Source organism: Triticum aestivum, chromosome 2A, assembly GCF_018294505.1.
Source record: "Triticum aestivum cultivar Chinese Spring chromosome 2A, IWGSC CS RefSeq v2.1, whole genome shotgun sequence".
Lineage (NCBI taxonomy): Eukaryota > Viridiplantae > Streptophyta > Magnoliopsida > Poales > Poaceae > Triticum > Triticum aestivum.
The window spans coordinates 576,201,193-576,273,281 of NC_057797.1; the positions used below are offsets into that span (position 1 = coordinate 576,201,193).

Consider the following 72,089-nt stretch of genomic DNA (forward strand, 5'->3'; position numbering starts at 1 on the left):
TTTCGAGCGAGGGTGTTGGTTAGTATAAAGTGTGTTGTTATTGTGGATTCTTTTTAGAGTAGATCGGTAAAAAGCTTCCCCTCTTAATTGTTGGGAACCACTATAGCATCATAAAATTTAATTATCAATACATGTTTCGGCATTTTGGCCTCGACCACCGCCTCACATTGTCACCACAGGCGCCGATATATCTCGTCATGCCTAGAGCATACTAGTTAGAAGGGAATAGAGAGAAGATTGGTGGAATATGATGGATGTTGTATTGAGCCTTACGGACGAGTATATATAGGAGTACAGACTTGGAGGGTAAGAAACCTCTCCTAGAGATAAGGTAGGAGACGGATTACAATTCTAGACTACCAAATATGTCGGGTGGTAGGTGCGACATATGCCAACGGGTGGCTTATCATTGTGGGAGCCAGTAAGACGTCGCCGGTGCCTGGAAGCGGGATGAGGCGAAGACATGCACGCCGGTGAATCTTACCCAGCTTCAGGGCTCTCCGAGGAGATAACACCCCTACTGCTGCTCTGCGGGGTCTCCGCATGATCACTAGATGAACGAGTGGCTACAAGATGCTCCTTGAGCTGTTTGGCGAGAAGAAGAAGAAGGGCACAGCTAGCTCTCCTCTCCTCTCTATGTGGTGTCTAAAACTAGCTCAGCTCAACCCTTTGCATGGGTGCCCCGGGGGGTTTATATAGCCCCACCCCCCGGTGGTACAATGGTAATCCGGCTGGGCGTGGGCCCTAGCCGTCTGTGTCTACGCCCGCCGGCTTCTGCGTCGGCTGCTGGGGCCCGCCGGCTAGTGGGTCCCGCCGGCTGCCGGCTCCTTGGTCGACAGGCAGGCCCCACTATCAAGGGCCTTGTCGGTGGCTGGTCACTGTTGTCTCAAACCTGGTGACGAGGGCTTCGCCGAGGTAAGCGTGGCTACAGTGCCACCGCCCAGCGGGCGATCGCTGTAGCCACGCCTCGTCTTGTCCCCTTAATGGGGCGTCTCCTTCGAGGGAGGAAGCAAGCCGGCTATGGGGAGCCGGCCCCGTCTTGGGCCGACTGGGGGAGGCTTGGCCGCCTTCGGGTGTCTCTCTGCCTGAAGGGGCCCACCGCCCATGGGCCGCGCTGACAGCTCGTCGTGGGTGACATCAGGGTCAACATGGCAACAGTGCCGCGCCGGACGGGTCATGGCCACCCCGTACGGCGCACTGTGTCAGGCGTGCTCCGGGATTCGGGGGTGGCAGGCTTTACTGTAGCCACGACCCGTCACATCGCCGTTATGTGGATGCAGACTTCGAGGGTACGATCTTGACCGCTTTGTGGGAGTCGGCTTCTTGCGGTCGGCTTCTTGGAGCCGGCCCTCCCGCGGCTTTCTTCATGAGGGCTAAAGCCGGGCCGCCTTCCGATAGTCGGCCTGGGAGACAGCTGGCAAGGGGAAGGCGGCCCCACGTCTTGGATTCTTGAGGGTCGGATCGGCTCGTAATTTTTTTAGAAGGGCCAGGGGGAGCCGGCTAGGCTACCCGTGGTCATTTACTCCGACAGTAGTCCCCGAAGCTGATCGAGCTTCGAGGCTGAAAAAGGGATGAGAAGCTTGGTCAGCTTCCTATCCCGAGGAGCCGGCTTTGCTTATGCGCGCCGTTTTCAGAAAGCTCCGTTTCTTGTAGGCGGGAACGTGGGTCGGCCTGCGAGCTGACCGCGCGCCATCCCGCGGGCCACGTGGCAAGGAAAACCTGCCAACGCATGCACGCGATGGGACGCCGCCGCAGGCCCGGGCCCGCCACTCCTAGGCCTTGGCCCGAGCGCGGGTCTTCTGCGGCCCACAACGGACCGCTCGCCTTCCCGCGGCGGTTTTATTACACCATCAGGGCGCAATAACCGCGGGACGTGGGGGAGTGGGCGCAGTTGATCCCACGTTCCCCCACACCACGCCTCCTCGGCTCTGTCGCGCGGGTCTATAAGTAGGGGGAGGAGAGGGAGCGGCAGAGGCTCGCACGCTCTCCCTCGCTCTGCCCCTTCTCACCTTCCTTCTTCTTCCCTTCGCCGCCGCAGTGACCCATTGCCGCGCCGCTCCGCCGTCGGACCTCTCGGTTCCTTTGGTCCTGCCGTAGAGGGGTCGTGCGCGTCTCCGCCGTCGCATCGCCTTGTTCCTCGTCGCGTCGCTCCCATGGCGTTGTCGAGCTCGTGGGATGGCTCCAACATCCACGAGGACCACGTTGAGTTCCTCCGCCGGACGCGGCGTATGCCGGGCGAGAACTACGTGCGGGTTCGTCGTGCGCCGGCGAGGGAGATTTCGCCGGCACCGGAGGAGGGCGAGCGGGTAATCTTCCGCTCGCACTGCCTGCGCGGCTTCGGTCTCCCGGCGAGCGGATTCCTTCGCGCTTTTCTTGAATTTTACCACCTCCAGCCGCATCACCTCACGCCCAACGCGGTGATGCTGCTGCCGGCTTTCGTCACCCTGTTCGAGGGCTTTCTTGGGGTTCTCCCTACTCTCGAGCTCTGGGGAGAATTCTTCCAGAGCAAACTCGGCACCGTTGTCGCGGGCGTGCCCGCCCCTTGCGGAGCCTTCATTGCCATGAGGCGGACGGGCGAGAACAATCCGTTCCTGCCCATCCCGCTGATCCAGTCGGTGAAGCTCTGGCAGAAGTCCTATTTTTACGTGAAGAACGTCGCCCAGCAAGGCGACTTCGTCAACCTGCCGGCTTACGTAGCCGGCCCGCCGGCTGGGAGGCAACCCTCGTGGAGCTACTGGGCCAGGTCGTTGTCTCAGGCCGGGAACGCAACCGTCTCCCGGCTCCGGGTGATGATCCAGTCGGAGGGCCTGACCGGAGCCGACCTGGTGGCCGCCTTCGTGGAGCGCCGAGTACTTCCGCTCCAAGGCCGGCCTCACATGATTTGCCAGATGAGCGGCCGCTTCGACCCATGCCGGCTGAGCACCAGGGAGATGCCTCATGCCAAGGTGTCTTACATGGTGAACTACATCTCCAACTGCAAGCTCGCCGAGGATTGGCGATACGGCAAGGGGCCATATTCTCGCGCCAACCCTCCGCCTGCCGTAAGTTTTTCTTCTTTTCTTCCTTTTGTAGCCGGCCTCATGATGGCCGACTTCTGATCAATTGGTTTGCCCTCAGCAGAACCCTCTTCTTCCGCCGACGGCCGGGGCCGCAGGGGTAGAGCGCCAGCTCCTCCCCAACCGCATGGTGGACGACGTCGATGATCCGGACCTGGGAGCGGCCGCCATGGAAGATGCCATCATGGGGGAAGGCGACGAGGCAGGAGGCACGGGGCTCGGGGCCAGCCTCGAGGACTGGGCGGACGATGACGAGGTCGAAGCCGCCCCGCACCACCAGCCGGCGCTTGATCATCAAGGCGCGGGCCCGTCTGCCGCGCCGGCTGCCCGTGGCTGCGCGCAGAAACGCCGGGCCGCGTCGACCTACTTCGGTGTGACGCCCCCGATTCAATCGTACACTAATCATGCACGCAAATGTGTACGATCAAGATCAGGGACTCACGGGAAGATATCACAACACAACTCTAAAACATAAATAAGTCATACAAGCATCATAATACAAGCCAGGGGCCTCGAGGGCTCGAATACAGGTGCTCGATCATAGACGAGTCAGCGGAAGCAACAATATCTGAGTATAGACATAAGTTAAATAAGCTGCCTTAAGAAGGCTAGCACAAACTGGGATACAGATCGAAAGAGGCGCAGGCCTCCTGCCTGGGATCCTCCTAAACTACTCCAGGTCGTCGTCAGCGGGCTGCACATAGTAGTAGGCACCTCCAGTGTAGTAGGGGTCGTCGTCGACGGTGGCGTCTGGCTCCTGGACTCCAGCATCTGGTTGCGACAACCAGAACGAAAGGAAGGGGGAAAAGGGGGGAGAAAGCAACCGTGAGTACTCATCCAAAGTACTCGCAAGCAAGGAACTACACTACATATGCATGGGTATATGTTTAAGGAGGCCATATCAGTGGACTGAACTGCAGAATGCCAGAATAAGAGGGGGATAGCTAATCCTGTCGAAGACTACGCTTCTGGCAGCCTCCGTCTTGCATCAAGTAGAAGAGAGTAGATTGAAGTCCTCCAAGTAGCATCTCATAGCATAATCCTACCCGGCGATCCCCTCCTCATATCCCTGAGGTAGAGCGACCACCGGTTGTATCTGGCACTTGGAAGGGTGTGTTTTATTAAGTATCCGGTTCTAGTTGTCATAAGGTCAAGGTACAACTCCAAGTCGTCCTGTTACCGAAGATCACGGCTATTCGAATAGATTAACTTCCCTGCAGGGGTGCACCAACTTACCCAACACGCTTGATCCCATTTGGCCGGACACACTTTCCTGGGTCATGCCCGGCCGCGGAAGATCAACACGTCGCAGCCCCACCTAGGCACAACAGAGAGGCCAGCACGCCGGTCTAAACCTAAGCGCACAGGGGTCTGGGCCCATCGCCCATAGCACACCTGCACGTTGCGAGGGCGGCCGGAAGCAGACCTAGCCCTAAGCAGGCGTTCCAGTTCCAATCCGGCGCGCGCCGCTCCGTCGCTGACGTCTGAAGTGCTTCGGCTGATACCACGACGTCGGGATACCCATAACTACTCCCGCGTAGATGGTTAGTGCGTATAGGCTCGTAGCCAACTCAGATCAAATACCAAGATCTCGTTAAGCGTGTTAAGTATCCGCGAACGCCGAACAGGGCCAGGCCCACCTCTCTCCTAGGCGGTCTCAACCTGCCCTGTCGCTCCGCCACAAAGATCCACACAGAGGGCCGTCGGGACAAAGGTCCTTTCAGCCCCCAATCCGTGAATCACTCGTGGGTACTCTTCGAGCTGACCCGACTTTAGTCACCATCTGTATAGTATGTATGTATGTATAGTATATACCCGTGATCACCTCCCGAGTGATCACGGCCCAATAGTATAGCAAGGCAGACTGACAAGAATGTAGGGCCAATGATGATAAACTAGCATCCTATACTAAGCATTTAGGATTGCAGGTAAGGTATCAACAGATGTAGCAACAATGTCAGGCTATGCATCAGAATAGGATCAACGGAAAGCAGTAACAGGCTACACTACTCTAATGCAAGCAGTATAGAAGAGAATAGGCGATATCCGGTGATCAAGGGGGGGGGGCTTGCCTGGTTGCTCTGGCAAGAGAGAGGGGTCATCAACTCCGTAGTCGAACTGGGCAGCATCAGCGTCGGTCTCGTAGTCTACCGGAGAGAAGAGGGGGAAGAAACAATGAATACCAAGTAAACAGATGCATATCGATGCATGACATGACAAGAAGCGATGCTAGGCGTGCCCTAACGTGGGATAAGGTGGTACTGGTTAAGGGGGGAATCATCCGGGAAAGTATTCCCGGTGTTTCGTGTTTTCGGGCAGAGGAGCCGGAGGGGGAAAGTTGCGGGTTCGATAGGTTAGGGGGGTGTGGCGGACGAACGGACTGCGTATCCGGAATCGTCTCGTCGTTCTGAGCAACTTTCATGTAGAAAGTATTTTCATCCGAGTTACGGATTAAAAGATATGATTTTCTAAAGATTTAAATCATTTTTAGGATTTATTTAACTACTTAATTCTAACATTATCCAGAATAGTGTTTGCTGACGTCAGCATGACGTCATCGGTCAACATAGGTGTTGACCGGTCAACTAACGTGTGGGTCCTGCTCGTCATTGACTGTTTAGTCTAATTAGGGTTTAACTAATCTAATTACTGTTTAATTAAACTAACTAGTTAATTACATTAATTATCTAGGATTAATTAACTTAATTATTTTAGTTAATTAATTAATTAAATTTATTATTGTTATTATTATTTTTATTATTATTTTCTAAAAACGTTCTGAGCAGGCCCCCTTTGTCATAGGGCCCTGGGGCGTTAGTGGGTTCGGGCGCTAGCGGGTGCTAGCGAACATCGGTCGCAGGGCACAGCCCGAGCGGGCGCATGCCCAGGGGGGCGCGGGGCGGCGGACCCGGCAGGTTGCCAAGGCAAGGGGGGCCAGTGGCCACGACGAGGCCGGTTGCCTGAGGCGGCAGCGGCGTGGACACGTCGGGATGGCGCCGGGGCTGGGAGCCAAGGGAAGGCGCATGACGGCGCGGGCAAACGGCGAGAGGCAACGGGGATGTGCGTGAGGGGGCGCGGCCGTGCGCGGCCGTGCGTGGCCATGGCGAGGGCGCGCTCGTGCTAGCGCGCGGGGATGAACGGGAGGCGGCGCTGGACATAGAGGGAAGAGAGGGGAGGCGGTCCTCACGTTCGAGTAGAGACCAGGGGGGGCGGCGAGGCTCGAGGGCGGCCATTGTGGAGGAGGACGGAGACGAGGCGTCGTCGCGACGTCGGGGAGGCGGGCGCAGTCCGGCGGGGAGGAGGACGAGGACGGCGTTCCGGCAACGACGGAGGAGCTCCGGCGAATGGCGCTCGGCGACGACGGATCGTGGCAGCATCGAGGTCGGTGGAGCGCGTCGGGGAGGAGGCAGTGCGGTTCCGCGCGGCGTCAAGACGGCGGGGATGGTCGACAGGGTCGGTTCGCCATGGGGAGGTTCGTTCCCCCGATCCCGATCTGGATCGGGGAAGGGGAGAGAGATGTGGGGATCGTGGGGAGGGGGAGTGGGGCGATCTGTTAGGGTTTGGGTGTCACGGGGGTTATGGAGGTGTGGGGATGGGCCGGCCTAATCGGCCTGGTGGCCAGCTGGGCCACTTGGCCCGGGGGGGGGGGGGGGTCCTGTTTTCTTTTGTTTTCTGATTTGCATTCCTTTTCTTATTTTCTTTTCTGTTTTATTTATTTTAGTTAGCAAAACAGCTTTACAAAAATATAACCCCTACTCCTAAATTAGCATAATAACATAGGCCACCTACTCCAAAAAGTTTGGTGATTATATAAACTAGATTAACATCTGTTTAGTATTTAAAAGCGTTTAACTAATTGTCTTGCTGCTGTTTTACTTACTATAGTGCATTTAAATACTTTACACAAGTGTGGTTTCTTCACCACTATTTAATATGGATTATCTGGCTTACTCCGAACATTTTTGTTTTAATATTTGAAAACTTTTATTGTTTGCCTGATTTTGAATTTGAATTTGAATCGGTTTCGAACTAACTCGAGATTAGCCACCGTGATCAAAGTGACATGGCATCATTAGCAGAGAATTACTGTAGCTTAATTATCCGGGCGTCACAATTCTCCTCCACTACAAGAAATCTCGTCCCGAGATTTAAGAGGGGGACTAGGGGGGAAAGGTCTGGTTAGGAAATCCTAACAAATCTTCTTGTCTTTGGTTGCTCTTCTCGAAGAGGTGGATCCATTACATTGAAGTCTTCATTTCTCTGCTCCAGGTAATCATGATGGAGCCGTCATCCTTTCTTCGGGATCTCCATCGTCCTACGAATGCGACCAAGGGAAAAAACTCCGGAAGAACGCATCTCCACAAAGCTGGGCATCTGACGATGAACTCAATGGGAAATACACAAGGTACCCCACGAGTTGTATTTCAGTGAATTCGTTGAGTGCAATATACGATGGTACCAAAGTTTCAAACGGGTAGGCAATCATTCGATGACTAGACAGAAGCTGGAATGGGGGGTTTGAACAACGAGAATAACATGGTGTTTGATTCCAGGATGAATAATGGTATAGCATTTAGCTCGTGAATCACATACGGAGCCAGGTGCAAAGGATACATTAGAATCCGGGTTGTAAAGAAGAGTCAGGTTTCGATCCAGTGGACCTGTGGGTTATGGGCCCACCATGTGGGTTGAAAGTAGGAAGGGTGATGTCATCTTGCACAACCGCGACAGGGAGGCATGTCAGTGAATAGCTTGTCAACTATGCCGACAACAATGTCGGTACCAAGGACGGGGAACGAAGAGAGCAATTTTCCTTCTTGTTGAACGAGGCGAACCAATTGGCAAAGTTATCACCCATCGATGGTTACCGGAATGTCATCAACAACAGTAAAAGGATCTTACAGACAGAGTGGTACAACAAGGTGCTTACATAAGCAGAAGAACATTACTGCTTAGATCATATGGATCACAAGGAAGGTTAAACAAATTAATGGAAAGGAAAATGTGTTTGAACACATATTTTAGGGGTATATCATTCCCAAGGACAAGCAGAGCATGATATCGATGACAGGATATAATGTAGAAAACTCGTTAGGTACGGGGTGAGAAATTTCCTGACATTACCCATACAATGGTGTTTGGATAATTGAGCAGGAAACATTTAGCATTGGGCTTCAAATGTTCTTGTTGAAAATTGGAGTACCATAGACAAGCTTCGAGATAGCATTCACATGGTCTTGAAGCAAAGGTCGTACTTTGGATATACAAAGGATCCATTAGGATAACTTATTAAACAAGGCATTCAATTTCCTCATTGAAAAATGGTTAACCTAGTTAAAAAGGGAACTACAACAATAGGTCCTCCGGTTAGGAGTGCTAGGCATGACATCACCTTACCGGGTCATATAAAGACCAATGTTATAGCTCTTGGAAATATGTTCCAACCATCATATCTGACCGAGATTCAGATCTGATTGGTGTCAGGATACCTCAGACTGAGGATGCCTGAGAAGAAAGGTGCAACACAAATTGACGGGATGACACTGTAAGATTCTCGGGAAATGAACTATGAAGTGATTTCCGTTAACAAGAGTTCATCATTAACCCAAGGAGAGGACAAGGAGGTGGCTGATGAACTCAGCGACAATTCATCAAAATTTCCAAAGGATGGATTTCCACAATTATGTGAACAAGGAGATAACATTTGCCAGATCAAAATGATATATTGATGTATGCTTGAGGAAAACATACACAATTTAACAATGGTTGAAAGGTGCACCCGAAATATGGGCTGGGTTGCACGGCCAACATTGGAATGGTGATTCAATAATCAATAGTCTAAGAATGAACGGCCAACCATTAACTTCAAAGCAATAGGGTTGCTAGAAGGGCAGAATCCAAATAGCACCGTTCATCTGTTGGTATCCTGGTTAGAACCAACACGGGGACCAAGAAAGAATGGTGATGGCGAGAGGTATCACTATAGCAAGAATTCTTAAGAGGTGGAGCAATCCCCACAACCTTCTTGACATCAAAGATGGTAATACTCCGCGGTAGAATCATAACATAAGTTGGATAACAAGGAACTCAAGGTACAACACAAAACAGGAACAATTTTTGTGTTGGAGGGAATGCAATAATGTTGTGGATGATAACCCAAACCATCGAGGGCAAAGGATGCTATTTCTCATCAAGAATTCGATAGATATCTTGGAAGACCTCAGAATGTTGATGATGATCACGACACATTTGTCGAGAGGTTTCGAGAAGATGTAACTGATCGGTGATGACATCAAGTTAACGGAAATGATGAAGCCAAAATTCATTGGGACCATGGGTACGACACAAACTCGAAATCAAGCTTGTTGTTCAAGGACAAACGATATGACGAGGAAGATCGATTGTAAGATTAGCTCACCGTCGAAATTTGTGCTCCGAGAAGAAGGACCCGGTAGCACAGTTAAAATTAGCACAATGATATAGCCAATCAGGCTAGGAATGACTTGAAGGATTATTAAACTCGTAAGCAATGAAAATTACTTAGAGTTATTGAATCGAAGTGCGGAATCGATTCACTTACCGGTGTTCTCGAGTGAAATAACTCAGAACCCGGGGGAAATCTGAAATCGGTGAGAAGCAATAATAGATGAAGACTCATAGGAAGCAACACAGTTCATTGATATTCTCGAGATACTGGAGGGTATTGCTCGAAGGAAGATTGACATAGGGGTTGCGGAGAGGTATTGATCCGCAGAAGACAAGTGTTTTCACTTGCTTGAGAAATGGGATCAAGTAGAAAATATGGTTGGAACCATGATTGCAAAGGATCAATTCACAGATACCAGATGATATTATATCAAGGCAATAGTTATTATTACAAGAAGCTTCCATGATAGGATCTACATCGTGTCCATGGGCATGAACACAAGTTCAAGGTCGACTCCCACTTCTTCAATGTATAACCTTCCATTCACTTCTCGCCTTCAACGAAATTGTGTGTTGAAATTTTATCTGACATAACACTAGTAGAGTATGACCCGTAGTAGTTTCCGGGTTCACACAGTTTAGAGAAGGCATATGTCCAACCCATCGGGCCTCTTAGGAACATATACCACAAACTTCAGGAGTAAATAACACAAGCTCGATAGCAGAGCATGGTTGACAAAGCAGGGGATACAATTTACCAAAGGCGGTATACATCCTAGGAAAGGCTCAAGGTTATTGAATATGAAGGACATTGTCGGATAAAATCCAACAAAGGATCTGGGGTGAGTATCGGCACACAACCAGAGGAAGAAGCAAGGCAATTACATTGGATTATAGAAACAACTGGATAACTTAGAGCTCAATTGCTAAGGAATTATGATTTACAAAGTGAAGGATCAGAAGCAGACGCTCTGATCAAGGATGGATAAGTTCAATAGACTTAGGGGCACAATCGACGACAATTTAATTGGCGAGAACCAGCTCATGATTAAAATGACGTCTGAGCCGGAAGGATGAATTCTGGGATCTGTTTGAGGATTCCAAGCATTCGCAACAAATTGTATCAATGGACTCAAAATGACAATGACAATGGATGTCAACAAGATTACTAGACTTATGGGATTAACCATAATGCAAGCAATCAAGAATTTCAAGAGCAATAGGATGCTCAAGATTTACGGAAGATTGAATGGTATTTCGAAGTCTTTTGCAAAACACTTGATCAGCGGGGGTGAGCGGATACTCAGTAAGTGTGGGAAATTATCTGTAGGGGTATTCATTCGGCAAAGAATCGCAAGGCAATAAGCTCAAGGATTCTCAAAAAGTTGAGAAATAATTCGTTGCATCTTGTAATAACAAGATCAACGGGGAATGATTGTATCAATGGCAAGTGCACGTGGTTGTCCATAGGGGTTTATTGATGGAAGGGAATTGCAATAGCAATGGCACAAAGTCTCGAAAGATCATCGTAGAGTATCTTCCGATGCAGTAAGCGATCATCTGGAGTGAGGGGCTCTCCGGGAGAAAGTATTTTACGAGAACCTAGAGTCAGAGTTAGCAAAATCATTTAAACCCGAATAGAAGAGAGTTCAAAGACCCAGAGTAAAGATCAAGGAGTAAAAGATCCTAATACCACCCAAATGGCGACGTGAGCCCATAAGACTCACAGCCATGTTAGTAAAAGTTTTGCAATGTCTAGACTCGACTTCGGCCAAGGAGTGTGGAAGGGGGATTCCTACAGGCAGTCGGCTCTGATACCAACTTGTGATGCCCCCGATTCAATCGTACACTAATGATGCACGCAAATGTGTACGATCAAGATCAGGGACTCACGGGAAGATATCACAACACAACTCTAAAACATAAATAAGTCATACAAGCATCATAATACAAGCCAGGGGCCTCGAGGGCTCGAATACAGGTGCTCGATCATAGACGAGTCAGCGGAAGCAACAATATCTGAGTACAGACATAAGTTAAACAAGTTTGCCTTAAGAAGGCTAGCACAAACTGGGATACAGATCGAAAGAGGCGCAGGCCTCCTGCCTGGGATCCTCCTAAACTACTCCAGGTCGTCGTCAGCGGGCTGCACGTAGTAGTAGGCACCTCCAGTGTAGTAGGGGTCGTCGTCGACGGTGGCGTCTGGCTCCTGGACTCCAGCATCTGGTTGCGACAACCAGAAAGAAAGGAAAGGGGGAAAAGGGGGGAGAAAGCAACCGTGAGTACTCATCCAAAGTACTCGCAAGCAAGGAACTACACTACATATGCATGGGTATATGTGTAAGGAGGCCATATCAGTGGACTGAACTGCAGAATGCCAGAATAAGAGGGGGATAGCTAATCCTGTCGAAGACTACGCTTCTCGCAGCCACCGTCTTGCATCAAGTAGAAGAGAGTAGATTGAAGTCCTCCAAGTAGCATCTCCAATAGCATAATCCTACCCGGCGATCCCCTCCTCATATCCCTGAGGTAGAGCGACCACCGGTTGTATCTGGCACTTGGAAGGGTGTGTTTTATTAAGTATCCGGTTCTAGTTGTCATAAGGTCAAGGTACAACTCCAAGTCGTCCTGTTACCGAAGAGCACGGCTATTCGAATAGATTAACTTCCCTGCAGGGGTGCACCAACTTACCCAACACGCTTGATCCCATTTGGCCGGACACACTTTCCTGGGTCATGCCCGGCCTCGGAAGATCAACACGTCGCAGCCCCACCTAGGCACAACAGAGAGGCCAGCATGCCGGTCTAAACCTAAGCGCACAGGGGTCTGGGCCCATCGCCCATAGCACACCTGCACGTTGCGAGGGCGGCCGGAAGCAGACCTAGCCTAGCAGGCGTTCCAGTCCAATCCGGGGCGCGCCGCTCCGTCGCTGACGTCTGAAGTGCTTCGGCTGATACCACGACGTCGGGATACCCATAACTACTCCCGCGTAGATGGTTAGTGCATATAGGCTCGTAGCCAACTCAGATCAAATACCAAGATCTCGTTAAGCGTGTTAAATATCCGCGAACGCCGAACAGGGCCAGGCCCACCTCTCTCCTAGGCGGTCTCAACCTGCCCTGTCGCTCCGCCACAAAGATCCACACAGAGGGCCGTCGGGACAAAGGTCCTTTCAGCCCCCAATCCGTGAATCACTCGCGGGTACTCTTCGAGCTGACCCGACTTTAGTCACCATCTGTATAGTATGTATGTATGTATAGTATATACCCGTGATCACCTCCCGAGTGATCACGGCCCAATAGTATAGCAAGGCAGACTGACAAGAATGTAGGGCCAATGATGATAAACTAGCATCCTATACTAAGCATTTAGGATTGCAGGTAAGGTATCAACAGATGTAGCAACAATGTCAGGCTATGCATCAGAATAGGATCAACGGAAAGCAGTAACAGGCTACACTACTCTAATGCACGCAGTATAGAAGAGAATAGGCGATATCCGGTGATCAAGGGGGGGGCTTGCCTGGTTGCTCTGGCAAGAGAGAGGGGTCATCAACTCCGTAGTCGAACTGGGCAGCATCAGCGTCGGTCTCGTAGTCTACCGGAGAGAAGAGGGGGAAGAAACAATGAATACCAAGTAAACAGATGCATATCGATGCATGACATGACAAGAAGCGATGCTAGGCGTGCCCTAACGTGGGATAAGGTGGTACTGGTTAAGGGGGGAATCATCCGGGAAAGTATTCCCGGTGTTTCGTGTTTTCGGGCAGAGGAGCCGGAGGGGGAAAGTTGCGGGTTCGATAAGTTAGGGGGGTGTGGCGGACGAACGGACTGCGTATCCGGAATCGTCTCGTCGTTCTGAGCAACTTTCATGTAGAAAGTATTTTCATCCGAGTTACGGATTAAAAGATATGATTTTCTAAAGATTTAAATCATTTTTAGGATTTATTTAACTACTTAATTCTAACATTATCCAGAATCGTGTTTGCTGACATCATCATGACGTCAGCATGACATCATCGGTCAACAGAGGTGTTGACCGGTCAACTAACGTGTGGGTCCTGCTCGTCATTGACTGTTTAGTCTAATTAGGGTTTAACTAATCTAATTACTGTTTAATTAAACTAACTAGTTAATTACATTAATTATCTAGGATTAATTAACTTAATTATTTTAGTTAATTAGTTAATTAAATTTATTATTGTTATTATTATTTTTATTATTATTTTCTAAAAACGTTCTGAGCAGGCCCCCTTTGTCATAGGGCCCTGGGGCGTTAGTGGGTTCGGGCGCTAGCGGGTGCTAGCGAACATCGGTCGCAGGGCACAGCCCGAGCGGGCGCATGCCCAGGGGGGCGCGGGGCGGCGGACCCGGCAGGTTGCCAAGGCAGGGGGGGCCAGTGGCCACGACGAGGCCGGTTGCCTGAGGCGGCAGCGGCGTGGCCACGTCGGGATGGCGCCGGGGCTGGGAGCGAAGGGAAGGCGCATGACGGCGCGGGCAAATGGCGAGAGGCAGCGGGGATGTGCGTGAGGGGGCGCGGCCGTGCGCGGCCGTGCGTGGCCATGGCGAGGGTGCGCTCGTGCTAGCGCGCGGGGACGAACGGGAGGCGACGCTGGACATAGAGGGAAGAGAGGGGAGGCGGTCCTCACGTTCGAGTAGAGACCAGGGGGCGGCGAGGCTCGAGGGCGGCCATTGTGGAGGAGGACGGAGACGAGGCGCCGTCGCGACGTCGGGGAGGCGGGCGCAGTCCGGCGGGGAGGAGGACGAGGACGGCATTCCGGCAACGACGGAGGAGCTCCGGCGAATGGCGCTCGGCGACGACGGATCGTGGCAGCATCGAGGTCGGTGGAGCGCGTCGGGGAGGAGGCAGTGCGATTCCGCGCGGCGTCAAGACGGCGGGGATGGTCGACAGGGTCGGTTCGCCGTGGGGAGGTTCGTTCCCCCGATCCCGATCTGGATCGGGGAAGGGGAGAGAGATGTGGGGATCGTGGGGAGGGGGAGTGGGGCGATCTGTTAGGGTTTGGGTGTCACGGGGGTTATGGAGGTGTGGGGATGGGCCGGCCTAATCGGCCTGGTGGCCAGCTGGGCCACTTGGCCCGGGGGGGGGGGGGTTCCTGTTTTCTTTTGTTTTCTGATTTGCATTCCTTTTCTTATTTTCTTTTCTGTTTTATTTATTTTAGTTAGCAAAACAGCTTTACAAAAATATAACCCCTACTCCTAAATTAGCATAATAACATAGGCCACCTACTCCAAAAAGTTTGGTGATTATATAAACTAGATTAACATCTGTTTAGTATTTAAAAGCATTTAACTAATTGTCTTGCTGCTGTTTTACTTACTATAGTGCATTTAAATACTTTACACAAGTGTGGTTTCTTCACCAATATTTAATATGGATTATCTGGCTTACTCCGAACATTTTTGTTTTAATATTTGAAAACTTTTATTGTTTGCCTGATTTTGAATTTGAATTTGAATCGGTTTCGAACTAACTCGAGATTAGCCACCGTGATCAAAGTGACATGGCATCATTAGCAGAGAATTACTGTAGCTTAATTATCCGGGCGTCACAGCAGCCGGCCGAAGAAATCCAAGGGTTCCACGGCGGCGACCAAGCGGGATGAGGCGGCCGTGAAGGCGGCCCGCTTCCGCAAGGCGGTGAAACAGCCGCAGGCGATCTCGGTGTAAGTCGTCAAACGTCTTGTATTTTTTGTTGTCCTCTTTGATTGAGGCTCTTCTAAACCTCTCTTTGCTCGCCGGGCAGGGCACCGCTTTCCCTCGAGCGAGGTCCTGGCGGCTCCGTAGTCGGGCCGACTGGAGGGTCCTCAGGCTCCCGCCGCGTGGATCCCCGCGCCGACCTTATGGAGGCCACGGAGCGGAACGCATGGGAGGCGCGGGAGGAGCGGGGGCGGCGGAGCGAAGAACCGCCCAGGCGGCGAAGGAGCAGGCTGACGCGGCGGCCAAGGCCCGGGCGGAGGCGGCAGCTGTGGAGACAGAGGTGGAGGCCTCGCACAACCAGCCTCCGCTGCTCGTCGTTCCCCTCTGCGCCGTGGCCCCCGACATCCCCGTGCCCCCGTCGGAGGAGGTCGACCAAGACCCGCCGGTGATGGAGAGGAGGGAGGACCACGTGGTCTTCGTGGAGGAGGCGCCGCAGACGGCGCCGACTGGAGCGGGCCAAAGCGGCCAACCAGCCGCGGCGCCAGAGCAGCCGGCCGGGGGCGAGCCAGAGGCAGGGGCCGGCCTCAAGGTGCAGCCGGCATTTCGCCGGCACGCAAGGGGAGCTACCTCCGCACCGGAGCCGCACCGAGCTGCGGGCGCCAGCCAGACGGCGGAGGCCCTAGAGGCGGCCAGCGCCAGCACGTCCGAGTGGACGCCCAGCGGGGGGACGGTCGAGCTGAACACAGTGGCCCAGGAGGTCCGGAACCGGCTTCAAGCCCAGGCCGCTTCGCTGCAGCGATATACCCAAGAGTTTCTCACGACGCGGGCCGTCATCCGGGTGAGCCTTCTGGCCTTGGTTGTTTTGCTTTTTTGATTTCTTCCGTGGGGGCGCGTCAGCGCACCCACTGGGTGTAGTCCCTAAGTTCCGAGTCGGCTGCTGAGCAGGCGGCTTGGAACTTACTAGGTCCTGACAGCTATCTTATCCTCGCATCCTGTCTGATCTTCCAGGAATACCATAACCTCCGCGCTGCTGCCTTCAACTCCCAGGCTCAGGAGCTGGGCCGGAAAACCGAGGACCTGACCAACAGCCGGAGTGCGTGCTTTGTCTCGTTCATCTCCTGTGGGGGCGCGTCAGCGCACCCACTAGATGTAGTCCCCGAGATTCGGACCGACTGCTGAGCAGTCGGGTCGGATCTTCCCTGACGACTTCTTCCTTATTGATTTTTCCTTTGTCTTCATGCTTGGAGGAGCCAATGCCGACTTGAGGGGGCAGCTCAGCGGGGCCCAGGCCGCCCTTCGCACCAAGGAAGCCGAGTACAACGCCTTGGTCCTGGAGCGTGACCGCCTAGCCAAGAAGTTGGCCGACCAGGAGGAGAGCCACAAGGCGGCCCTGAAGAAGGCGCAGGACAGCAAGGACACCCTCAAAGCTGAGTTCGAGACCGAAGCGGCGGGCTGGGCTGAGGCAAAACAAGCGCTGAGCGAGGGCTTCGGCCGGGTTGAGGATCTGATCAATGGTAAGCCGCCTTCCTCACTCCTTGCTTGCCCCTTGCCCCCTGATTTGTGTTCTGACTTGTGCTGCCTTTTGTTCTTTGTGCAGACTACTTCCCCGGCTACTCCGTCTTTGCCACCCAGACCATCGAGGCCCACCGCGAGGCGCGCCGGCAGGCGGGGGCTGAAATCGCGCCGGACGCGAGCCGGACGCTTGAGGAGCAACTCTTGGCGGTCCAAGCCCGGCTGCAGCCAGCTCACTGCATGCTCCGCCACCTCCAGCGCGTCGGGGAGCAGGTGTTGGCCGCCCTCTGGCCAGGCGAAGCGATTCCCCGCACCCCGAGTCAGACTGCCGACTGGCTGGAGGTTGCGGTTGGCCGCTTCGAGGCCTGGAAGGCATCGGCGGCCCGGCTTGGAGCTGGGCGGGCGCTGTAGTTCGTCCGAGCCTGGTATCCCGGGCTGAACCTAGACCAGCTGCGCACCTGGCGGCTGGAGGCCGATGAGGAGATGGAGGAGGTGCGGTCGGCTATCACTCAGCGTGCCTCGACGATTGCCGAGTGCACTGACATCAGCGTCTTTGCTCCTAAGATAAATGACGACGGCGTTGCCCAACCGGAGGAATGGTTCAGGCTGGACCCGGCAGCGGGTGAGGACTCGGCGGAGGAGATCGCTTCCAGCGATGAAGGTGAAGACGACGAAGGAGAGGAAGGCGAAGACGTCGAGCCGGCCGGTGAAGCGGCCAGCCAGCCCCAGCCTGACCATGCCTCCAGCAACGAGGTGCGTGCTAGCGCGCCCTTTGTGGGAGGTGGTGATCATGCCGAGGTTCGCCAGCCGGCCACTCCTCCAGCCAGCACTGCCGTCTCTACCGACCTGCCCGACTCGCCAGTCGCTCCCTTGGCTTAATCTGCCGTCATTGTTTTTCCTTCTTGTTACTCTTTGAACAATTTTTATTAAACTTGCGCAGTTCCACCCACTGGGGGTGTATTCAAACTATGTTGAATGCTGGACTTTCGAAGGCCTTTTGTGTAAATATGATCGTGTGTGTGTTTGGCTTCCATTCGCGTATGCTTTTTATCTTTAGGTTGTTTCCTTTGCCGCCTTCCCCTGGCTGCTGCCTTCCCAACCGGCAGCTGCTCTGCAGCCTGTGGCTAGGGAAGAACTTGGCTAGTACTCGAGCTTTCTTAGATTGAAGCGAGGTGAATGGAAGCCGGCCGGCCGGCTACTCTGGTAGTCGGTCGGTGGTGGGAGAAAAACCGGCTTTTGTTATATTAGTCCGTTAGTCCCTAGCCGTTTTTCGTGTGGGCATCCTTTCCTACCTTTAACTCTTGCCAGCCGAACAGCCGGTTCTTCGAACTGCGACTTTTTGGCAAGAGAAGGCTTGGGTGCCGGCACACTACTTGTCTGACCGCGGGTAGGACTTCTAATATAACTCAAGGCGGCCAGTCCCCGGGCCAACTAGTCGAACCCGGTGTCGGACGAAAAAAGTGAATGTAATGACATGATCATAAGCATGATACTCTTCATTTATAGATAAAAGATGGCAGTCCCCGAGCTCTCCTCGGGGGGCCTATTGTCTCGTACTTAGTACAAAAGTTAGTGTGATACATACTGCATTTCAACTGTAAAATCTTCGGAGGAGGTTGGCGTTCCATGGTCGTTCCGACTCCTTTCCGGAGTCGTCTCTCTTTCGTACCTTCGGCTTCTGTGCGTCGATCAAGTAGTAGGAGTCATTTCCCAGCGCTCTGCTGATGACAAAGGGGCCTTCCCAAGGGGCCGAGAGCTTGTGCTGGCCGGCTGTTCGCTGGATCAGCCGGAGCACGAGGTCGCCTTCTTGGAAAGATCTTGGTCTGACCTTCCGGCGGTGGTAGCGACGCAAGCCCTACTGGTAGATGGCGGACCGGCTGAGGGCTAATAGCCGGCCTTCTTCCAGCAGGTCGACACCGTCTTCTCATGCTTCCTTGGCCTCCGCCTCTGTGTAGATGGTTACCCGAGGCGAGTCGAACTCGATGTCAGTTGGGATGACCGCCTCGGCACCATACACGAGGAAGAAAGGAGTGAAGTCGGTTGACTTGTTTGGGATAGTGCGCAGACTCTAGAGGACGGCCGGCAGCTCATCGAGCCAACAAACGGCCGAACGTTCCAGTGGTACGACCAGTCGGGGCTTGATGCCGGAAAGGATGAGGCCGTTGGCTCGCTCGACTTGGCCGTTTGACTGCGGGTGGGCAACGGACGCTAAGTCCAATCGGATGCCCTGCGTTGCGTAGAAACGTGCCAATGCTCCCTTGGCGAAATTTGTGCCGTTGTCGGTGATGATGCTGTGTGGCACGCCGTAGCGAGTTGTTATATCTGCGATGAATGTCCCGGCAGTCGGCCCATTCAGCTTCTTGATCGGCTTTGCCTCAATCCATTTTGTGAATTTGTCCATGGCGACAAGCAGATGTGTCATGCCGCCGCGCGCCGTCTTGAATGGGCTGACCATGTCCAGTCCCCAAACGGCGAAGGGCCAAGTGAGGGGAATGGTCTCGAGTGCCGAAGCCGGCATGTGTTGCTTGGAGATGAAGACTTGGCACCCTTTGCAATGTTTAACTAACTCCTTGGCGTCATCCAAAGCAGTCGGCCAAAAGAACCCATGGCGGAAAGCTTTGGTGACGAGTGATCTTGAGGCCGCATGGTGGCCGCATTCTCCTTGGTGGATGTCTCTGAGGATTGCAATGCCCTTCTCTTGCTCAACGCATCGCTGGAAGACTCCAGTGACACTACGCCCGACGAGCTCTCTGTTGACGATTGTGTATGCTCCGGCTCGGCGTTGGACTTGTCTTGCCTCTGTTTCGTCAGCCGACAGATCTTGGTTTATTAGGAAGTTGAGGATGGACTGAGCCCATGATGGAGCTGCGACTTCTTCTATTACCAACACGGCTACTGCGACCAGGGCGGGCGGGCTGGGTGGTGAAATGCTGGAGTCGGCCGCCGCCTGTTGTGTTGGTGTAGTCCCCGGGCTGACTACCGCAGTCCCCGAGCCGCCTACTGACCTCCCCGGGCCGACTATCGAAGTCCCCGGGTCACCTGCTTGGTTCTTCGAGCCAGACCCGGCCGCGTCGGGGTCAGGCGGCACGAAGATGGAATCGGACTCTGGAGACGGCTTAATAGACGGCTTGAGGAGGCGTTGCAGAGAGACACCGGTTGGTATTGCCTGCCGAGTGGAGCCTATTCGAGCCAGGGTATCAGCTGGCTCATTGTCGGCCCGCGGTACGTGGGGGAACTCGCATCCTTCAAAGTACCCGCTGATCTGCTGAATGAGGAAGCGGTAGCTTGCCATATTTGCGTCCTTGGTGTCCCAGTCGCCGGATGATTGCTAGACTACCAAGTCCGAGTCGCCGTAACATAGGATCCGGCGTATGCCAAGCTCTTTGGCAAGCCGGAGCCCGTGTATGAGCGCCTCATACTCGGCCATGTTGTTGGAGACGGCAAAGTTTATTTGCAACATGTATCTGAGCTTGTCGCCTTTGGGAGAGGTGAGGATGATGCCGGCTCCCAAGCCGGTGCGCATCTTGGACCCGTCGAAGTGCATGCGCCAATGAGTGGAGTTGGGAGCTAGCGGTAGGTACTGGGTCTCGGCCCAGTCGACGAGGAAGTCGGCCAATGCTTGGGACTTGATGGCGGTGCGAGGATGGTAGAAGATCGTGTAGGGGGCTAGCTCGATGGCCCGTTTCGCCACCCGGCCGGATGCATCCCGGCTGCCTATGATCTCAGCAAGCGGGGCGGTGCATACGACCGTGATGGGGTGCTCTTGGAAGTAGGGCTTCAGCTTATTGGCGGCGAAGTACACGCCATAGCACATCTTCTGGTAGTGTGGGTAGTTCTGCTTCGAGGTAGACAGCACCTCGCTCAAATAGTACACCGGCCTCTGGACCGGCTGGGCTCGGCCCTCTTCTGGGCGCTGGACTACGATGACGGTGCTGACCACCCGGCTGGTTGCAGCAATGTAGAGGAGCATGGGCTCTTTCTCAGTCGGCGCCGCCAGGACAGGCGGCGTGGCCAGCATCTTCTTTAGCTCGTGAAAAGCTTGGTCGGCTTGGTCGTTCCACTCGAAGTGAGTGGTCTTCTTCATGAGGCGGTAGAGGGGGAGAGCTTTCTCTCCGAGCCGGCTGATGAAGCGGTTCAGGGAGGCCAAGCACCCGGTGAACTTCTGGACGTATCGAAGTTTGGTGGGAATCGCCATTCTCTCAATGGCCTTGATCTTTACTGGGTTGCATTCGATGCCGCGTTCGGAGACCAGGAAGCCTAGGAGCTGGCCGGCTGGCACTCCGAACACACATTTCTCGAGGTTGAGCTTGATCTGGAACCGGCGCAGGTTCTCAAATGTTTCCTTGAGGTCCTCCAGCAAGGTGTCGCGCTTCTCCATCTTCACCACAATATCGTCTACATAGACGTGTGCATTTCTGCCGAGCTGCTTGAGGAGGCACTTCTGCATGCAACGCTGAAAAGTGGCACCAGCATTTCTTAAACCGAATGTCATAGTCAGGTAGCAGAAAGCTCCGAATGGCGTGATGAAGGCGGTCTTCAGGCGGTCATCCGGATCTAGCTTTATCTGGTGGTATCCTGAGTAAGCATCCAAGAAACTCAACAGCTCGCATCCGGCCGTGGAGTCTATCACTTGATCAATCCTTGGCAGGGCAAAGGGATCTTTGGGGCAGGCCTTGTTGAGGCTCGTGTAGTCTATGCACATGCGCCACTTGTTGTTCTTCTTTAGCACGAGGACCGGGTTGGCGAGCCACTCTGGAAAGAAAACCTCCATAATGAAGCCGGGCTATCTCCTCTCCCACAATCCTTCTTTTCTCCTCCAACAGTCGGTGGAGGGGTTGTTTGACTGGTTTTGTGCCTTCTCGGACATGTAGCTTGTGCTCGGCGAATTCCTTCGGAACACCCGGCATGTCCTTAGGGGACCATGCAAAGATATCCCGATTCTCACGGAGGAAATCGGCGAGCTCGCCTTCCTATTTGCTGTTTAGGTTTGCCCCGATGACGGCAAACCTTTCTGGGTGCTCGGGGTCAAGAGGTATCTTCTTCGTCTCCTTGGCCGGCTGGAAAGATCCTTGGGCATCACACTCCTTGGGATCGGGGGGTAGGGCCAGGTGTTTGCCGTCCACGGCCACGACTCGGTCCAACATCTTCTTTTCTTCGGCAATCACAAGGGACTCGGCCAGTCGGCTGTTGGCTGCAGCGCACTCGGAAGATTTCTTGTAATCGCCGGCTATGGTGATGATGCCCTTGGCGCTCGGCATCTTCATCTTGAGGTAAGCATAGTGGGGAACAGCCATGAACCTGGCCAAGGCAGGACGGCCAAGCAATGCATGGTAGGGGCTCTCCAGGTCCACCACTTCAAACTAGATCGCTTCTTGGCGGAAATGATCCTTGTCCCCAAAGAGAACATCAATCTTGATCTTGCCAATGGGAGCACAGGACAGGCTAGGTACAATGCCATGGAACACAGTCTGAGTAGGCATGAGTTGCTTCATCTTGACGTTCAGCTTCTCCGGGGTGTCACGGTACAAGATGTTGATGCTGCTCCCGCCGTCTATCAGCATGCGGGAGAAACAGGCGGCGCGCCTGTCCGTTGCAAGGGTGGCATCCAAAACCAACGCATAAGAGACGGGAGATGGCATCACCTCTGGGTGGTCGGCCCGACTCCAGCTGATAGGATTTTCTAACCAGTGCATGTGCTCGGCGGGGTTGGTAGCGATCACGTTGACTTCCTGGTGCTCTCGGCGTCTGCTACACCGGCCTTCGGGCTGGCTTGTAAAGACGACATAGGCGGCATGCTCGTCGGGGAACTCATCGTGCACAACTCCGACTGCTGGCCGAGCGGTCGGCAGCTGCGGAGCCGGAGGCGGCGGACCAGCAGGCGGAGACGGCGCGGGCCCTTCACCTTTGGAGATTCGGGTGAGCCAGTGGCACTTCCGGGTTGTGTGGTTGGACGGCTTCGCGCCGCTGTGGAACTTGCCCGGGGCGTCGAGAGTTTGCTCATGGGAGAAGGCCACCTGCCAAGCCGGCCTGCCGCCCTTCTGCTTCTTGGGTGCGGGCCGCCCTCCGGGCTGCTTGTCCTCGACTGTGACCACCTGCCGACTGGTGGAGAGCGGCACGGGGCCCTTGCGTTTGTGGTCGTTCTGGTACGGGCGTCGGCCGGAGTCCCCAGCCGGCGTCTTGGGCGCCGGGTTGATTACCTTCCCGGACGTGTCTACCCGGAGTTCAGTCTTCATTGAGGAGTTGGCGGTGGCGTACTTGTCCGCTATGACCAGAAGCTCGTCGAGGGTAGTCGGCTCGTCGCAGAGGAGCTTGTGCTTGAGGAGGGTGCCTTCTCGGCATCCGGCGGTGAAGTATTCTATGGCTTGCACCTCGTGCACCCCCTCGCAAGAGTTGTGGAGCTCGGCCCAACATGTGAGGTAGTCGCAAGTGGATTCGGCGGGGCCTTGTACGCACAAGGAGAGCTGTCTGGGCTTGGGAGCCCGCTTGTAGGTGCTGGTGAAGTTGCGGACGAAGGCCTCTGTGAAGTCTAGCCAGCTGTTGATGTTGTGGGGCCTGAGGCTATTGAGCCAGGTCCGCGTCGTGCCTTGCAGCATGAGGGGCACGTACTTCACGGCAACGCGCCCGTTGTTGTTTGCTATGCGAACCGCTGTGGAGTAGTCGATCAAGCAATCTTCCGGCTTCACGGAGCCGTTGTACTTGGGCGTGTCTCTTGGGAGCGAGAACCCTTTGGGGAAAGGCTCATCGCGGATGCGGGGGGCGAAGCAAGGCGGGCCGACATCATCTTCTTCTTCTAGCGCCAGGGATCGCGCTAGGCGGTCGATCCGATGGCGGGCGTCGTTCTCGCCGACTCCTTCACGGAGTCCTAGTCGGCCGCTGAGAGTCGGATGCGCGACAGGCGGTGGGGTGGGATATCTCTCCCCATGAGGCGGAGGCGGAGGCGGGTTGCCCCGCCGCTCCACGGCCTGGGGACGGCCTTCTGCGTCTCGCTCGATGGAGGTCCGGGTTCGGCTTCGGTTGACAGCCGGCTCCTTCTCGTGTCGCGCACAGGTTTTACCCGCAGTCGGTGTCCGGGACGTCGCGTCGTGCTCTCGGCGCGGGGGAGGGCTTTCCGCGCGGGCGTCGGCTTCGTGCCGCTGTGCGGCTGCATCGATTAGTTGCTGGATGTGTTTGGTCATGTGGGGGAGTTCTTTGGCCCCCAGTCCGTCTAGCTCATCTACGGCCGCCTGGGCGGCGCGCAGGTTCTCGAGTGGAGTGGCGTAGACTGGGCGGTCGACTCCTAGCGTGTCGGCGAGGGCAGCTCCGCTATCTGACAACGCCGGCTCGGCTTGGCCCGCTTGGGGGCGGCGTGCCAATGGCGGCGCGGTCGGCTTCGCGCTGGTGGGCCTCGGTGAGGCGTCTCATGGAAGCCAACTTCCGGCCCTCCGCGAGGAGGGCGAGGCGGCGAGCCTCCAGTGCTTCGGTGTCGGCATTGGCCGGGAGGGGGATGGACAAGTCGTGGACCGCTGCATGCGGGGCGTCGAGGGCGTTCTCGCCAGAAGCGCCGCCGTGGCCGATGACCATCACCGCGGTGATGGCACCGTCGCAGCCATCGGCCCGGGGAAGCGGGTCGTTGTAGATCGCGACGTCGATGGGGAAAGCGTCGAGCGAGGCCGTGTCGGAGTCGACAGGCATCGGATTGGTGGAGCCAACAGACTCCAAGTCCACAGCAAGCTCGCCGGAGACGTGGAGCTGGCCGAGGAGGTTGACGAGGTGGTCGGTGCCCGCGTCAGAGGCGGGCTCGTCGGAGATGAGGGTCTCGTCAAGGAGATCAGCGAGGCCGCTCGCTGCGCAGACGTTGGCGACGCCTTGCAGCGCGTCGTGGCAAGCGCCATCGGGCGTGCCGGGCTGGCTACGCTCGCTGGGGAGGAAGAGGGTTCCCGTTCAGGACAGGTCTCCGGACGACGGTGCACCTGGCCCCACGGTGGGCGCCAAATGTCGGGTGGTAGGTGTGACATATGCCAACGGGTGGCTTATCATTGTGGGAGCCAGTAAGACATCGCCGGTGTCTGGAAGCGGGATGAGGCGAAGACATGCACGCCGACGAATCTTACCCAGCTTCAGGGCTCTCCGAGGAGATAACACCCCTACTGCTGCTCTGCGGGGTCTCCGCATGATCACTAGATGAACGAGTGGCTACAAGATGCTCCTTGAGCTGTTGTTTGGCGAGAAGAAGAAGAAGGGCACGACTAGCTCTCCTCTCCTCTCTATGTGGTGTCTAAAACTAGCTCAGCTCAACCCTTTGCATGGGTGCCTCGGGGGTTTATATAGGCCCACCCCCGGGGGTACAATGGTAATCCGGCTGGGCCTGGGCCCCAGCCGTCTATGTCTACGCCCGCCGACTTCTGCGCCGGCTGCTGGGGCCCGCCGGCTAGTGGGTCCCGCCGGCTGCCGGCTCCTTGGTCGACAGGCAGGCCCCACTGTCAAGGGCCTTGTCGGTGGCTGGTCACTGTTGCCTCAAACCTGGTGACGAGGGCTTCGCCGAGGTAAGCATGGCTATAGTGTCGCCGCCCGGCGGGCGATCGCTGTAGCCACGCCTCGTCTTGTCCCCTTAATGGGGCGTCTCCTTCGAGGGAGGAAGCAAGCCGGCTGCGGGGAGCCGACCCCGTCTTGGGCCGACTGGGGGAGGCCTGGCCGCCTTCGGGTGTCTCTCTGCCTGAAGGTGCCCACCGCCCGTGGGCCGCGCTGACAGCCCTTCGTGGGTGACATCAGGGTCAACATGGCAACAGTGCCGCGTCGGACGGGTCATGGCCATCCCGTACGGCGCACTGTGCCAGGCGTGCTCCGAGATTCGGGGGTGGCAGGCTTTACTGTAGCCACGCCCGTTACATCGCCGTTATGTGGATGCAGACTTCGAGGGTACGATCTTGACCGCTTTGTGGGAGTCGGCTTCTTGCGGCCGGCTTCTTGGAGCCGGCCCTCCCGCGGCTTTCTTCATGAGGGTTAAAGCCGGGCCGCCTTCCGATAGTCGGCCTGGAAGACAGCCGGCAAGGGGAAGGCAGCCCAACGTCTTGAATTCTTAAGGGCCGGATCGGCTCGTAATTTTTTCAGAAGGGCTAGGGGGAGCCGGCTAGGCTACCCGTGATCATTTACTCCGACAAAATACATGTAAACCAAATATATCTCTAATAATATTAGCCCCACACATGTGTCTCCATCCATTCCCGATTTGACCGCCACCTATATCCTCGTCCAGAACCTTGTTCTACCACCGCCACCTCCCGCCATCGAAGGGATGTGAGGTAAGAGCAACTTTAGCAAAGTCATTATATCGGCCTGATCTTCATAAAAACTACCATTATGCCAGGTTCTTCCATAAAGGCCCATTTAGCAGAGTTTCATCCCATCCTCTATCGCCGTATTTTTGGTGGGTGCTCCAAATCCAACTCGCGAGCCTCCATATTTAAAGATTGGGCAAGACATGTGCACTTCATCCACCTAAAAATTAGCGCCATAGACATTTCAAAACGTGTGCTCCCTTCCGTCACCGCCCACATCCCCACGCCGCCTATGTTTGGTGCCACTCTGCCGCCTGAACCGCCGTGATTTGGCCCCAATCGCCACCGCTGAGACGTCGCTGGACTTCCCACGCTTCCTCGCAGCTTTGCAATTTCTTCCAGTAGTCCGGCCACGCCATCCCTTCGACCGCGCGCCCTCAAGGTGTTCGGCAGCTTGCCTGGAGGTAAATTTCTTCAAACTTTTCTTGCATATTTTGTTTAGCGGCTCATAAATGACACATGATTCACATTATGTGTAGATGGATTTGATGGCAGATGTGACATCCCCATTTAATAGAAATGATAGACCACTCATATCAACAAGTTGCAACTTTTTTTTCATGAGCTCATTCAAAAGAAATCTTAAAGTTAAACGTGCTTAATCTAGAGCAATTTGAGGATGGATGAGCCGCTGAAAAGGTAAGCACAACACTTCAGATGATTGCAAATAACGATGACTTGGTATTTGCTTGCGTGCAACCTTCAAAAACATGGTGGGCTGCCCACATGACCACTAGTTGCTCTAAGAATAATAATTGGCTGAAAAAAATAAAAATAAAAAAAGATTGCTGTCGTGTTTGCACCTTTTGCAGTTTTCACTTTTGCAATTCGTACCAGCTTTTTTTTTAGAGTACGTACAAGATTTTATTGATAGATGAAAACAACGACAATTCACAGCCTCACTTGGTTCAACCGTCAATAATCGACTGAAGCTTAGCTCTCTCTGAACAGCTCAGAGTTTACAGTCTCGAACCTAAACAAGCCCCGCCAGATAGCTACGTCACGCAGCCATTCGAGCGAGCGCCTCGCCAGCGCGCTCGCCGGTGGACAGCCGGAGCTTTCTGTAGTCATCGTAGTTGAACGCCTTGAACCGGCGCGGGTGCTGCGCGTCGACGAACGCCTCCGGCGCGCACACCCTGTCGTCCTTGGGCGCGAGCAGGAACATGGCGATCGAGATGCGGGGCACCGCCGCCACGCACTGCACCCGGTGCTTCACGGTGTGCAGCCTCCCGTTGCTCCACGCCTGAAACACGAGACGGGGTGCTCACTCAGAGGCTCAGCGCACCGGACGGAAACGAATTCGCCAAGAATTTAGAGCTGAAACGAATCGATGATACCGTGCCGACGTCGCCGATGTTGACGAGGAACGAGCCGGGGACGGGGTCGACGCGGACGAACTCGCCGGTGGCGGGGTCCAGCACCTCGAGGCCGCCGACGCAGTCGTCCTCCTGGAGCACGGTGAGGAAGCCGGAGTCCGTGTGGATCTGCACGCCCGAGGACCCCACGGTGTCCTGCGTGTAGTTGTACCTGTTGATGCGGAACTGGCACGGCCAGTCCTGGAACGGGTGGCCCTCCAGCCCCAGGCTCGCGGCCACCTTGCCGGCGACGTCCACGATCAGCTCGTGCATCGCCTCGGCGTAGCTCTTGACGGTCTCCCTGCGACAGATTAGCGTGTGCTGAGGTCAAAATTGGAGGATCCGAAATTGACTTGGTGCCAAGAGAGGCGCGGCCGATTTGGTCCGACCTGGCGCGGGGCGGCGCGTCGAGGCGCGCGCAGAAGGCGTCGACGTCGACGGGGGCGGCGGCGTCCAGGAGGCCGAAGGCCTCGTAGAGCGGGTTGGCGGGGCTGGGCGCGACGTAGCCGCTGCCGGCGATGATGTCGGCGTTGCGGCGCTTGGCTTCGTCGGGGAGGTCGAAGAGCGCGCGCACGGCGGCCTTCATCTCCACCTGGAGCGCCGCGGGCACGCCGTGGCCGTACACGCGGAAGCAGCCCAGGCGCTCGCACGCGTCCCGCAGCCGCGCCGACTCCTCCGGCTGCGCGCCGGCGAGCCGCAGGTCGACCACCGGGATCTCCACCATCGGCGCTGCTTTACTAGCTGGGCGGAGTCACGCGACGCGCCGATCTCGCTGGCTTGCCTGCGGGGTCTACTGCAGGGGGGCGGCCGTGGTGATGTAGGAGTAGTATTTAGAGGCCGGCCGTGAGAGGGACGCAGGGGGCAGGGCGGCGAGTCGCGCCGCCGCTTGTCGGGACAACCGTTGCTGTGTACCGAGGTTGGTGAGACAATCAGCCGACACATATCCGTGTACGTCAACCACTGCCATTTTTTTAGGGGTTGTTTACAGCACGATTGTCTCAATTTTGAAGAAACCATTCGAGGTTTAGTCTTCTTCAAAGCTTATCCAGCGCCACGCTAAAACATACCGCAAAGTCATTTTTACCGGAGCGGGGAGCTACCGGTGGTCTTTCCACCAATGATGTACTGACGTGTGTAAAGTTGTGGGACCATATGCATGTATATATGAAAGTATTTGGTGAAGAGCACCTCTTGTATTTCTGATTTTAGTCAAATCAGTGTCAGGATAGTGTAGTACTTTTTACAGAGGTGGTACATGCATCATCTCTCTCCAACATATCCATGCATTTTCTCTTTGTTTAAAATTTTAGATGACCAACCTGATAATGATCTATCACTGAAATTTTTTATATATTCAAATTCCTGAACACATGATCTTTAGAACAAGACCAATCTTGAATGTATTTAAACTAGTTTAATTTTTGCTATTTCAATCATATCGAAATTCCAATTTCACTCATTTCAAAATTACTTATTCCAAATAATTGTAATCGGTATTGAAATAATTGAAACCGTTTTCTGAAGAAAAACAATCATGCATATGAAACATATTTCAATGTGAACTTGTTATTTCAGAGATGCGGCACTAGTGAAATATATTTTTTGAAATGAGTGAAATCAGGTTTCTGAAGTAAGTGAAATACTTTTTTTTAATTCAGTTAAACCAATGTTTTGAAATAAGTGACATTGTATTTTTATAAATGAGCGAAATCTGTTTTATGAAGCGAGTGAAATTGTTTTTTCTATTGATAACTTCTTGAAGTGTGTGAAATAGGTTTTTTGACATAATTGAAATCAGTTCTTTGCATCAACTAAGTGAAATATGTTTTCACAACCAAGTAATATTATTCTCTTCATATGATTGAAATAAGTTTCTTCATATGAGTAAAATTGGTTTTTTGAACATAAAGAAATGGGTTTTTTTAATGATTGAAATCAATTTTCTGAAATAAGTGAAATAAGTTTTTTAATTCAGTGAAACAAATGTTTTGAAATAAGTGAAATTGTATTTTTATAAATGAGCGAAATCTGTTTTATGAAGCGAGTGAAATTGTTTTTTCAATTGATAACTTTTTGAATTGTGTGAAATATGTTTTCTGAAGTAATTGAAATCAGTTCCTGGCATCGAGTATCAAATGGGCGAACTTTGCTTTTGGAAATTATTAAAACATGTTTTTCTTTCAATTGAAACGAGTTCAAACAACTGGAATCAGTTATATCAAATGAGTGAAATCGGTTTTTTGATGAAATGAGTGAAATCAGTTTTTGAAATGTGTGAAATAAATTTTGAACGAGCCTAAATCCATCCTTTGAAAATGTGTGAAATAAATTTTGAATGAGCCTAAATCCATCTTTAGAAAATGAGTGAAATAAATTTTGAATGAGCCTAAATCCATCTTTTAAAATGTGTGAAATAAAATCATTTCACTGCGAAACAATTTTGTGTTTTCTGAAAGTCATTTCAAAGATAACTGAAATATAGAAAATTAGAAGTAGTTTAAGTATATCGAAGATTGATCTTGTTCTGAAGATCTTGTCATCACGATTCCGAATATATAAAAAGTTTCAATAATGGACGTTTCGTTTAACAGATATTAGTCATTCAAAATATGAGGATGAAATTAAATACATGTCAATTGTATGGAGAAAGAGAACACATGCAGCCGTGTATGTGGTGAGAAATGCACGCATGCACTATTCTCTGCACCTCTCCCTCTCTCCTATGTAAAATCTGACATTGTCTGACACAAGTACTAGTATAGCTCTGTTTAATCTGCTGTACTTGCATATGAAAAGAAAGTGTATAAAACCTGCACGAATCTTGACAAAAGTGGTGAACGGTGGATTACACACCGGTACATCCCTGCACCGGTAGAAAAACTTTTTCGTAAAACATACACCCTCCATATCTAATTTAGTGCATATGTATTTTTTTGAAGATTCAAACCTCACAAATTTTGACCAAGTTTGTGAAGAAAAATACTTGCATCTAAAATGTCAAACATATACTATTAGATTCATGGTAAGATGTAGTTTCATCTTTCATATATTTGGTATTGTATATATAAATAGTTTTCCCTATAAACTTGATCAACGTTTTCAAAAGGTTCACTTTTCAAAAAAAAAAAAAACTATACACACTACATTACGCAACTGGAGGGAGTGTAAGATTATGGACCACCGAGCGTGCGGGAGCCATATAAAGCTTATAGCGAGATACATGCTCCCCTGGGTGAAGTTTTTAGTCCCTCGCGTAGGTATTGCCCAGTCTATCTTTTCTTTTTTCTGTACGCTGGCGGCTCGCTCGGGTTTCGGACGAAGAAGGTCGTTAGCTATATTATTTGGTTGCTTTTCTATTTTTTTTCTGATTTTTCTTTTTTCTCGTATTTTTCTTTGTTTCTTTCTTGTTTTTCACTCTCTTTTTTACTAGTTCTCCTCGGTTTCATTTTTTCTTTTTCTTTGGGTTTCTTTGTTTCTTTCCCGATTATCATATGTTTTCTTTTTACACATCATATATTTTTATTATATATCCAAAAAAATTGTTTACACGTTTAATATATTTTTAGTTACATGATTAACATTTTTTGAATATATGTTTTAATGTATATTGTTTTCATGCACATTATACTTTTTTGGTATATATCTAAAACATTTTTTATCCAGGTTTAACTTTCCTATATACATGTTTAATATTTTTTCAAATATATGTTTTGATGTCTACTTTTTCAAATATATCAACATTTTCTTAAGTTACGCTAACAAAACATTTACGCTAAATTAACATTTTTCTTAAATTCTTGATTTCAAAGTTTAGAATATACTAGCAAAAGGGCCCGTGCGTTACAACGGGAGGAAAAAAACATAATCTTCAATGGCTAAGCCTATGACCACATTTTGCTGATTTCAGCATACTATTTACAATAATACTGTTGTGGTGAAATTCCTTACAAAAATTGATTGTGCAATTGGGAGGAGATAAGAAAGATAACAACAGTTGTACGTTGTACATTGTACAGTTTGACTACGTAGCTAGCTAGCAAAGCTAGCCGTATCGAGTTGCTGTCTACCGGAAGTTCCTAGGCTTGAGTGCACGATGACTTCCCAGAGTGGTCGAGTGCGCCAAACAGAAAAGGCTGAAACTGGCCTAGAAAGTAAGGAGAAGGATCACTCTACGATGGGGCACCTGGTAGCTGAAGTTCACGAGCTACCTACTTACTGGTAGTAAGGTGTTTTCTATTGTTCTGCTCAAAGGAAAACAAAATAGATGTGCTGATGCATTCGCAAGTTTCTCAAGGGACTGTGCCCATATGTGGCTAGAGGGTCTTCCTATCATTGTAACCGAATTCTTAGCAGCTGATTGTACATCTATCACTGAGAAGTAATACTCCCTTTTCCACCGTAAAAAAAACATCACCAGCAAAGCACTTGCAAACTGCAATAAACAAATTCGCTTAGGTTCAGAGTTTACAATCTACACCAGCTCATGTGATTCTCAGATCCTGGCCTAATTAGTCAAACCACATCATAGGTTTGACAACGAACTGCTCTCTGCACAAAGTGACCAACAGCAAGAAGAACAATTTTTTTAGTAATGATGGTCGATGGTAGATAGAACAATGCAGCAGACTTCCAGTACCATAACAGCCCCTCAATACCAAGTTAAGTATAAGTTTTCAATGAAAGAGTAATAATACGAAGATGGTAGCAGAATAGATATTCTTTTTTTCCGATAAAGAGCAGAATAGATATCATGGTAATAACATCTCACTGTATTGATATATATAGGTCATGTGACATGCAACATGCTACACCAAGTCTAACATCAAGATAACCTCTCATGGGCACAATTAACTCATTAAATCCTCTTGAATTTATTATCTGTAGTTTTGTACAGAACCAAAAAGAGTCTTTCTAAAGGACTATAAAAATAGACTATTATCTTTTCACCTCATTCAAGATATAGTATGTTGTGCATGACTAACAGGGCTTTCCCAATAGTGAGCCTGATAGAGGCACATACTAAAGGAAAGCTGAAGTGTGAAAGACATGCTTAATCTTAACATGGGTTCCACTTGTCCGAGAACATATGTAGGTGCATATTTCTAAAATGAGTTATATATAATGGTGCAGACATGGATCTATTTTAGGGGAAATTCACGCCAGTCTCCGTTGATCACAAGTAAGTGCAGATTGCAATGTAAAAGACCAGCAGTGCTATCTAAGTGGATATTGGAGCTTTGTTCTCTCACTCCCACCCAAACAAAAACTGATAATTTGGATTGTACAGTAGGTTTCAGTGAGACATATTTCGACAAATAGCTGAGCATATATGTTTATAAATTGAAGGTTAACAGACCTCAAGATGGCAATGGACTTCCAAGTTTCATCTTTTTGAGCTGCTACCTTCGATTTTTTTACGCATCCTGCAGAAAGAAAACGAACCAAAATTTCAAAGATGAACATAATTCAGTAGAGATGGATGTGACAAATGATGAGCATCCCGCTGGCTTCTGTTCCTGGCCTAAACTGTACAGACCCAGCTAATTAAACCAGCAATAGACCATCCCATCACACACCACTGTGCATGCACACATATATCCAATCCCGGGAATTCTTTTACTGAAGTTGAGAGGAGCAAGTTTGAGATTACCAGCACTACATCCACCAAGCCAAGTTCTGAACTGAACCACTTGGCGTTCAAAAGTTCTGAACTGAACTGAACCTCTTTGCTGGAACTCCACGTTGTCCCCTGGAATAGCTTCGTTGTACGCGCTATCCTCGTCCTCGTCCGCCTACCTGCTCGGCTCCAACGGCAGCTGGCGAGGTGGCTACGGGGCTCATAGCCCATGGCAAGGTTTCTCCGCAAGGCATCCAGGATGGCTAGCTAGCTCGTCGAGCTCGGGGATTTGGGTCTTCGGCAACGGCTGGCGAGCTCGCTAGGGCCACGCAGGCGGCCAGCCCAATCACCCATCCGCACGAGATCCACGGCGGCTCGGAGATGGTGGCGCCTCGCGGACAGAGGAACTGCGCGGCAGCAACGATCTACTCCCTCCGTCCGGGCGTAGTTCTAGGTCATCAATTTAAGGAATTAAATATGTGTTATATGTCATGAAAAGTATACCACTAGATTTTCACACGGATGTAGTTTTTAAATATATATTTTTTGTCACATATAATACATATTCAGATAGTTAAATTATCGACCTAGAACTACGCGAATGACTTATACACCGGGACGGAGGTAGTAGTGGTGGCGGGCAGCGTTCATCTGGTGGAGGGCTGCGATTCGGGCGTCGGGCGTTGAGGCAATGCAATTGAGGCCGACGCTGGGGGAGGGTGGCGGCGGTCGCTGCTTCTTTTTTTGAGGCAACGTCACGAGGCTTTATTAATTCGTCACAATGTTTACAGGGACGGAAGGTAGGTTCCCGGGATGGCCTAACCAGACACGGCGGCCACCACTGAGAGATAATGCATGCCTCGCTAAGTTGTGAGCTTCATAATTGGAGCTCCTAGACTCATGTTTAAAATTACAGAACTCAAAAACTGAAGAGTGGGCTATTATTTCATGTACAATTGCACTGTAGCTCGCAAGATTGTCCTTCTGTAAGTCTTCTATGACCACTTTGCAATCCGATGCAACTTCAACCCGCCTCAAATATAGGTCATCCGCCAGTGCCAAGGCTTCTCTAATGGCTAGAGCTTCGAGGGTCGGTGGGTCTGCAATGTTGCTGAAGCCACAAGTTGATGCGCCGATGAACATGCCTTCATGATTTCTACAAATCACTCCAATTGAGCCGAACCCTTGCCTCGATACAGCCGCATCAACGTTAATCTTGGCATTCCCCGCCGACGAGGCCAGCCACCCCCTTGGGTTGACGCATCTCTACGCCGTGACAGCCGGGGTTTTGGCATTGATCACTAGCAACTCCCCCAAGTAGCTAGATATGAAGCTGTCGACCGAGTGAGGAGATTGGAAGATACTCTCATGAATGGCCTTCCTCCTGGCTCCCCATATTGCCCAAAGAGACACCACCAAACGATCAAACTGCTCTTTTGTTAATATTTCATGTATAGCAAAGAGCCAATCTTTTGGGTTCTCCTCTCCTCGTTCTACCATGTGTTGCACCAAATCCTCCGGAGCCAGAGCCCATATACTCGCAGACATAGGGCATGTAATCAGTGCATGCTTCCATGTGTCCCCGGCTCCACAGAGTAAGCAAGAGTTTTCGGTTGACATATGACGGTGATGCAAAACAGTCCGAGTTGGCATAGATTGTTGGGCCAATCGCCATAGAAACATCCTGAGTTTCGAGGGTACTTGGATATGCCAAATCATGGACCAGTTGTTGGTCTCACTGGCCTCATATGAGGTGCCTCCCTCCTCATGCAACCATGCTTCCCTGTCGTGCTTAGTCTTGAGAATCATGTGATAGGCAGACCGAACACTGAATCTCCCCCTAGGGTCATGATGCCACGCCCAAAAATCGTCAACACGACGCGTGCACAAAGGGATCTTGAGAATTGCCTCGGCGTCGAAGGTAGTGAAAATCGTTCGGACCAGGCCCTCATTCCAGCTAGCCGATGTGACATCAATGAGTTGTGATACTCGGTCCGGTGGATTTTGGACGAGAGCTGTTATAGGGCGCTTGTAATTGTCTCGCGGTATCCAGTTGTGTCGCCAAATATTAGTGGATGCACCATCTCCTATTCTGCGCACCAAACCTTGTGCCAAGATGTCACGCCATGGAAGGGGATGAGAGCAGATTTTTAGCAGATTTTTGGGCCACTGCGCAGCGGATGGCCGGACGGGCTGAGGCCCAAGTGGCAACGCTTCAGCCATGTGAGACGATCTCAGGCAAGGCCCAGGTAGTAGTGCGGACGACAGATCATGTACCTGCGAAAATATTGCGACGTGGTTCCCCGAATTAGTACCACCTTGCATATATGTTTTAAGTTTAAACTGAAAGCGTAAATTCACGGAAAGAAAGCGTATTGTGACGGCGAATCCACGGAGTCAATCCGTAGTTTATTATTATTAGGGATAGATGTGTTTAATATATGTTCAAAATATAAACAAAAGTAACTAACCTGGAAGTTGGGCTGACCCATTAGTCACAACTGGAAATACTAGGCCGGCCCACCGGTGCATCCTTGACGCGAGCGTACGTTGAATGTTCGCTTTAGCGGGCTCCATCGTGAGCCCCCATGCTAGTCGAGAGAACGGGGAGGAAAAAAGGGCTAGGCCTACTTAACTGCTTCTTGCAAGAAATAAAAATTGCCATTAGGAAAAAATGATGATACATAGAAGGCATAAAGCACAAATTTACTAAATGGCATGCCGTAATTTAAGAAAATTGTAATGCTATATTTAATTAAAGTTTCATCCTCTAATTTAACAATTTACCATGGTATATTCAATAAATGTGCCATGTTATCTTAAAAATTAAAATAGCAATGCGCTAATCTATACATATTAATAAAGCAAGGTGCATTTCACCCGATTTTCATCCGTCTCCTATTAAAAATACACAAGGTGGTACTAATTCATAGAGCCAAGTTTCTTTCGTCGTTCGTGCGAGCCAGGATAACAGAATGACCCACCTATCCTGAATACTTGTTGGCCCACCTATCCCGTTTGAAGCACACAAAAAAAACTTGCTTGTGAGCAGAGTCGAACTCAAAACCTATCACCCACTGTATAATGTCATGGCCAACTCAGCTAAAAGTGAAGGTCGATTCACGTATTTAGTAGTCCCACCTCGGTCCCTTACATACAATCTACCAGATTAATATACGTCTTTGAGTTTCCTCATCTCTGAGATAATGACAGAAAAATGAGTAAATAAAGAGAGGCTAATTAACTGCACGACCTATTAAAATCAACAAGATTGATTCACATAGAGGATTCAAAGGTGACGTCACAGAGAAATGAGGAGAAATGAAAGCGAGGCTAATTAACCTTCCATATATATTCCTGAGACAAAGTCGCATCCTACATAATTTAAGAAGGGCACCATGGCAGCCATTGCTTTTGGCCAACTGTCGGTCGAGGCTATGGCATGAGAACTAGTATCGTTGTCATGTCCATGAGATGATGCCAGCTGTGTTTGGAACTGGTATGGAGGAATGCCTTTTTATCTAGTAGATCCATCGTAGTACTGCTCACGTTGTAGTTAGCACTATTGGTATAGTTCAACAAGTTATGATCTGACCCATGCTAGGATAAAAAAGATGATTTGTGATCGTATCTATTTATCATACACTAACGGCATGCACTACTACACCAAGCCCATTGCTCAGATGGGTGTTCTCTCCGCCCGGAACCCCGACTCATCCTCTTTGCCAGCCACGCGAGAGTCCTTCTGCCGGGGCTCGAGCAGGACTAATGACAAGCTAAAGATTTTTTTCTTTAAAAAAAGCCTCAAGAAGCACTAGCAAAATCTTTGAAGGGCCAAGGTTGCACATGACCTATCCACGACAAAGTTATGCTTCTTGTGATTTGGGATGTGTATTTGGATTAGTGTTTTCCGATGTATGTGTTTGATTGGATTAGATGTATATAGGATCTTGCTGCTGCTATAGAGAAGAGAATGCTCTGAGAATAGGCTATTTGGAAGGAACAATCAAGATCAAAAAGGAGCAGTAGGTTGTTCATTCCAAAATTGAGCAGATTCATTTTCGAAATTTCCTTTGCTTAATAATTAACATAATTGCATGCATCCTTACACCAGATTAGAGAGGGTTCCTTTTGAAAAAATTCACTTCTAGCTTTCATGAGTTTTTAAAGATGAGAAAGATAAATTACAAAATTTGCATTTCATTAGTAGTAAAGTGACACACAAAACACCATTGATGTATTGACTTCTTTTGTTTTTATTACCAAAGTCATGAATTTAATTCCATTCTACATAAGAATACTAACTATTGTAGGTGATGTTCTTTGTTCCCAGTTTTCACTTTTCAATAGGGCATTATATAATGTTGATTTATCAGCGGTGTGCTTGCTCTAGTCCAGAGAAAGAGGATGGTGATCAATTGCTTTTATCACACTGTATCTTTAGATTGTAGAACGTTCGCCCAAAAACAAAGTATTATACAACCGATACAATTGCCATATATAGATGGTGCTTGGACTAACAAGTGATGCCGCTTTCAAGCTTTTGGTCTTTGAAGTGTAATACTTGCTAGGTTTCCAACTACAATTTATTTGTAGTAGAAGCTGAATGTATATGGCATGAATTTATATTTCTGAGTGTATGAATTGATTCAGAGTATGTTGAACCCTTGAGTTTGGCAGGTTTTTGTTGTATGGTTCTCTCTTTAAAGAATTGAAACAATTCTTTCATGGGGGCATAATAGTTTTCATCCTCAAACGACACGCAACGCCATTAAGTTTCTTATTTACCAATTGAAACATGAGCCAGTAATAGCACAATTAAAGTTTTTTAACATATCATCATAAAATGGATGGCTGGATTACAGTTCTATGCATTCTACAAGGGTCATTTCATATGGTATTATAAGTTAGTTTTATAGTTTTCTCATAATAATCTGTGCTATTTTATATGTCTATATTTTTTGTTAGGGATGTTTTTTTCACCTTTCCACCATCGATCGCTCATCCACCATTTTTAGCGATGAGTAATGTGACTTTTTTTCTCCCATTGTAATGCACGGGCATTATTACTATTTATAAACGAAACGGGAATGTTCCTATGAAAATTTTTAACAGAAAAATGTTTATCTAAATCATGGCAAAAATAAAATACAAAGTGGATTTTAACATGGCAGATTATGAAAAAATTGATTTTTTTGTAAAAATCATGTCAAATTTATAAAAAATTCATAGTGTTCACTCGGCTAATTCTTGCGTTGCAAAAAAGTGTGTGCTTGTATATAAAAATAATTTATTATGATCTTTCAAAATATGGAAAATTCAGGAATTTTTCATGGGCACATGGCAAAATTTATAACTTTTTCCTCTAAAAGCACATGTCAGGTTTTGGGAATTTGTAATGGACACATGGCAAAGTTGGGGATTATTTCTTCGAACAGATGGCAAATGTAATAATTTTCCATAGACACATGGTAAATTTAGTTCTCTAAAAACATTTCAAGTTTTGGAAATTTTGTCATGGTATTTAAAATTAATTTGACATGGTTTGTACAGTAAATTTGCCATGGTTAAGCTGCATATAAACATAAATTTGTCATGTTCCATGTCAAAATTGAAGAAATAATATGCTATTTTTTTTGTCGGTGGAAGAAATAATATGTTCACTAAAACATCACGGCAAAACAAATTGGAAAAGACAAAAACCTGTTTTATAAAGGTCATAGCAGATTTTAACGTACGCTGTGTACAAAAAGAATTTGGCAATGATATGCACAATAAAAATGACATGGTAACTTATAAATAAAAATTCGATGGTGAATACAATGAATTTGCCACAATGTAAAGGCATCCAGGCTTGATCTGCCGCCCCTGCACAGCGTGCACAAACCTGTATGCCCCCAGGCTTGGAATCTTCGGTGGCCAAATTGGGGCATATAAACGTGAGGAGAGGCAGCGATGGACACGACACGTCTCAGAACTGTAAAACAATTTCCACGCGTTGACGTATTACGAGCAAAAGCATGAAGCCGACACAACACTTCAGAAAAAATATCATGGGTCCACATCCAGCGGCAACATAATGTACCAGAACACCAAAAAAGACATGATAACCGACCAGCCATTCAGAGAGAGATATGACATAAATCCAGCTGATCCATACAGCAATATCATACATATAAAAGGTTAATTTACAATGGATAGCATCCCCCTGCTGGGCAATTAACGGTACCCAATCTGCACTTCAACTGTACCATGGTCAGCATTGCAGATTGTCTTTTCATACTGGTCATGGTAGAAGGTAAGATCACCTTGGAAGGAGATGGCATGACCGTCATTAACATGGTCAGAATTAGTAAAAACACTAAGGTTCAGCTTGATTATCAAGAGCGGCTCTAAGTATATCGGAACAGCTGCCCAAGTCCGCAACAATGGAAGTCTGCCATCAACAACCTCTGCCATATCATCTTCTCCACACTGAAAAAGCAGGACGTTGAAGTCGCCGTAGAACTCATGGTGCGCTGTGATTTCGCCATATGCATAGCTACAGCCACTGCCAGATGTGAGATCAAGGTTGACACACAAGCTGGCCTGTATAGCACGATACATCGGCACGAAAAACACGTCTATATCACGGAAATATCTTGTTGGCATTGTGTGGACAATGACACTGTTACAGAAGTACGGGTCCACATAGAAGACGTAGTTTGCAGTGTCAATCCGGTTATCATCCTCTGGGATTTCAACTTTAATGCGGAAATAGTCCTCAAGCGCCGCCCCTTCTGCCCTGAGAATCAAATTACCCTGCGCATATGGCAATGGAATAAAATGATTCAAAAGATGCAAAAAACAAAAATAAAGATATACCGCCTTCATTTCAATAAGTTAAAGATAGGTTGTTTAGTCTGAATGCATCAACTCATAGGGCCATTGGTGATAGATGTTGTTGCATGCATAGGCTCGACGTGTCTCTATTTTATAAGACGCGTTGTAATGTGGAGAAAAAAACATAAAAGCTAGAGCTTATTCTATTCACAGGATTCTCGAGCCCAGGAACTTGAAAAACAGATTAGAATTACATTAGGGTTACAGAACTAAGGGCCGCTTCTATTTGCAAGAATTGTAAAATGCATGTATAGGAAAAACACATGAACAGAACGGCATGCCATCTTATACTCACCACGTTCCTTTATCTAAGGTGTATTATTTTTGACATAATGACCAAGAGACATAATTAAGGAGCAATTGGGGCTGAAGTACACCTTGCTAATCCCTTCGATGGAAAGATTAAAAGACCGGAAACACAAGCTGGAATCCTCTTTAGACGGAAGCAAGTCGATTCGGTGGCCCGCAATAGCGAAGTCGCCTGCATACATGATCTCCTACTCTACTTGCATGGGTCATGCAATGTTTTTGAGTCAACGAGTGTTCTGGGGTAGCGACTCTTGACTAGTCCTGACTGTACAAAAAATTTTACCATAGTAAATGTATATACTTATTAATAGTCAGCGGCAACCAAGGGAGGAGCCGCAGCACCAGGGGAGGAGCAGACGAGCAGCAGCAACAATCAAGGGAGGAGCAGACCAGCTTGCGGCGGCACCGGTCGGCAGGATTGTGGGGGCGGCGGCAGCCAAGGGAGAGGGTCGCATAAGCCAGGATAGGTTTGGGTTGGGGAAATTCTGTGGCGATCTAGGTTTCATGGGGGGATTGTGCAAGCAAATGGGAAAAAATATGACAGGCAAGGCCAACTTTTAGTCGTTCGACTCGAAAACCATGGGGCCACGCAAGGCATCCCCCAAGAAGAAGGATTGCATACAAACCAAAATAAAAATATTGGGAGTTTTTTTGTGTGTGTTCAACCAATCGATTGGGAGGTTGGCTTGATTTTATCATGAGGTTGCCATGTACATGATGGGTGGAGGAGTAAAAGCGGAATTATATGGGGTTATAAATACCCCTTACATTAGAATATAGTTAAAAGACAAATACGCCTAACATAAAGGAACAAATGGAGTACTACAAAGTTCTATGGATGTTTGATCATGCACACGAAAACCATATGGAAATTTCATATGGATTGTAATCCTACAAATCATACAACTAACATAGAGAAAATTCCACACGAATTCCTTTGAATGAAATTGTCCCTAAAAATTCAGATGCAAGAGTGTTTGACAACGTAGAAGAAACAAAGGGATTCTAACGGAAGGTTGAATGTAATACCTTCCCTGTTCATTGCATGTTGGTTATTTGTTAGTACGGGTTTAGCTTATGACGTGTTTTGAAGTCTTCGGCCAAACGAGTATTTCACGGAATGCCGACAAGGAATTCCATTAATAAACGGCCATTTTGTTTCTTTATAACAAATTGATGAATTCATAGATCCTTTTAAGAGGCCCTAAATAACGACAGATCGAATCTATCCTATGTTTACAATGCGATGGCGGGCTACTCATGGACTAGCTGTAGCTACTATTTTTTTTCTTGGTAGCAATATTAGGAATGCAGTTCATCCAATGATAAACCAAATTCCAGCTATAGAAACTATTGACACAATCAAACCTGAATGAACAAAATGTTGAATTGGATTGTGCCAGTCTATATCTACAACTCCAAAATAGATTGCAAATGAATCATAAAGGAAATTGTCTTAAAGTTCTAATCCTACGAGGTAACATTCTAAGGATCCAAGTCCTACAAAAACCATATGAAATATCTTCAAATCGAATAAGCCAAAGAAGCGCTCTAGTATGAAACAGAGGGTGCATTACATATACCTGTCAATCAACATTACGATGAAGTGGTCCATTCTGCGAGTTGCAGTAGTAATGGGAACGATCGTTGAAAGCAACGAAGGTGCCCACGAAGGGAAATCGGGGACGCACAGATAACAGCTCCACCAAGTCCCGAGATAAGCTGTAAGCCATCGATACATTAATGCTGTCTCCGTGATAGCCAATTTTGAGACTCGGTGGAATATCCTTTCTGTAGTCATCATATGCACAGATCTCAGACCAGTCGCCATCTGTGTCATAGTAGTCGCCACAGTTACTGCCATCGTAGCGATCGCCGAAATTCAGCAAGCTGCTCGCTGTAATCATCATCTGCAGCAGGAGAATTTTTGTCTCCAGTTTGCTCATCAGCAGGATTGACAGTTTCTTCTCCCGTTCCCGTTCCCGTTCCCCTTGCCCTTTCCCTTACACCTCTATTAAAAAAAAGCCGTCGAACAACATCGAGAGTGCCGTAATGAATAAATCTAATGGGCTCAGAGATGCAGGCCTGTTTCAGGAGAGGATCGAGTACTGTAAATAATGAAAAAGAAAGAGATACTCCTATGACAGTAATCAATCATGCTTCCATCGATCAGATCGATGTTGGGTGAACTATTTCGTCTAGCTAGCAGATTCACAATCAAAAGGGCGGATACATGTGTAATACCTGCAGAGAGCAGAAGATGGCACTCCAACATGCTCTTTCGGGTTCGGCGGCAACGCTCAGCGGCATGCTTCTCGGTTCTCACGGCTTAGCTAGGGGGGCGGCGGCCCTTGGCAGGTAATTTTTTTTTTTGAGAAATCCTTGGCAGGTAATTAAACCCTAGATCGATCCGATGGCGCTGGCCCAAACCTAGTCTTGCGGCCTGGGCAATCTCTTTCCGAACTTAGTCCGCCCAGGCCAATTATTAGTCTTGTAACAGAGCCCGGGTATATTCCGTACCGCCCAAAAATCGCTCGGGCTCGGGATGATATGCGCGCTTTTGACTTTATCTTCCCTTCGACTTAAACTAGGCCGGCCTATTTTGACTTTTTTTTCGATCGCTGGTAGGTCGCTCGCTCGCTGTAGCTTCTTTGATTAGTTTGGCGAAATTAGAGTATTGGTTGCAAAGAACACTCCATTTTTTCAGGTCCTGACAAGTGGTGCACATGTAGCACGTCACTTGTCGCAACATGTGAGTTTTCTCTTTTTTCATAGATCCGTTTATTCAAAATGTTTTATCTTTTAAACTGTGCGTCCAAATCTCGAGCCGTTTTCACCATTGAATTTCTCACGTCAAGATCTTCAAAACTAGATCCCATGTTGATAGGTTTTGACAAACTTTTTTTAACGAAAAAACCAGACGAAAAAACCAAACCGGAAGCACGGTTTTTTTTTCACTTTCCGAAAGAGGCACGCCCGTGTCTCTCGCGAAATCACACCCATGCCTCTCGTGAAAGCAAAACCGTGACTCTCATGAAAGGAAAAAACAGAAAGTGCGTTTTTTCGTTTCCGAGAGGCACGACCGTGACTCTCGCGAAAGCACAACCGTGCCTCTCACAGAAGCAAAACCATGACTCTCGCGAGAGAAAAAAATAGAAAACACATACTTTTTCCCTTTCTAAGAGGCGCGGCCGTGACTCTCGTTAAAGCACAACCATATCTCTCGCGGAAGCAAAACCGTGACTCTCGCGAAAAAAAAACAAAAAACGCGTTTTGTTTTCTCTTTCCGAGAGGCACGGCCGTGACTCTCGCGAAAAAAAAACAAAAAACGCGTTTTGTTTTCTCTTTCCGAGAGGCACGGCCGTGACTCTCGCAAAAGCACAACCGTGCCTCTCACAGAAGCAAAAACCGCGACTCTTGCGAAAAAAAAATAGAAAACACATTTTTTTTCGTTTTTGAAAGGCACGGCCGTGACTCTTGCGGAAAAAACCGTGACTTTCGCAAAAAAAAAACGCGTTTTTTCGCGCAATTTTTTTTGATTTTTTTACCGAAAAGCTAAGAAAGACCGGGGGAAATTCAAAACGTCGAAAAACCCCAGAAAAAACCGTTTAAAAAGACGAAAACGCGTGCGGAAAAATAAAAAAAATACAAAATACGGAGAGAGCGTCCAGAACGCGACACGTGGCGAATGGCTGAGAGCGCACCAAGTGACGTTGATCGTTGCGAGGCTCCCGAAGGAGCGCTCGTTAACTAGTTGCTCCCTTAGTTTGGTTCTTTTTTTATTGTTGATGTGTTCGTTTAGTTATTTGGGTTTTTTGTCTTTTTTTGCTTTTTTGTTTGGTAAGCTTATTTCTTCTTCAGTTTTTTTGTTGCTATACTTTTTTTTCTCTCGTTTCTCTTCCATTTCTTTCATGGTTTTCATCGGGTTTTTTTCTCTCTCATTTTGCTTCATTTCTTTCGGTTCTATGTTTCTTTTTGTGCTTTTCAACGGTTTCTTTTGTTTACCTTTTTATGTTTATCGGTTTTCACTCTTCTTATTCTTTTTGCACATGTTTCTGCAGTTTACTTTTTGTTTTTTTTCTTTGTTTCTTTCATTTCTATTTTGGTTTTTATTGTTTTTTTGTTTCTTTTGGATTTTATTCTACATTTTTATATACATCAAAACATTTTAAATACACTTTAACATTTTTCAAATACAATTTCAATATTTTTTAATACATGGTCAACATTTTTTATATTCACATTTTAAATGTTGATTAACATTTTTTAAAAATATGGTCAGTATTTTTTCTATACACATTTTAACATTTTTAAATGCTTCATTAACATTTTTAAATACAAGATTAATATTTTATAATACATTGTAAATATTTTTTATATGCATTTAACATTTTGCAAACTAGTAAATGCATACGTGGAATGCACATTGATATTTGGTAGAATATTAATTGGACGTTGGTTATTGACATTTGGTACAAAATTTAGTTACACATCGATATCGGGTAGGATATCAATTGCATGTTAATTATGTGATTAGTATTGATATTACTATTTGATATGGTATTGATTGCACACCAACCATGTTGAGCTCTCGTCATTGTCGAAACATAGATCGTTGGATTAACATGGTTTGCTGGCCGAGATTAATTGGATCTGCTTACTTGGGTCTTTTTATATTGGTATACATATAGTAACATTTTTTAAATGCCTGATTAACATTTTTCAATAATTGTTTAACATTTTTTAAAATGCTTGATTAACGTTTTTTAAATACAAGATCAACTTTTTTCACACACATTGTATAATTTCTGTATACATTTTCTGAGAAATCATTTTCTTTATACACATTTAACATTTTTTAAATGCTTGCTTAAAATGTTTTGAATACATGGTTAACATTTTTCTATGCATTTTAACATTTTTCAAATACTAAATTAACATTTATCAAGTAAAAGATTAATATTATTTGGTTGACATTTTTCTATTCACATTTTAAATGTTGATTAACATTTTTTATACATATTTTAACATTTTTCAATTGCTTGATTGACATTTTTTGAATACATGGTGAACATTTTTTCTATACACATTTGACATTTTTCAAATGCTTAGGTAACATTTTTCAAATACTTCTTTAACATTTTTAAATGCTACTAAAAAATTTAAATACATGATCAACTTTTTTCACACATATTTTACATTTTTTAATAGTTTTCCCGTATACATGAGAATATTTTCTTTATACACATTTAACATTTTTCAAATGCTAAAAAAATCAAAACATTTATGTAAAGTGTTTTTGTAATATATTTATTTGGAATATTTGGAAGTATAAATAAAGGTAAAAAAGAAAAAGAAAAAGAAATCAAAACACATGAAAATAATAATGAAATGAGGTCGTGGCCTCCTACGTGCAGGGACCAGCCCATTTAGGAAGACGCATGCCTGCACCGGCCCATCTAGGCCTTTGAAATACTTAAGAAAGCCTTAATCTCTACACCCATTGTTCAACTACTTGATTGGGACCCACCATTTGAAATTATGTGTGATGTTATTGGTGCTATTCTAGGACAAAGAATTGATAAGAAATTGAATGTTATCCATTATGCTAGTAAAACTCTAGACAATGCTTAAAGAAATTATGCTACTACTGAGAAAGAATCTTTAGCAGTTGTGTTTGCATGTGATAAATTCAGATCATACATTGTTGATTCTAAAGTAATCGTTCACACTGATCATGCTGCTATTAAATATCTTGTGGAAAATAAAGATGCTAAACTCAGGTTGATTAGGTGGGTCCTTTTGTTACAAGAATTTGACTTGCATATTATTGATAGAAACGAAGCTGAGAATCCCGTAGCCGATAATTTGTCTCGAATGGATAGTGTTCTTGATAAACCACTGCCTATTGATGATATTTTTCCTGATGAAAAATTAGCTGTTATAAATACTTCTTGTAATACTCCTGGGTATGCAGACTATGCTAATTACATTGTTGCTAAATATATACCACCTAGTTTCACATATCAATAAAAGAAAAAGTTCTTATTTGATTTAAGACATTACTTTTGGGATGATCCACATCTTTATAAAGAAGAGTAGATGGTGTTATTAGATGTTGTGTACCTGAGCATGAACAAGAACAAATCCCATGGAAGTGTCATTCCGAGGCATACGGAGGACACCATGCTGGAGATAGAACCGCACATAAGGTACTACAGTTTGGTTATTATTGGCCTACTCTTTTCAAGGATGCACTAAGTTGTCCTTTATTGTGGTGAATGTCGAAGAATTGGTAATATTGGTAGACCTTAGGAAATGCCTATGGATTATTCACTTGTTATTGAACCATTTGATGTTTGGGGATTTGATTATATGAGATTTTTTTCCTTCCTCTAATGGGTATACACATATTATAGTTGCTATTGATTATGTTAGTAAGTGGGTAGAAGCTATTCGAACTAGTGGTGCTGATCATAACACTTCCATTAAATTTCTTAAAGAAGTTATTTTCCCGAGGTTTAGAGCCCCTAGATATTTAATGACTGATGGTGGTTCACATTTTTTCATGGTGCTTTCCGTAAACTTCTTGCTAAATATGATGTTAACCATAAAATTGCATCTCCTTATCATCTTCGGTCTAGTGGTCAAGTTGAATTGATCAATAGAGAAATCAAATCAATTTTGCAAAAGACCGTTGGTCTAAGAAACTTGATGATGCATTATGGACTTATAGAATCGCTTATAAGACTCCTATGGGTATGTCTCCGTATAAAATGGTTAAAGGAAAAGCATGTCATTTACCTCTTGAGTTAGAACATAAAGCATATTGGACAATTAAAGAACTTAACTATGATTTCAAACTTGCCGGTGAAAAGAGGTTATTTGATATTAGCTCATTAGATGAATGGAGGACACAAGCCTATGAAAATGTCAAGTTGTTTAAAAAAATTTAAAAGATGGCATGATAAAAGAATTCAAAAACGGGAATTCAAAGTGGGTGAGCATGTTCTATTGTACAACTCTCGTTTTAAATTTTTTGCAGAAAAACTTCTCTCCAAATGGGAAGGACAGTATATCATCGAAGAAGTTTATTGCTCAAGATCTATCAAGATCAATAATGTCGGGGGTACTTATCCAAGGGTGGTCAATGGGCAAAGAATTAAACATTATATCTCAGGTACACCTATTAATGTTGAAACTAATATTATTCAAACTATGAGACCGGAGGAACACATTAGAGAGACCTTCCAGAACACTTCAGAACCCCGAAAAGAGTAGGTATGTGATACGGTAAGTAAACCGACTCCAAAAATTCCATAAAAATAATTTATGTCCGTTTTGGAATATTAGAAAAAAACCAAAATAAGAAAAAACCGAGGGGACCCACGAGGAGGTCACAAGATAGTAGGGTGCGCCCTAGTGCCTTGTGGGCCCCTCATGTGCCTTCCCGACTTAGTTTTCTTCTAGAATACTTGATGTTTTGACCATCATATCACAAGATTCTCCTCTGCTCTTGTTTCGTGTTGTTTTCTGTCAGATCTTCAAGTCCAGGCATCATGTCTTCTTCCTCTCCCAACAACGTGGCAGACGATGCTTGGTTGTTGTAGATGGAATAAAAGAGAGAGAGGACCGAGGAGGTCATCATGGAGGAATATGAAGAAGACTCGCTTGAGGTCCACCCTCCGGCCTCGGAGAGGGGCACTCTGGCTGGCATCTCCACTACTCCAATTCCCAACCAAGCCATGAGGTTGATGAACAACCAAGAGAACCAGGAGGTGTTGGGAAACGCAATATTTCAAAAAAATTCCTATGATCACGCAAGATCTATCAAGGTGATGCATAGCAACGAGATGGGAGAGTGTGTCCATGTACCCCCATAGACTGAAAGCGGAAGCGTTTAGTAACGCGGTTGATGTAGTCGAACGTCTTCACGATCCAACCGATCCAAGTACCGAACGTACGGCACCTCCGTGTTCAGAACACGTTCAGATCGATGACGTCCCTCGAGCTCTTGATCCAGTTGAGGACGAGGGAGAGTTCCGTCAACACGACGGCGTGGCAACGGTGATGATGAAGTTACCGGTGCAGGGCTTCGAGCACTACGATGATATGACCGAGGTGTGTAACTGTGGAGGGGGGCACCGCACACGGCTAGGACAAATCTTGGAGTGCCTTTGGGGTGCCCCCTGCCCACGTATACAAAGGAGGGAGGGAGAGAGGCCGGCCCTCCTAGGGGCACGCCAAGTGTAGGGAGTCCTACTAGGACTCCTAAGTCCTAGTAGGATTCCCTTTCCTTTTCGGAGTAGGAAATAAGGAAAGGAGGGAGAGGGAGAAGGAAAGGGGGGGGGGCGCCCCCACCCCTTGTCCAATTCAGTTTGGGCAGGGGTGGGAGGCGCGGTCCACCTCATGGCCCTTCTCCCCTCTCTCCACTAAAGCCCAATAAGGCCCATTAACTTCCCCCGACGAATTCTCGTTGTAGGATCGAAAGTATGTCTAGAGGGGGGGGGGGTGATTAGACTACTTGACCAAATAAAATCTATCCTTTTCCCAATTTTAATCTTTGGCAGATTTTAGCTATCTTAGCACAAGTCAAGCAATCTTAACACAATTCAAGCAAGCATGCAAATAGTCTATGAGCAGCGGAAAATAAAGCATGCAACTTGCAAGAATGTAAAGGGAAGGATTTGGAGAATTCAAACGCAATTGGAGACACATGTTTTTGTCGTGGTTCTGATAGGTGGTGCTATCGTACATCCACGTTGATGGAGACTTCAACCCACGGAGGGTAACGGTTGCGCGAGTCCACGAAGGGCTCCACCCACGAAGGGTCCACAAAGAAGCAACCTTGTCTATCCCATCATGGCCATCGCCCACGAAGGACTTGCCTCACTAGCGGTAGATCTTCACGAAGTAGGCGATCTCCTTGCCCTTACAAACTCCTTGGTTCAACTCCACAATCTTTGTCGGAGGCTCCCAAGTGACACCTAGCCAATCTAGGAGACACCACTCTCCAAGAAGTAACAAATGGTGTGTTGATGAACTCCTTGCTCTTGTGCTTCAAATGATAGTCTCCCCAACACTCAACTCTCTCTCACAGGATATGGATTTGATGGAAAGAAGATTTGAGTGTAAAGCAACTTGGGGAAGGCTAGAGACCAAGATTCATATGGTGGGAATGGAATATCTTGGCCTCAACACATGAGTAGGCGATTCTTTCTCAGAAAATGTGTATTAGAAGTGTAGGTATGTTCTGATGGCTCTCTCCACGAATGAAGAGTGCGTGGAGGGGTATATATAGCCTCCACACAAAAACTAACCGTTACACACAATTTACCAATCTTGGTGAGACCGAATGGAGAAACTCGGTCGGATCGATTTAGCAAACCTAGTGACCGTTAGGATTTTCAGTGGGACTCAGATGCAACTCGGTAGAACCGATATGGTTAGGGTTAGGGCATAACGTAATCTCGGTGTGACCGATTACACAAACTCGGTGGGACCAATTTTGGTAATAAGCTAACCAGAGAGTTGGTCAGGTAAACTCGGTGGGACCGATCGCTCATTTCGGTGGGACCGAAATGTTACAGAAGGAAAACAGAGAGTTTACATTGCAATCTTGGTGGGACGGTAGGACCAAAATGTTACGAAGGGAAACAGAGAGATTACAACCCCATCTTGGTGTGACCGAAATCCCTATCGGTGAGACCGATTTGCCTAGGGTTTGTAGCAGTGGCTATGACATCTGAACTCGGTGGCGCCGGATAGAAAGAATCGGTGGGGCCGAGTTTGACTTTAGGTTTAGGTCATATGTGGATGTGGGAAGGTAGTTGAGGGTTTTGGAGCATATCACTAAGCACTATGAAGCAAGAACCTCATTAAACAACACCTCATCCCTCCTTGATAGTATTGGCTTTTCCTATAGACTCAATGTGATCTTGGATCACTAAAATATAAAATGTAGAGTCTTGACCTTTGAGCTTGAGCCAATCTTTTTGTCCTTAGTATTTTGAGGGGTCCACTTTCCTCATCCATGCCATGCCATTCATTGAGCTTTTCTTGAAATATTAATCTTGGAATATCATTAGCTCAATGAGCTATATGTTGTTAGGAATTACCAAAACCACATAGGGATAGTTGCACTTTCAATCTCCCCTTTTTTGGTAACTGATGACAACATATAGATCAAAGCTTCGACAAATGATAATAAGAGTGAAAAACATTGTCGCTTTGAGAAGTATGTGAAAAGCAAGAGCTCCCCCTAAATTTGTGCATAGTTTATGATTTGCTCTGGACTGCAAATGCACAGAGAATTAGGCTCATGGGTTACTCTTCCATGTCACATACATCTTGGTGGAGCGCTCAAAATGATAATAATTAAATACATGCACTCATCACCAAGCAAAGTGAATGATCATATAGGGATAAAATGATAATGTCATCCAACAAGCATTAATGTAGCATATGATCAACCACATGATCATCCAAGTATCACACAGACAAAAAAGTATCTCAATCAAGCAAAGCAAATAAAGTTCAACCACCAAAGCAAGAGAGAATAAAAAGCAACGCTCTCTCTCGAAGCCTATGATCTATACATTTTTCTCCCCCTTTGGCAACAAGTTACCAAAAAGTTCCTAGAAAATGCATAGCACTAAATCGTCTCTCAGGCTTGGTCTTCAGGTGGTGGTGTTCGGATAACTCCAAGAACGAAGGCTTCAGTCGATGTAGATGGAGCTGATGGAGTAGGTGCTGGAGCTGGTGGCACTGAAGCTGTAGCTGGTGCAGATGAAGTGGCTCTGGTATCTAGAACAGGCACTCAGCTGATCTCTAAGCTCTATGCACTCTAGCAAATGCATCAGTGGTTGTCTTGCCCTTCCTCTCCTGCATATCATCCTGAAGTTGCTCCATAACAGACTGAATCTCAGTTACCTTCACATCCAAGTCATAGAACTTTTGTTCCACGATCCTCTCCAAGCTCTCCTGGTTTTGAGTCAGGGTGGCCAGTCCCTTCTCAATCCTCAGAGTGGATGCAATCAGGTAGCCAAGCTGATCTTGCTTGCTCTTCAGAAGATACTAAGATGCTTCTTCAGTGGTTGGCATCCTTGCAGCCTTTCCAGCCTTTGCCTTCTCCTTCTTGGCTTGTGCGTGCACAGAAGATGGTTCATCTTCATCCATCACCACCGTGTTATCCTCAAATTCTGGGTAGATGGGCATGTGCTCCTTGTCCAGCAGATATGTACCAGTGCCCATCTTGAAGTTAATCAGCTCCTGGATCTGTGGGGCATACCCACAACTCTTCTTCTGGTCAGCAGCAGTCCTCTTGATAGTTTCAACTATAAGGCTCATGACTTTGAACTTCTGTGGGACATCAAATATGTGAAGCAAGTTAATTGCATGGCCTCTGATCATTTTGTGATCACCTGACTTTGGCAAGAGAGTGTGCCTGAGAATCCAGTTGATAGTAGGCAAGCCTGACAGAAGGTAATGTACAGATCCGAACTTATGTGTCTCAAGAGCAGCATCTGGGATCTCCTTGTACATGTGTGCCATGGAGTTGTGATCCTTCTTCTTCTTGGCATAGACATCCAAGTCATCTTCACTCTCTTTTGGGGCATTAATCAACTTCGCCCATTCTGCAATTGTTGACTGGTACCTCGTACCCTCAGACATCCAGACAATCCTTCCATCTGGGTAGAAGTGAGCTGTGGAGTAGAACTGCATGATGAGCTCGTCATTCCATTTTGTGAGCTTCTGAGCCACAAACTCATCGACTCCACACGCCTTGAAACTGTCATACACACCTGGATAATGTTCATCATTCTCCCTGATGTACTCCCAGTCGACCCATCTCATGTCACACACTATGGGCTTCTTGTCAAGCAAGATGGTCTCATAGAAATCCTGTTGTTCCTTTGTATGGAACCTGTAGTCCACAACAGTCCTTCTCCTGGTGGCATATGGATCAGACTCTCTCCATAGCCTCAGACCTGAGTCCTTCCTGATCTTCATGTTCTCAGCAACTGGATGAGCATCATTGTGATCTGGGATTTTTGGTTTTAGCTTCCTCAAGACATGTGACTCATCATCCTCTTCTTCCATTTCAGCTTAAGGCACTGGGGCCTTGTTCTTCTCCTCAACAGGGATGTTCCTGGTGCTCCTCTTTGGTTTTGGCTTTGGAGCTGGAGCAGCAGCCTTAGGAGCAGTCTTAGGCTTAGATGGAACAACCCCTGCCCTAATGGCATCACCCATAAGCTTCTGAGCTTTGGGTGCTGGTGCAGCATCTTCTTCCTCTTCCTCTTCAGAATCTCTCATGATTGAGGATCTCCCAAGCACTCTGGCAGTGGTCTTTTTGACCTTCTCTTTCCTCTTCTTCTCTGCCATAACCTGCTCTTTGGGTGCAGATCCCAAAGTCTCTTGAGTAGATGCTCTGGCCTTAGACATTGGAATTCTCTTGGCAGGAACCTTTTGCTTCATGCCTGGCTTGGTGGCAGCAGCTGTGCCATATTCCTTCTTCGGGACTTTCCTCTTTGAGGTGGTTTCTTCTTCCTCAGCCATATAGTCCTCATCCTCTGACTCTGAGGTTCTTTTCTTGCTGGCCCTGGTGGCAGCTTTGGGTAAGTTGCTTGGAGTGCTCCTGCTACCATCATCTGAGCTGCTAGAGGGACTAGTGCCCTCACTCATGTGAACCTGCTCCTCTGACTTGTTCTGGCTGTCACTCTGATCAGACATATTGCAAACACTGACAGCTGACCCTGTGAATAGATATAGATGAGATAGAGTGGATGAGCATCACAAAATGCAGAGGTTTTTGCAAAAGAATGAGTCAAAAATTTAGTTTTAGTTTTCCACAGAAAGCATTTTGGATCAAACGATTTGTAAACTCGGTGATACCGAAGCAGCTGTTGGAACCTAAACTAGTGAACTCGGTTAGACTGAGTCACAGTTCGGTGGCACCAAGACTGCTAGGGTTTCACAAAGTTCTGAACTCGGTCACACTGATTTGCAATTCTCGGTCAGACCGAGAATCACATGTGCAATGGCCTGAGCCGAATCGGTGGTACTGAGTTCCACAACTCGGTGGGTCTGAGATGGTTTCGGCGGAAACCTAACCCTAAATTTTCAAATCACGACTAAACTACGGAGTGTTTTGACTGGATAGAATGATCTCAATCGTGGCAAGATACATGGCGAACACAATGTGCTAGGAATCAGATAAGGATAACACAATGATCGAGTTCATACCCTAGTTCGGTAATGAACTCGCTACGGCGGCAACGGCGGGGTTGATTCCCGTTGACGGCTGCGGAGACCAGCGACAAGAGGCGGCTGGTGATGAGGAGGATGATCCGGAGACCCTGGAGGCAGAGCAGGCTAAGCGCGGGTCGAGGAGGTTCGGAAAGATTTCCAAAATTTGACACGTGGATATATATAGCCCGACCCTGTCGGTGTGACCGAGTGGAACAACTTGGTGGCACCGAGATGCATAACTGCAAGTAGTTACAGCAACTCGGTGTGACCGAAAAGTTCAAATCGGTTGCACCGAGATTGAAAACCTAGATCGACTTAGTGATCTCGGTATGACCAAAATGGATGAATCGATCAGACCAAAACGCACCAAGAAGTTTTGGAAGTTTAAGTCTATGACGAATCGGGGACTTCGAGTACTCCTCACACGGAGTGGTTCAAATCTGACTTGATCAAATTTTGTGATGCAGCATGAATAGAGTTTGAGACGAGAAAAGCATAGACACTACAACAGGAACCCCCCTACAGCAACGCATCAATGAGTTGTTGTAGGTCGATATAAGCGTTGCAACTGTCTACACCAACGGATTAATATGCGTTGCCGTTGGTGGCGTTGCAAGGGTCTACAACAACGTATATACATCCATTGGTAAATGACGTCTAGAAACGTTGCTAGATAGCAACGTATATTGTTATATCGAACAACACTACATATAGATTGCTGACCACCCTACACAGAGGCTCCAGCTCAATATGGGTTAGGCTTTTCAAATGGGCTCCAACCCAATATGGGTTAGGCTTTTCAAATGGGCATATATATGTAATATTGCCATCTAGCCTAATATGGGTTGATCAGTCCACATTTTTAGTAGGCCTTAACCATCTCTACCATTTCCTATTGAAAAAAATCTCTATAGTTATTAGTTAGCCCAATTCCATATAGTCTACTTTTTCCATTCACAAGTCAATTAACCAACACAGGATATTTTCACATCATATCACATGACAATTAATTGCTCTGCAAACATCAATGCCAATTCCACATCATGGTTCATAGTTCACATTCCCCATAAGCCAAAATAACACAAGCTATATATCAACCTGATACAACGTAGCATCAACAGACACTAAGAAATAGATTAACAGATGACGGTCGTCTTGACTCTCAAACAAAATCATATAGCTATCCTCTTCATCAAAATTTCATTTGTTGGATGCCTTTTCTCTTTGCGTCCTGAAGGTATGTTGTTTTGGTCTTTATTTGTCCATCCCAACTTCTTGAAAGATGAGCTGCATATCATCCCATCATAAGAATAGGGCTTGAATTTGCAACAACGATGTAAACGTATCAGTAAGCATGAGTTACAAAAGAATACCATTGCAACAAAATTCAGAGTTTACTACTCCCTCTGTCCCATAGTATAAGAACGTTTTTAACACTAGTGTGGTGTCGAAAACGTTGTTATATTATGGGACGGAGGGAGTATTAACCATGTTCTCCTGACTGTAGCTTATGCAAATATTAGCTAACAAAACACTACTTTTCATAATATTCATCATGACATTTTATGTATGCTTATAAGAGAACCATATCCAAATGAAAATGATGAATTAAGTTAATGGCTCGAGATATTACCTTATCAACTAATCAGAACAGAAGCCACGATTTTCCTCGCATAAACCACCAAGATCATTACCATCAGGTATCTACTTGTCAAATAGGGCTCCAATTTTTTAAGATCAATCTGTTCAAAAGCAAGCATCCCTCAGCCTAAAAATACACAGCTTGGGCCCCTAAAGACCAACCAAAATATTCATCAAGATGTATAAGTTAAGAATATGGTCATCATGACAAAAAGGTAGTCTACTTTATATCTAACTCAAATACATACGTACATAGTCAGGACAGCAAATTAATTGTTGTTGCAAATGAGGTTATCATTGTTGATTAAGTTCTACGATGAAATCTGCTGTCATTGTAGTCTTTGCTGTAATCGACTCTTCCCTTCACTTGTAACAAGGTATTTTTGCGGTCTTTGGAGATAACAGCCCATGCTCCATAACCTGCAGTTGTATCAATGGAGCGTTTCTCATGCATAATGCATTGTTGCTAATGTAGTAAACTAGGCAGTTTTGTAACATGTCAGCTCCGTATGGCGATCCAAAGCTACTACTTAAAAATATGCTAAACTGGGACTGAATACATTTAGAAATCAACCAAACTAGCTGTGGATTCCCTCGTGGGTAGTACTTCTAGCATATACATATTTCGACACATTACATGTAGCATTGAGAAATCAATCAGATATGCATGCGCCTAGTCACTAGCTAGGATTTGACACGCAGAAATCAGTAAGACAGACTAGCTAGAGACTACAGCATAAACTTGTGGAGAAGTACTACTAGTACTTATTAGTACCCGGTGAGTATCCTGAGCGTACAATAATTCAGTCATCTCACTGGAGTGGAACTGCGATGGTAATTTGTAAAATATCCTCAGCAGTTCCTTTGGCCAGATTTGGATGACTTCGATGAAGCTAGCATTGTGGATCTCACACCTCCTGTAACCTATGAAGGGGAACAACGCAGATTAGATCACGTAACATTGTTGAAGTGAACTGGCACTAATTAGTTGCCACTTGAGTAGAGGACAGTATAGTGCCGCAGGGGATGATTGTTAGTAGTAATTGAGTTAGCAATTAAGCAGATCCATGAAGCTAGGAAAATATGAGGAGGTTAGGCATGGACGAGCAAATTGCTTCTCAGTGTGCAGTAGTTAACAATCCAATTCGTGAATTAGTCAAATTGTTAACAAGCAATCAGACAAGCGGGCGACAGGGTAGAAAGCGTCCGGGCTCCTGAGGGTTGAGCGATACAGCAGCCTTAAGGTGCACGTACCATGCCGGCCGTGTTGCCGCGATGGGAGGTAGGCGAAGCGACTACGAGGAGGCATCGGCGAGGTGGAGATACCTGGGGTGAATGGACGTGCCACGAGGGGTGCTGCTGGCCGGAGACCATTGAGGCGGCGATGCGGAGGGAGCTCGAACTTGACGTCGTCCCGCATCGGAGGTGGCCCACCGCCATGAACCTTGCCGCTGCCGCATGATCCAGGAGAACCGAAGGAGGTGGATCAGAACGACGGAGGCAGTTAGGGAATAGGTGGCGACCGACTTCCCAACGGTGCTCGTCTTCGTCTCCGGTGGCGCAAGGTAAACGAGCGGCGAGACAACGACGGGGAGGGGTTAGCCGGATGAAGAGGATAAACACCGGAGAGGCTAGATCCGGCGGGGAGGAGAGCCGTAAAGGTGCAAGTGGTGGCGGGTCAGATGAGATCGCGGCTCTAGAATAGTGGGCGGTTGGCGGAGAGAGCCGGCGGCGTTGCGGTCGTGCGTTCGAGGGAATAAACTTTTAGGGTTTTTTAAAGCTACGTACTCCCTCCGTTCCAAATTACTCGTCGTGGTTTTAGTTCATACTCGTCGTGGTTTTAGTTCAAATTTGAACTAAACCCACGACGAGTAATTTGGAATGGAGGGAGTATATGATAAAAGGAAATTTCCAAGATCCCACCACGCGTGTCCAAAACATCTCGCGCCGTGCGCTCATTTTTTGGGTAAACATTGCACGATGTTTTTCTCTATTGGGGTAGCTGACTATTGAAACCCACCTCATGAGGTCCCACGTTACATTGTTAGTTTTGACTGATCTGCTTGGTTCGAAAATTCCTAGATGTACCACGTCACATTGTTCATCTCATCAAGTTTAACTAAATACTATAAGATGTTCACTATTATAAGATGTTCTAACTTTTTTTTATGATTATGTGTATATAGACGTATTTTAGTGTGTTGTTCACTTATTTCAGTTCGTATGTAATCTATACTGAAATATCGAAAGCATCTTATATTTTTCAACACAGATAGACATATTTAGGGTATCTCCGACACGGAACCTTAAAACGTCTGCAAACGTCCAGACTGAGGTGTTCGGATGTAGTTTGTCCATCCGTCCGCCTGTCGGCATTAAACAGGTGCATAGACCGGGAAACCCACTTCGGCGCCCTGATGGTCGCCCGCTATTTATATGTGGTCGTGCACGGCACAATCCACACCACACCACGTCCGCTTTCGCTCCTCCTCCGCACCGCCTCCGCCGCAAGCTCTGTAGCACGTTGTGGGAGTGCCTCTTGACATAGCAGAAGCACGAGGTGTCCGCCTTGCGGTAGGATGGCAAGCCTGTCATGCACGACGGATAGAGGCCGGCTTGCCAATGAGCTTGCCTGACGTGAGCGATGGCGACCTAACGATGGGGGAGGCATCGAACAACGGGCCAAAGCCCGCACCGGTCAATGCCGACTTCACCATGGAGTAGGCGCGGGCACACTTCAATGCCGTCATGTCGAAGGAGCAACTGGCGCTGGTGTCGGCGTTCCTGTTGGCACGTGAGGACCAACACTACAACCTGGCCCTCCTCATGCATCACCGGATGGAGGAGGGCCAAATCTACGACGAGTTTGCGAGTAAAGAGGTCATGGCGACATGGTAGCGGAGGACACAAACTTCGTCGACCAGCAATGTGCGCTCTATGAGGCCACAAGTAGTGCTCATGTCGGCTGCAATGGATCACGGCGATGGCAGGAATGGAGGAGGCGCTGGCGATCACAGACGGGAACGTTGGTAGCTCCGCATCATTTGCACTGGGTTGGAACGACCACGAGGCTAGCCCGCCCACATCGATCGTGGACCTCGCCTCGATCTATGACGTCCACATGGCGAACTCCGAAAAGAGTAGGAAATGGAATGTTTCATGTCCCATGTGGGCCTCTGCCGGCGGCCCGCGGCTGCACTTCCCAGGGCTCACGCCGGTGAGCTTGCCAGACTAGTGGAAGAACATGACGTGGAACACAAACGCCTCCACCGACGAAGATTTAGACTACATTTTGAAAAATACACTAAATCGGCAGCATGAAAAAGAGACACCTGCAAGCGTCCTTGTCATACAAGGCTCTGAAACCACAATAGACACTTGTCGATAGCAACGAGATCTATAACCCATGAAAAGAACATCCACTAAGAAGTCACACCATGCAACACATGCTTGCAATGTTCACAAGTAAACCAGAGGGTTTAAGAAAACCAGGCATTGCTGCAAAATTAAGTAGATGAATAACTCAAAGTTGTTGTACCAAGAGCAAACCAACTGCGCCTCTTGGTTGACACAACAAATAACACGATCCAGAGAAAAGAAACAAATACATATCCTCACAGGCCCTTCGTCGGTGCCAGATCAGGCATCACCCCTAAAAAGAGGTCAGAAAATACATATTCCAATGTGCCATTGTCATCACCACCATGTCAACATCACAAGGAACCAATACCCAAGGGAAAGCAAGGACATACTAGAACTTAGAACAAAGAAAGGGCAGGGTCTAACAACAAGGTCCTTGGACCAAAGAGAGGAGTCGAGGCAGTAACAAGGAACCCTAGGCTTTTTATATTTTTTGATGTTTCCTTTTTATTTTGAATATTTTATATATATGAAAACTTTTAAATATATGACGAACATTTTCTAATTGCGCAATGAACATTTTAAAATATGTGCTGAAAATTTCTAAACACACAATAAACCTTTTGAAATATATATTAAACATGTAAAATACTTGATGACCATTTTGAAATACACAACAAACACGTTTAAAATACACGATCAACTTTATTCTCAAATAAATATTTTCGTTTGAATTTTGTGAACATTTGTCTAAATACATGGTGAACAAATTTCAAATACACAATAAACATTTTTTTTAAATACACTGTGGCTTTTTTATAATACATAATGAGCATTATTGAAATATACAATGAACAATGGTTAAAACAGAGCATGTATAATTTTAAAAATAGACAATGAATACTTATCAAATACATGATAAACATTTTTTAAAAGCATGATGAACATTTGTAAAATTCACAACGAATTTTTCCTATTTTTTAATTTTAAAAAATTTCATGTTTTCCAAGAAGTGCGAACACTGCAAAATTAGAACAACATTTTTCACTCACGTGAACAAATTTTCACTACTTAATTTTTTCGACCTAGTTAACTAAAGTTAGTTAAATATACATATTTTTATAAATAGATTCGTAATTTCCTAAATTTTGGGATTTCAACTGAACATACACGTACAAGTAGTAACTTTTTGTTTTGATAATTCGTACATACAGGATTAGCAACTGATCGATAATAAAAATCATCGGCGGCCCGATTCGCTAGCCCAAGTGCGCATGTTCCTGGGCCCTGACTTCCTCAGGCCCAGCTAAGGTGGTATTGTTTCATTAAGGTGAAATCTGAAAGGAGAACGCGTGCTCTACCTGTCCGAGTTAGTTGGTTTCCCTTCTATCGACCTTGTGGTGGCTGGTTCGAGTATCCTCTAGCGCGTTTTTAATTTTTCAATCATGTAATTAAATACTGACATGCGACCTGCACAGTGAATATATGGATGATGACTAAATGACAATATTATCTTATGAAAAAAATGTTGCTCTATTTATTGAAAATGGCAACGCACAACCTGCATCACAAAAGTATTCGTCTTTGTTCACACAAAGAGCAACATATAGAGTCCCAACGCATATATTTTTCAATCATGTAATTAAATACTGACATGCGACCTGCACAGTGAATATATGGATGATGACTAAATGACAATATTATCTTATGAAAAAAATGTTGCTCTATTTATTGAAAATGGCAACGCACAACCTGCATCACAAAAGTATTCGTCTTTGTTCACACAAAGAGCAACGTATAGAGTCCCAACGCATATATGCGCGGCTATGGCAGATACTGTACAACACATTCTTAAGGTGTTGCAAATCATGTGTTGCTATAGGGGGATTCTTGAGAAGGTTCTTAGGCATTCTTGTCCATCCACTTGGCCAAAAGAAAAAGAAATCAATCAATCAAAACAACAAGTGGATGTCCTTGAATGAGTAAATTATGCAACCAACATGCTCACACAATAAAATGGCAATTGAAATATGTGGCAAAGCATGCACAAACAATTATAGCATCTATCAAGCAATTGGCGATGACTAGGTCATCTATATATGAGTATATTGACTTAAGAGTCAAATGAGAACATTTGATCATAGTTCATACTCATCGTTTAAGGACAAGTGGGGTTACCACTTTTACATAAAGCATTGTTGTGTTCACACCATTAGAGTTGCTTTAACTCAATTGTTAGAGTAAAGCCCCCCTGGATGTGAGATCCTGTAACACCCCGGATGTAACTTTCTCAATATGTACTCCAACTCTTGCCGTTTCCGGCCTTAAGTTATTTTATTTTCTCGGGTTCGGGTTTTTGTCTCTGTGTGTTGTTCTCATTGTCATGCATCTCATATCATGTCATCATGTGCATTGCATTTGCCTACGTGTTCATCTCATGCATTCGAGCATTTTCCCCGTTGTCCGTTTTGCATTCCGGCGCTTCGTTCTCCTCCGACGGTCATTTCTACCTTTCTTTTGTGTGTGGGGATTAAACATTTCGGGATTGGACCGAGACTTGCCAAGCGGCCTTGGTTTACTACCGGTAGACCGCCTGTCAAGTTTCGTACCATTTGGACTTCGTTTGATACTCCAACGGTTAACCGAGGGACCGAAAAGGCCTCGCGTGTGTTGCAGCCCAACACCCCTCCAAGTTAGCCCAAAACCAACCAAAACCCTCTCCATCATCTAGAGCGTTCGATCACGATCGCGTGGCCGAAAACCGCACCTCATTTGGACTCTCCTAGCTCCTCCTATGCCTATTTAAAGAACCCCCTCCGAAATTCTTTTTCTCCTCCCCCGAAACCCTAGATCCATTTCATCTGCAGCCGCCGGACAAAAACGGCCACCGACGGACATGTCTGGCTAGCTCCGCCGCCGCCATGTGTCGCCCGCCGATTGGCCACGCCGCCGCCCCACTTCCCCGTTGCCTTCCGCTGCCGCCCGTCGCATCTTCACGAGGCCCGGCCTCTCCTCCGCTGAGGCGCGCCACCCGCCGCCGCGCCGGCTCGCCGCGCCGTCCTCGCCCGGTCCCCATCGTGCCGGCACGCGCCTCCCCGCCGCCCAACGCCGCCCCGGCGAGCTACGTCGACGCCGGCGAACTCCGGCCGCCGTGCCCAAATCCGGCGACGCCCCGTGAACAGTGTTTTTCGGCGAACAGGAACTTCCGACGAACATCGAAGAGCGCGCCGGATCTGGATCTGGAAGATTGGATCGGGGTTGACTTTTTCGTCCCAAACCCTAATAATTTGCGTTTTTCATCATGCTATAACTCCGCATCCGTAGCTCCATTTTGGGCATATAGCATATCAAAATATTCGTCTCAGAGAGCACATCATTTCATTTCATTGCATCATTTTCATTTGAGTTCATCTTGATGCTCAAAATGCTGTTGGAAGAGTGCTATTTGAGATAATTGTCAGATCTGCTGCTCCATTTAGATATTTGTCATTTTTGCCATGATTATTGTGTGCATGATATGCCCATGAGCTCTACATATGTTTTGCTAAGGGTTTTGCCATCTTTTCAGAGGTGCAACCCATGTATTTTGTGATGTGTGAGGTGACTAGCACCAGCTTGCAAGGTGAGGCACTTGGTAATGCTGATTTCAGGGACTTAGCATTTCCACTAAGTCCTTGACCTGTTTTTCTCATATGACCATATGTTCATGTTGTTTCCTAGTGATTCATGCCTCTTTTGAGGATGATCAGTAAGGATGATTTGTTAATCTTGTAGTGCTCTATCCATCCATGTCTTTGTTTGCAATTATGGAGCACCCTAGCTTGAGTTAATCGAGCTCTACTTTTGTCATTTCGCGAATCTGGGCAGATTGTCTACTTGTTAGCGATTTTGTCGATGATGTTGTAGTTGATCCGTGCATGCCATGATATTGTTCTTGCCATGTCTAGCTTGCATTTTGTGTATTCTTGATGGGTGTATGCTTATATTATCATGACTTGCTCTGTAGTGAGTGCATCGAGCTCGTAAACATGCCTACTTGATATCTGTTTTCAGCATGCTCCAGTTTTCACTAAGTCTGAGAACTGATTATGTTTTTGCCATGTTCACATGCTTGCAATTGTATTTTATGATCCCTTTTGGCTCAAGGTCACTAAGGGACTTTTGTTAAGCCTTTTGAGTAGCTCCATGCCATGGTTTACTTTGCCATGTTCAGGTCCTGTAGCATGTAGTTTTGTTGCTCCGAAGAGTGCTATCTGATCTGAAATTTCAGACAAGTGTTAATTTCACTAAGTCTAAGATCTGTTTACCATATGCATTTTTGCCATGCTTGTTTGAACCTGTTAATGGATGAATTGGCCGTAGCTCAGTGCTAGACTTTTGTTAAGCTTCATGAATGGATCCTGCCATGTATTTTGATGCCATGTTTGGGTGCTGTAGCATGTTCATCTTGTTGCATTTGTTTGACTACTTGCTGTAAATCGCAGAACGGTGCCATATTTGAATTGCTTGCCATTTCCAAATCGTAACTCCGATTCCGGCGTTCTTTATATCGTTTTCAAGCGATTTCATCTCATCTTTCAAGTGGCACACTTAGTTTTCCAAGTTGAGGCCAGGTTCATGCATTCCTTGTCACATCTTGCATATGCATCCCGCATCGCATCCCGCATAGCATATCAGCTTTGCATCATATTGTTTGAGCTTTGCACGTGGTTGATTGCGTTCCGTTTGCTTGTTTGTCTTGTTTGGGTAGAGCCGGGAGATGAGTTCGCTAACGAGGAGCCCATTGAGTTTGCTTTCGAGGATCCAGTCAACTCTGACAACTTTGCAGGCAAGATGATCATACCCTCGAAATCACTACTATCTTTGCTTTGCTAGATGCTCGTTCTTTTGCTATGCCTATGCTATGATGCCTACCACTTGCTTATCATGCCTCCCAAATTGCCATGCCAAACCTCTAACCCACCATGTCCTAGCAAACCGTTGATTGGCTATGTTACCGCTTTGCTCAGCCCCTCTTATAGCGTTGCTAGTTGCAGGTGAAGATTGGAGACCGTTCCTCGTTGGAACATTATTTTACTTGTTGGGATATCATTATATTGCCATGTTATCTTTATGCATCTATATACTTGGTAAAGGGTGGAAGGCTCGGCGTCTCTCCTAGTGTTTTGTTCCACTCTTGCCGCCCTAGTTTCCATCATATCGGTGTTATGTTCCCGGATTTTTGCGTTCCTTACGCGGTTGGGTTATAATGGGAACCCCTTGATAGTTCGCCTTGATTAAAGCTTTTCCAGCAATGCCCAACCTTGGTTTTACCTTTTGCCACCTAGCCTCTTTTTCCCTTGGGTTTCCGGAGCCCGAGGGTCATCTTATTTTAACCCCCCGGGCCAGTGCTCCTATGAGTGTTGGTCCAACCGAGCGATGTCCGGGGCTACCAGGGGCAACTCTGGTCTGGCCTACCCGACGTCTTGCTCATCCGGTGTGCCCTGAGAACGAGATGTGTGCAGCTCCTATCGGGATTTGTCGGCACATCTGGATGGTGTTGCTGGATTTGTTTTAACTTGTCGAAGTGTCTTGAAGAACCGGGATACCGAGTCTGATCGGAACGTCTCGGGAGGAGGTCCATTCCTTCGTTGACCGTGAGAGCTTGTCATGGGCTAAGTTGGGACTCCCCTGTAGGGATTTGAACTTTCGAAAGCCGTGCCCACGGTTATGGGTAGATGGGAATTTGTTAATGTCCGGTTGTAGATAACTTGAACCTTAACTTAATTAAAATGAATCAACAGTGTGAGTTACCATGATGGTCTCTTCTCGGCGGAGTCCGGGAAGTGAACACGGTGTTGGAGTAATGCTTGCGCAGGTCGTTCTCTAGTTTCTCGCTCGCGCTTTGCCTCCTCTTCTCGCTCTATTTTGCGAACATGATAGCCACCATATATGCTAGTCGCTTGCTGCAGCTCCACATATTTACCTTGCCTTTCCTATTAAGCTTAAATAGTCTTGATCGCGAGGGTGCGAGATTGCTGAGTCCTTGTGGCTCACAGATTACTATTAAACCAGATGCAGGGCCTGATGATTCCGCTCCAGGTGACGCGCTTGAGCTCAAGTGGGAGTTTGACGAGGACTCTCAACGATACTACGTGTCTTTCCCTGATGATTAGTAGTGGTGCCCAGTTGGGGGTGATCAGGACCGTGTCGCATGTTGGGTTATCTTTTATTTTGGCGCCTTAGTCGGGCCATGAGTGTTTGGATGATGTAATGTTATTTATGCACTTTGATTGACGTGGCGAGTGTAAGCCAACTATGTTATCTCCCCTTTTATTATCTATATTATTACATGGGATGTTGTGAAGATTGCCTAACTTGCGACATATGCCTTCAATGCGATTATACCTCTAAGTCGTGCCTCGACACATGGGAGATATAGTCGCATCGAGGGTGTTACAAGTTGGTAATCAGAGCCTTCCCCGACCTTAGGAGCCCCATTGCTTGATCGTTTTAGCAGCCGAGTTGTGTCTAGAAAAATGTTTTGAGTCATTTAGGAATTATATATCGGAGAGTTTAGGAATTCTTTATACTTCCCAGTCTCCTCATCGCTCTGGTAAGGCATCCTGACGTAGAGTTTTGACTCTTCTCTTCTCAAATTTCACTAAAAAAAATTTAGGATCACGCGGGTATCTTGGAATCGTTCCGATGGTTTTATGACGAGAACATTGTCTTGGTGCCTCCTATCAGGGGTTTTGTGGAAGTGTCCCGGGGAGTTGAGCTCTAAGGTGTTGTCGTCATAATTTTATCGTTGAAGTTCTAGAATACCTGAGTTTAGTACGTCGACATCGAAATCTCTTATGTGCAGTTCGTTGGTGAGATAACCTCGACGCCACCCAGTACTGGGGTGGGAGTTCGGGAGTATCGCCATAACTTGTATAACGGATGCTTTTCGAAGGTTGAGGTAGATGGTTTCCGAAGTTTTTCTCGGTTATGTGTTGAAGGATGGATACAGCTGGATGTAGGATTTGCTAGTTTGGGTGAGATATTATGCTTCTCCTGTATCCCCAACACCTGATTGCATAACCGGAAAGGTTCGGGAGTTTCATAGGTGGGAATTCTCGTAGCTCTAGTTCTTCTTCCACGGATATTTGGTTTGAGATTGGGATTTCTTACCGAGTATTCGTTCTTGATCCGTACCTTGTTGATTTATTTCTCTACCTAAATTCTAAGTGGCTTCTCAATTTATGGATATGTGACCATTTCAAGAGGAATGCATTTGTTCATTTTGTTCGGATGTGAAGACTTTATGTTGCAATTTTCATTCCGTTTGATCCAGCTTCATTTTATCTGTCAATGTGCTAACGGTGGTCAACCTCTTCAGGATGGCTCCCGCTAAGAGCACCAATCAGAATCAGAATCAAGATCCGCCACCACCTCCACCTCCTCCAGAGGCATGGCAAGCTGTGATGGCCGCAACCAATGCAAACACACAATTGATCATGCAAATTCTTCAAGAGCGCAATCAAGGCAACCAAGGGAACCAAGGCAACAATCAGAATCACTTCGCTACACTCAACCAGTTCCTTGCTAACGGGCCAAAGACTTTCAGCAATTGTGTTGAGGCAACTGATGCTGACGATTGGCTCGTGGATCTGTGCAAGCATTTCGAGTGCAGTAACGTCAGGCCTGAGGACTTCGTCAAGTTCGCTTCCTTCCAACTCAAAGATCAAGCTGCAGAATGGTTCCAGCAGTACAAGGATTCCATAGGTGGACGTGCGATTACTTGGGATGAATTCCGTCAAGATTTCAAAGCTCACCATATTCCCCAGAGCGTGGTTGAAAGCAAGCGTGAGGAATTCCACAACCTGAAGCAAGGCTCTTTGTCTGTCTATGACTACAACAAGTTGTTTCAGAAGCTCGCCCACTTTGCTAAGCAGGACGTACCTGATGAGAAGAGCATGATATACCAGTTCAGGGGTGGTCTCAGAGAAGAAATTCAGCTAGCTCTTGTTCTCTTTGAGCCCTTGAGGTACGATGAGTTCTACAACATGGCACTGAAGCAAGAGGCCGCTCAACTGAGGTGTGATGCTTCCAAGAAGCGAGTCGGAGATGCTACTCCTTCTTCCTTTACTCAAGTGGCCAAGCAGCAGAAGTATTGGCTTCGTCCTCCTCCGTTCCGTCAGCCGTATCAGCAGAAGAGCAAAGGTGGCAGTGGATCTTCCCACCCACCCAACCCTGGCTTTCAGAACAAGACTTCGTCTCAAGCTCCAAGATCGAGTGCTCCGTATCACCGTCTGCTTTCAGAGGTCACGTGCAACAAGTGTTTCAACCAGAGGCGTCTTCCTCCTCCTCCTCCTGTCAGATCGGCAAGTACAGCTATGGTCAAGCATAACACTAAGTCCGCCAAGGTCAACTTGCTGAATGCAGCTCAGGCAGAGGACTTGCCAGATGTGATTATGGGTAACCTTCCTGTTAATGACATTCCCGCAAGAGTTCTTTTTGACACGGGTGCATCTTTATCATTTTTATCGAAGCCTTTTGCATCCATGCATGATGTGCATACTATTGATTTGCCTAAGCCGATAGCGGTCTCTTCTCCGGGTTTGTTCATGAACACCAAAATGATGGCTCCGGATGTTACTATCACCTTGGGCGACTACAAGTTCCTTTCTTCCCCAATGGTTCTTGGTAACTCGGATATTGATCTTATTCTCGGGATGGATTGGCTTTCTAAGCACAAGGCACATCTTGATTGTGCAGCCAAGCAGATTCAATTGACTCATTCATCTGAGGATGTAATTGTCTTTGCCGCTCGTGATGATACCATCCGTCTGTTTTCTCTCAATGAGAAGGGTGAACTGGATGCTATCTCGCAAATTCCAGTCGTTTGCGAATATCAAGACGTCTTTCCAGAAGAGCTTCCAGGAATGCCTCCGCACCGGCCAGTCGAATTCGTTATTGATCTTGAGCCTGGCATGGAACCTGTGTGCAAGCGTCCTTACAAGCTTGGACCTGAAGAGTTGAAGGAGCTGAAGAAGCAACTCGATATTCAAGAGAGAATGGGTCTCATCCGGCCTAGTTCTTCTCCGTGGGGTTGTGGTGTTCTTTTTGTGAAGAAGAAGGATGGAACGGACCGACTTTGTGTTGATTACTGTCCATTGAACAAGAAGACCATCAAGAACAAATACCCACTTCCCAACATCAACGAGCTGTTCAAACAACTCAAAGGTGCCCAAGTATTCTCCAAGCTTGATCTCCGTATGGGTTATCATCAGATTCAAATCCGTGAGCAAGATATTCCCAAGACGGCTTTCAGGACAAGCTATGGTTCATATGAATACACTGTCATGTCTTTTGGCCTCGTCAACGCTCCTCCGACTTTCTCTCGCATGATGAACTTCATCTTCAACGCCTACACCAATGACTTCGTTTTGGTCTATCTCGACGACATTCTGGTTTTCTCGAAGAACAAGGAAGATCATGCCAAGCACTTGCGTTTGGTACTCGATAAGCTGAGGGAACACCAGTTCTACGCCAAGTTCTCCAAGTGTGAATTTTGGCTCGATGAGGTTCTTTATCTTGGTCATATCATCTCTGCCAAGGGCATTGCGGTGAATCCTGAGAAGGTGTCTGCAATTGTGAATTGGGAACCTCCTCAGAACGTGAAGCAACTCTGTAGCTTCCTGGGTCTCGCAAGCTATTGTCGAAGATTCATTGAAAACTTTTCTAAGATCGCGAAGCCTCTCTCAAATCTTCTCCAGAAGCACGTCAAGTACGTTTGGTCTCCGGAGTGTGACATTGCTTTCAACATTTTGAAAGAGAAATTGATCACTGCTCCAGTTCTGACTCCGCCTGATGAATCCAAGCCGTACGAGGTCTTTTGTGATGCCTCTCTCCAAGGTCTTGACGCAGTGTTGATGCAAGAGAATAAAGTTGTTGCTTATACCTCTCGCCAGTTGAAGCCCAACGAGAAGAACTACCCCACTCATGATCTTGAGTTGGCGGCAGTTGTGCATGCTCTTTTGACTTGGAGACATCTCTTATTGGGAAGAAAAGTGGACATCTTCACTGACCACAAGAGTCTCAAGTACATCTTCACTCAGCCTAATCTCAACCTCAGGCAAACTCGATGGGTCGAAATGATTCAAGAGTATAATCCAAGTATCGAGTATACTCCAGGCAAGGCCAATGTGATTGCTGACGCATTGAGCAGGAAAACTTACTGCAACAGCCTGATTCTCAAGCCTTATCAACCCGAGCTTTGTGAAGCTTTCCGCAAACTTAATCTGCAAGTTGTTCCTCAAGGTTTCCTCGCCAACCTTCAAGTCTCTCCTACCTTGGAAGACCAGATTCGCCAAGCTCAGCTTCTTGATGCTATGGTGAAAAAGGTGAAGATTGGGATTGCCAAGAGTCAACCCAAGTACAAGTGCTACCGCCTTGATGACAAGGATACTCTCTTCTTCGAGGATCGTATTGTTGTACCCAAAGGTGAACTCTGTGAAGTGATCATGAAAGAGGCTCACAATTCTCTCCTCTCCATCCACCCTGGGAGCACGAAGATGTATCAGGACCTCAAGCAGGCTTATTGGTGGACTCGAATGAAGCGCGAGATTGCTCAATTCGTGAATGAATGTGATGTCTGCAGAAGAGTGAAGGCAGAACACCAAAGGCCAGCTGGTCTCCTACAACCTCTTGCCATTCCAGAATGGAAGTTTGACCACATTGAAATAGACTTCGTGACTAGGTCTCCAAAGTCCAAGCGTGGCAATGATGCTATATTCGTTGTCATCGACAAACTCACCAAAGTGGCTCACTTTATGCCTATCAAAGAGTCAATCACTGCAGCTCAATTGGTGGAACTCTATACCTCTCGGATTGTCTCTCTGCATGGTATTCCACAAGTGATCTCTTCAGACCGTGGCAGCATCTTTACCTCCAAGTTTTGGGATTCTTTTCAGAAGGCCATGGGCACCAACATCCACTTCAGCACAGCTTTCCATCCTCAAACTAGCGGTCAAGTCGAGCGTGTCAATCAGATTCTTGAAGATATGCTCAGGGCTTGTGTGATCTCCTTCGGCATGAAGTGGGAGGATTGCCTTCCATATGCTGAATTCTCCTACAACAACAGTTTTCAAGCAAGTTCGGGCAAGGCCCCATTTGAAATTCTATATGGCAGGAAGTGCCGTACCCCTCTCAACTGGTCTGAAACTGGTGAACGTCAGCTTTTGGGTAATGACTTAATCACAGAGGCAGAGGAAATGTGCAAAGTCATTCGAGATAACCTCAAAGCAGCCCAATCCCGCCAGAAGAGCTACTATGATAGTAAGCACCGTGATTTGGCTTTCGAGATCGGAGATCATGTTTACCTCCGCATCTCTCCTATGAAAGGTACTTATCGCTTCGGTATCAAAGGGAAGCTTGCCCCCAGATACGTGGGACCTTTCAAGATTGTCAGCAAGAGAGGTGATCTCGCCTATCAACTCGAGCTTCCTTTAAACTTTGTAAATGTTCATGACGTGTTCCATGTCTCTCAGCTCCGAAAGTGCTTCAAGACTCCTGACCGCACCGTCAACTTCGAGGACATTGAGCTCCAAGAAGATCTCTCTTATCGTGAGCACCCAGTTGCTATTCTTGAAGAGACTGAATGCAAGACTCGCAACAAGTCAATCAAATTCCTCAAAGTCAAGTGGTCACACCATTCCGACCGTGAAGCTATCTGGGAACGCGAGGATCACCTCCGTTCTGAGTACCCGGAATTCTTTTAGTCCTAGATCTCGGGACGAGATCCTTTCGTAGTGGTGGAGTGTTGTAACACCCCGGATGTAACTTTCCCAATATGTACTCCAACTCTTGCCGTTTCCGGCCTTAAGTTATTTTATTTGCTCGGGTTCAGGTTTTTGTCTCCGTGTGTTGTTCTCGTTGTCATGCATCTCATATCATGTCATCATGTGCATTGCAATTGCATACGTGTTCATCTCATGCATTCGAGCATTTTCCCCGTTGTCCGTTTTGCATTCCGGCGCTTCATTCTCCTTCGGTGGTCATTTCTACCTTTCTTTTGTGTGTGGGGATTAAACATTTCTGGATTGGACCGAGACTTGCCAAGCGGCCTTGGTTTACTACCGGTAGACCGCCTGTCAAGTTTCGTACCATTTGGACTTCGTTTGATACTCCAACGGTTAACCGAGGGACCGAAAAGGCCTCATGTGTGTTGCATCCCAACACCCCTCCAAGTTGGCCCAAAACCCACCAAAACCCTCTACATCATCTAGAGCGTTCGATCACGATCACGTGGCCGAAAACCGCACCTCATTTGGACTCTCCTAGCTCCTCCTATGCCTATTTAAAGAACCCCCTCCGAAATTCTTTTTCTCCTCCCCCGAAACCCTAGATCCATTTCATCCGCCGCCGCCGGACAAAAACGGCCACCGACGGACATGTCCGGCTAGCTCTGCCGCCGCCACGTGTCGCCCGCCGATTGGCCGCGCCGCCGCCCCACTTCCCCGTTGCCTTCCGCCGCCGCCCGCCGCATCTTCACGAGGCCCGACCTCTCCTCCGCCAAGGCGCGCCGCCCGCCGGCCGCCCTCCGCCACGCTGGCTCGCCGCGCCGTCGTCGCCCGGTCCCCACCGCGCCGGCGAGTGCCTCCCCGCCGCCCAACGCCGCCCCGGCGAGCTACGTCGACGCCGGCGAACTCCGACCGCCGTGCCCAAGTCCGGCGACGCCCCGCTTCGCTCCGATGAACAGTGTTTTCTGGCGAACAGGAACTTCCGGCGAACATCGAAGAGCGCGCCGGATCTGGATCTGGAAGATTGGATCGGGGTTGACTTTTTCGTCCCAAACCCCAATAATTTGCGTTTTTCATCATGCTATAACTCCGCATCCGTGGCTCCGTTTTGGGCATATAGCATATCAAAATGTTCGTCTCAGAGAGCACATCATTTCATGTCATTGCATAATTTTCATTTGAGTTCATATTGATGCCCGAAATGCTGTTGGAAGAGTGCTATTTGAGATAATTGTCAGATCTGCTGCTCCATTTAGATATTTGTCATTTTTGCCATGATTATTGTGTGCATGATATGCCCATGAGCTCTACATATGTTTTGTTAAGGGTTTTGCCATCTTTTCAGAGGTGCAACCCATGTATTTTGTGATGTGTGAGGTGACTAGCACCAGCTTGCAAGGTGAGGCACTTGGTAATGCTGATTTCAGGGACTTAGCATTTCCACTAAGTCCTTGACCTGTTTTTCTCATACGGCCATATGTTCATGTTGTTTCCTAGTGATTCATGCCTCTTTTGAGGATGATCAGTAAGGATGATTTGTTAATCTTGTAGTGCTCTATCCATCCATGTCTTTGTTTGCAATTATGAAGCACCCTAGCTTGAGTTAATCGAGCTCTACTTTTGTCATTTCGCGAATCTGGGCAGATTGTCTACTTGTTAGCGATTTTGTCGATGATGTTGTAGTTGATCCGTGCATGCCATGATATTGTTCTTGCCATGTCTAGCTTGCATTTTGTGTATTCTTGATGGGTGTATGCTTATATTATCATGACTTGCTCTGTAGTGAGTGCATCGAGCTCGTAAACATGCCTACTTGATATCTGTTTTCAGCATGCTCCAGTTTTCACTAAGTCTGAGAACTGATTATGTTTTTGCCATGTTCACATGCTTGCAAATGTATTTTCTGATCCCTTTTGGCTCAAGGTCATTAAGTGACTTTTG

General features: G+C 47.4%; 1 protein-coding gene and 2 long non-coding RNA genes across 3 annotated transcripts; all 3 read right to left on the bottom strand.

The window, feature by feature from the left end:
- Positions 1 to 26,803: 26,803 nt before the first annotated feature.
- On the bottom strand, positions 26,804 to 28,244 carry LOC123185614 (2-oxoglutarate-dependent dioxygenase DAO). Its single transcript, XM_044597470.1, has 3 exons — positions 27,710 to 28,244; positions 27,303 to 27,621; positions 26,804 to 27,208 (listed from the first exon to the last, which is right to left on the bottom strand). Exons 1-3 carry the CDS (start codon positions 28,042 to 28,044, stop codon positions 26,966 to 26,968), a joined length of 897 nt encoding a protein of 298 aa, XP_044453405.1. The 5' UTR covers positions 28,045 to 28,244; the 3' UTR covers positions 26,804 to 26,965.
- Positions 28,245 to 31,260: 3,016 nt separating this feature from the next.
- On the bottom strand, positions 31,261 to 33,357 carry LOC123185615 (uncharacterized). The gene is made up of 3 exons (XR_006493444.1): positions 32,971 to 33,357; positions 32,677 to 32,743; positions 31,261 to 31,868 (listed from the first exon to the last, which is right to left on the bottom strand). It is a non-coding gene; the product is annotated as an uncharacterized lncRNA (long non-coding RNA).
- Positions 33,358 to 39,057: 5,700 nt separating this feature from the next.
- Positions 39,058 to 42,575, bottom strand: LOC123185616 (uncharacterized). The gene is made up of 3 exons (XR_006493445.1): positions 42,373 to 42,575; positions 41,712 to 42,213; positions 39,058 to 39,738 (listed from the first exon to the last, which is right to left on the bottom strand). It is a non-coding gene; the product is annotated as an uncharacterized lncRNA (long non-coding RNA).
- Positions 42,576 to 72,089: the final 29,514 nt, after the last annotated feature.

What these genes read in the sequence shown, in the direction of transcription:
- LOC123185614 (XM_044597470.1), bottom strand. Translation starts at nt 28,044, where the DNA reads ATGGTGGAGATCCCGGTGGTCGACCTGCGGCTCGCCGGCGCGCAGCCG. An exon ending in GACGCGCCGCCCCGCGCCAG is followed by an intron (nt 27,622 to 27,709) that starts GTCGGACCAAAT and finishes AATCTGTCGCAG; the next exon opens with GGAGACCGTCAAGAGCTACG. An exon ending in ACATCGGCGACGTCGGCACG is followed by an intron (nt 27,209 to 27,302) that starts GTATCATCGATT and finishes CTCGTGTTTCAG; the next exon opens with GCGTGGAGCAACGGGAGGCT.